This window comes from Trachurus trachurus, assembly GCF_905171665.1.
Source record: "Trachurus trachurus genome assembly, chromosome: 1".
Classification (NCBI taxonomy): Eukaryota; Metazoa; Chordata; class Actinopteri; order Carangiformes; family Carangidae; genus Trachurus; species Trachurus trachurus.
Genome location: NC_139891.1, coordinates 8643072 through 8704019, shown reverse-complemented (window position 1 = coordinate 8704019; position 60948 = coordinate 8643072). Strand labels below are relative to the sequence as shown.

General features: G+C 41.2%; 2 protein-coding genes across 2 annotated transcripts; both read right to left on the bottom strand.

Annotated features, from left to right (window-relative positions):
- Positions 1-2521: 2521 nt before the first annotated feature.
- chrna6 (cholinergic receptor, nicotinic, alpha 6) lies at positions 2522-24210 on the bottom strand (the record flags this gene model as incomplete). Its single annotated transcript, XM_083984045.1, has 8 exons — positions 2522-2770; positions 4684-4953; positions 7402-8013; positions 9527-9734; positions 10658-10767; positions 13234-13278; positions 14293-14432; positions 24153-24210. The coding sequence occupies 8 exons, from the start codon at positions 24208-24210 to the stop codon at positions 2645-2647; spliced, it is 1569 nt and encodes a 522-aa protein (XP_083840171.1). The 3' UTR covers positions 2522-2644.
- Positions 24211-44644: 20434 nt separating this feature from the next.
- Positions 44645-57006, bottom strand: chrnb5a (cholinergic receptor, nicotinic, beta 5a; the record flags this gene model as incomplete). The annotated part of the gene is made up of 7 exons (XM_083984034.1): positions 44645-44794; positions 45419-45909; positions 46183-46709; positions 47552-47661; positions 47749-47793; positions 53190-53335; positions 56961-57006. The coding sequence occupies 7 exons, from the start codon at positions 57004-57006 to the stop codon at positions 44645-44647; spliced, it is 1515 nt and encodes a 504-aa protein (XP_083840160.1).
- Between the last annotated feature and the right edge of the window lie 3942 nt (positions 57007-60948).

Genomic DNA, 60948 nt, shown 5'->3' with positions numbered 1-60948 from the left:
GAGAGAGCATTTATAAACACATAGTATCTAATTTCAAAAAGAAGAACAGCCTGCCCTTATTTGTTAAAAGCGTTGCCAAGTGCGGCAGAAATCTGAACTCTAATTGGAAATGACACAAAGAAGCAATGAGCACAACTGGCTCTGACAGTGAGCAGCTTGATGAATCAGACTGGGGAGTGGGTATGACAGTCATCACTCAGTTCAATAGGGAGAGACTAAACTAGCTGCTGTAGGGTAGAGTTCAGTGTGGTACAGAGTTCATATGTCTACTGGATGTGTAAAGTTCCCAGTTCACTATCACCTGCTGGATGTTCAGGTTCCAGTCCTGAAGGACTACTGGATGTGCTAAGTTTTGATCCCAGCTGTGCTGTAGTTTACATACTGTCTTTCCAACAAAGCAATAGCAAACACTGGACCATAAGGCTCAAATATATACGTACCAAATCACAGTAACTGCTTTGTATAGAGACATATACAAAGCAGTTCTTGAAGTAAGAAAACCTCATACAAAATCACACCAACCATTGTAAACAGACCATTGTATGCTATTCACTAAAAATCCAGGTTTGAAACAGGGCCGTTCTCAACAGTAGATTATGATTTTTCGGTAAGACACAGGCTTGCATCGTGCACCAAGAAAAGTGCAACTTTTTTTAAAGTCTAATTTTGTTTATTCAGTATTCAAGTTTCTAGCGACCCTTTAATAAACAGTATTTCTCATGAGACAATAGTTTTGTGGGTTAAATGCAAAAGCTAACCAAAGAAGAGGAGCCCCTGAGCAAACTGACAGGTTGTGTTTAGCTCAGACATGTTTTTTATAACAGCTAAACGGAGAAAAGCTAATACTGTAGTTGTTGAAATTACATGTCAAAGTACCAATAACCACTGATCGTGTTATATTTTTCCTGTGTCCAAAAATAATCATAATAATCATAATTTATTATTGTAATAAACTAATTCTTTAACCTGATTGAAAGCAAGTTTCATAATGAACATCGATTTGTTTTAGAATACATAAAGAAAGCTGCAGGCCTATGCTTCGTTTTGTCACAAAAGGGCAGATGCCGGCCCACACATGATGTCATGGCAGCAGCTCTCTGTTGCAGGACAGGCTGCGGTAACCACTCTGTTCTGTTTAATCTCTGGACTGGACATGTTGTCCTGCAAAATCGAAACTTTTTTTTTAAAGAATTCCACTGAGACTATTGAGAGTTTGCCATTTTGAAGTGCTGATCAAAAGTATAGAGAGAATTGTTATACCCACCATGGACTCATAGTATCCCACAATGCATTGTGAAAAGTGGTGCACAGCCGAGCATAGATATATATATATATATATATATATAAGAAGACTAGATGACTCACCCGCCGCTGCTGCCCAATGACACGGCGTAGCCACACGGCGGCCATCTTGAGACGGGCAACTCTCTCCCTCAGAGCATTAAGCCTATGGTGCATGTTCTGCTATAATGACCAGAACTTGCTCAGTTTTTGTCTGATTTCCAAATGGTTAGATTTTTTATGAATGTTTATGCAGTTATGATGCATCAAATGCATCAAATCAGGGATAATTTTAATCATATACTTTTTTTGTAAAAGTAACATTATGCAAATAGTTAAAGTAATAGCTACATACTGATTTAATTTTAGTTATGAATTTTTTTTTAGTGCAGAGGACAGGATCACCCACGTGAACTATTAATGCAAGTGTTTGTGCGAGTTGCCCGTCCCAATATGGCCGACTGTGAGCTACGCCTGCGTGTAGTCCGATCCACCCCCTTGCAGCCGAGAGCTAAATTCCCATAATGCATTGAGCTCACTATATAGTCCTTCCTGGATAGTGAGTGGTGAGTGGTGACTCAAAACTAAATGTAGCCTACTGTACTTACTGAATACTAAATTGAATTATTGTTACTTCCAACTATGACTATCTATTTTAATGAACTGACTGATTGATAATTCAATCAGTTCTTCCACTTAGCTGAAAGAGGCAGCAGATAAATCCAGTCAGGATGGAATGAAGCCCCCCACTAACACTAACAGCAACTATATTAGCATATTAACAGTGACCACCAAGTCACCTTTCAACTCTAATGCAGTTAATATTTAAGCGTAATTAAATTTGAGTTGAATTTTAATTATAAAATTTTATTCTACTGATTCCACTGTGGCCAGACCAGTCAAAACTGAGATACATTACCAGTAGGCCTATATAATCATGGGATTATATACTATATTATATATTATAATATCCTAAAAACCCAATGAATGAATGTTGAAAGGAACGAGTTTCAATGTAACTCTTGGATTATCCACTTACTTTCTATGAAGATTATCCAAAAGCAGTGTCTGCATTTTTAGTTTCTATGGTAATGATTTTTTTGTCAGTAAAATAAGAAGCCTTAAGTAACAGATGAAGGCTTACAACCTTAGTGTCTCTCACACAGTTTACCATCCAGCCTTCAAACCGTTCGCCTCAACTTCACTGCTTTTCTGCCAAAGGCGAGAAGCAAATCCAGCACACCAAATAGTTCTTTAGGACACCAAACTTAGTTTTCTGATTTGTCAGACTGAGAACTGAGAGTTAGTCACTTGTTCAGGATTGGTCGACACAGGGCAGCAGACGACCCTGATTGGTCGGCGGTTATGACACGAAGCCAAAAAGCGGCTGGACGAAGAGACCCAAGGTTCCCAGGACACACACGGTCACAAACACCCACAGGAAGATTCTATCAATCACCATGGCAACGTACTTCCAGTCATCCTCCACCTGCGAGTGGGGGAGGGGACAAAACAACAAAAAAAGTGTGAGAAGACAGAGGAAAGTGTCAGTTGTGCCAAATGAAAGATGAAACTTGAAGAGAGACTCTTCTGAAAAGCATGTAAGGAAAGGTGAGACAGTGAGACAGCGAGAGAAAAACGTGCAACACAGAATCTCAGAAGGTGGGAGGGTGTGGGAGTCGATGGGGTGAGGATGAGGATTATGCAGCAAAGATTGAAAGAGGGAAAGACAGAGAAGAAGAGGGAGAGAGAACAGAGCTGAAAATGTCTTGTAAGCCAACAGAAAATCGATACATAATTTACACAGAAGGAAATTATTATGATAATCACATTCAAACCACAGCGTCAAAAGAAGTGACAGGCGTTTTGACAAAGCTGATTGAGCCGTGAGTTTTGCATATCAAAGGCTGCTTCTCTCCTCTGGGAGATTTCACCCACTGTATTTATATCTGACAGAGAGACAAGGGAGAGGGAGAGCTCTCCACTCAAATCTAAAGTTATTTGGCTCTAACTTACACTATTGTTAACTGATGGAGCAGGTTGAGCTCTGCTGCATGGAGTCACAGCAGGGCTCTCACAGGCCAACATGGCTTAGAGTATTTTTGCATTTGTATGAATACATTATGCAACGACCACACTTTCTGTGTGTGTACTTCCTGGGAGTGACTGGAGATTTATGCAAAGTTTAGAAACACTGGAATATTTAATATTTCCTATGAGGTTTGATTCCAAAGAATTTTTCAAACAAGATTACTTATTATAATTAAAAACAGTCAAATTAGGCTTAAAGGGATAGTTCAACATTTTGGCAAAAAATAATTACAATTTAGGAGTAGGTTTGTTACCTTTAATTGTCGGTGCAAGCTGTTTTTAGAATGGCGGAGCAGAGCCGCGAGCTGCTCAGAGCTACGCTACGGAGGCTCATGGGATTTCTTGGTTTTTCTCATCAAATACACAACCCAACAACTCAACAACGCTCTCATGGACAAGTTGTGGCCTGCACATTCACCATGCTATGAGACGAGAGAGTTGTTTTGAGGTAAATTCATGCAAAACCGCTGATGCACGTTCCTGTCGGGGCAGTTTTTGGGCAAGCAGTCTCTGCATTTGCCTCAACAACTCTGTCTCGTAACGTTCTGTTATTATCTCATAGCGTGGTGAATGTGCAGGGCACAACTTGTCCATGAGAGAGTTTTGGAGTTGTTGGATTGTGTATTTGATGAGTTTGATTAGGGAAACCAAGAAATCCCATTAACCTCTGTAGCGTAGCTCTGAGCAGCTCGCGGCTCTGCTCCGCCGATCTAAAAACAGCTTGCACCGACAATTAAAGGTAACGAACCTACTCCTAAAACTATAGGGATTATGGCAATGGGCCAATTAGCCAAAATGTTGAAGTAAAAATATTTGTCTCTCCCTGGTCATACATTGTTGTGTGCTGCGTTGGTCAGTCACAATCTATTCATAATTATAATCAGAAATAATATTTTTTTTATCAGTAGCATCAAAACTGACCCAAGGTATTCTTGGTTGTAATTTTACAGTCAAATCTTGCTTGTGGTATTGTCTCTGGCTCAGTTAGTGGAACAGAGGCATCATTAATTATATTAATTACCTCTACACCTGTGATTTTCCTGTTGTGAGTCATCAAAATGCTACTAAAAAGGCAAATTATTAATTATCAACTCTCCCAACCTAAAAGGATATTTGTCTCCTCTGATTCGACCTGAATTTTCACCCCCTCAAGGTCCAAACCTAGTTTCTGGCTGGACCGTGTCGCAGGCTATTTACACTCTGCCTGGTGTCAGCAGGTTTATCTTCTTATTTTGCTTCAGCCCTCTGCACATTTAGGACGTGTGAAAACAACAGTTGCACAAATAAGAAATGAAAATAAGAATGACTCACCTCTTTGGCTTTGTTGCGGCTCCTCATGTTCTCGGCAATGTACTTGACGCTCTCGATGGCCTGTTTAATCTCAGGTGAGACCACAGAGAAGGCCACCACTGTATTGATGCTCTGTGGACTCAGCTGACATGTCATCTTCCCCATATCTGGTGTCTCTGGGGCCTCCTTCCCATGCTGGCAGGGGCATGGGCATTTCTTCCCAGTGCAGCCCTCCACGGAGGAGAGATTACTGTCCCCAAACTCCAGACAGTTGAGGGAGCCTCCTCCAACCTGCTGAGGACCACAGACATAGTTCACCTTAGTGTGTCTTTTGTTTTTGTTTTTTTCAGGTTTCCAGCTAGGTGTGGGATCTCTGTGCTTCCTCGGAAACTGGTTACTAAAAGAGAAAAGGGTTTAAGTGGATTCACCTGGATGTAGCTGCAGGAAGCAGGTATCAGATCTGAGGGCTTTACAGAACTGAAAGGTCTGTTTCGTGATCAGACAAGTTCCGGTTAGAAACAGGCTCAGTGTGTTGGTGGAGGCAAGCATGGTAAGAAATGGTTCAGTCACCGTGACTGCCTGAGATCCACAAAAATCAATGGCTCCCACAGCTAGACATACTTAACTGATTAGACTTTATATCGAGCCGTAGCCAGATATCACTGAGACTGAGCAGGAATCATCCCACAGTCTCAATTAAATATATTTACCTGTATTGAACAGGAACTGCTGATGGATTTTTCTTCTCAATAATGAAATTAAGCCTTATCAACAGATTTTTACAAAATGACACAATTTCCTAGAGACAGAATTCATCTTTCACAAAGGAGATGAAGTCTTTGTATGTGATCTGTTGTAGGACCTTGTAACAGCACGGGCCATTGGAAATGGTTCAGTCACTTTGAACTTTTTTTTCCAGATATATTTTTGGGCTTTTAAGGGCCTTTATTGAGACAGGACAGTATTAGGGCGTACTTATAAATAATGAATATCAGCTACAGTACTCACACTAGGCAATTGTACCGTGCCCAAGTGTAATGGATGTGCACTCACTCACCCATAAAGGACGTGCTAACCAGACTGCCAATTGCTCATTGAGCTATTAGCAAAATGGTTAGCATCATCGTCTGCCGTGCAGGAGACCAGGGTTCGAACCCCACCTGGGGCAGGCCGTGAGAAACACAACGCAGAGGGCCAGATACGACATCGGCTACACAAGCACGTTTGCCCCCTGAAGTCTGGATTATTTGATGAGTGCAAGTGTACCGTGCTTGCGTATGGTACACTTCCCTGGCCCAGTACAGTTGGAAGAGGTGTGCTTGAGCATGGTTCACTTGGTCATGCATGCGCACAAGCACGGTACGTGCAAAACATAGTCATGACAAATTAACCATGCGATACGAATAACAGCAAATCGCCCCCTCGCACTGTCAATAAATGGACATTTGTGAGGGATCCAAAAAACCAAGAAAGTCATTTCAGAATGAGTCATGTTCTCGGGTTCGTTCCCCATCGTGTTGCTGCAATAAACAATAAAGGGATACTTCACCCAAAATCGATCACTCACCAATTTTCTACTCACCGTCAAGGGTTTGGAGAACTTTCTGAGTTATCAAAATGCTTTTTGAGTTCCAGGGGGGGCAACGGACTTTCATATAATGGCAGCGGATAGTGCTCACTTTTGAACTGTCCAAAACACACACTATGAAGCAAACACAAACACAACACCTCCATAGGCCTACTGCTCGTCCGTACTGACCCAATGAAGCCACGACATGAAAAAGTTGTTCGGAAAAAAATAATTTGATCATATGTATTGACCATCATACATCCAATGGTTTACAACGACGAACGAACATTTCGCAGCAAATCTTGCGCATGCGCACAAACATCAACAGAGTCACTGGGAGCTACAACAAGGCTAAAAACAGAGATCACATTCATTTTTTCCAAACAACTTTTTCATGTGGCGGCTACTTGGGCCAGTACGGACGAGCAGTATGGAGGTATTTGGATGTTTCATAGTGTGTGTTTTCAAAAGTGAACTCTATCCGCCGCCATTATATGAAAATCCGTTGCCAGCCGGACCCCCCCTGGAACTCCAAAAGTGTTTTGATAACTCCCAAAATTCTCCAAACCCTTCCTTGGCATGACGGTGAGTAGAAAATTGGTGAATTATCGATTTTGGGTGAAGTATCCCTTTTATTGGGCTCAGGGTAATGTGAGTGTGGGCCAGGGGGGGTCAGCATGGTATGGAACAACTGGCCCCAGTGTGAGCGCACCCTTAGAAACAGGAAATCGGGGGAGGTGATGCGCAGCAAAGGGCCCTGAGGCCTGGATTCAAACTTGGCTGCACTCCACAGGATGAGCCACCGGGGCACCCCTGTCACTTTCAACTTTGACATTGTTTGACATAATCTTTTAACCTTCATTTAATTCTAAACATTTTCTCACACGCTGGTAAACCCAAACCACACAACATTTTGCCTTTGTGTTGTGCACAGAACCTCAGGGACACTGTGGGTTCCTGAGGTTTTTGTCCCCTCACACAATTTTCTTCAGAGGATATTTACTCACATAAAGACATTTTTGTCTGTCTGAACTGTCCGTGAAGTGGGAGGTTATTACTCCACACTTCTAGTTGAGTGGAGGTGTAGGCTTGTGTGCTATAGTGTGATGTATCGAACAGATTCACATTGTTGACATTTACAGTACAGGGGGTAGAAGAGCTTCACTAACCTGCATCAAACTATTCTTCCGTTTCCTCCCTCCTTTCCCTCCTCCGCCTCCTCCTCCCCCTCCAGCTCCTCCTGCCTCCCCACTGCTGTCCAGCCCCCCAGCCTTGCTGTCTTCATCAATCGGTCTCCGCATCAACATAATCCTTGGCAACACTTTGAGGAACACAGAGCGCACCCAGCCCGGCATAGTGTGGGTCATTGGCGTGCGGTAGTGTACGTTCAGCACGAACACGGTAATGACGATGCTGAGTGTGACAAAGATCATTGTGAAGAGCAGGTACTCTCCAATGAGCGGGATGACCAGCGACGTGGAGGGAATGGTCTCGGTGATAACGAGCAGGAACACAGTGAGGGAGAGCAGGACGGAGATACAGAGCGTGACCTTCTCTCCACAGTCAGACGGGAGATAGAAAACCAGCACTGTGAGGAAAGAGATGAGGAGGCAGGGGATGATGAGGTTGATGGTGTAGAATAGTGGTAGGCGCCGGATGTAAAAGGAGTAGGTGATGTCTGGGTAGATCTCCTCACAGCAGTTGTACTTGATATCATGCTTGTAGCCAGGAGCATCAATGATTTCCCACTCGCCGCTCTCCCAGAAGTCTTTCAGGTTCACCTAGAGGATGGAAAATATCTTCAAATCAAATCATGTAATGATACAACACTGCACAACAGTCAGGGTAAACTTACAATTCCTTATTTGTCAATACGATGCATATAAGGCTCATGGTTTTGGTTTTTACATTTTATTCTTTGTCAAAATAATTTTTGAGAATTAAAACCAATTGTCACCTGGATATCATGTCCACATGCACCCAAAACTTGTTGCTGCAAGAAGATGCTGATCACTTCAGTTTACAGTAAATAAGGTCATCTTGTTATAGCTTTTTACAGCTCGTGAAATCTCAGAGTAACAGGAGGTGAAAAAGAAAAGCCACAGATTTTCCTCTCAGTGAGTGAAAAAAGAAAATGACTAAAACTAGAAGAAAATTGAACTACATGGTTTTTATTTTGCTGGGTTTACATTCAAAATACACACTGGTAAAAGGTACTTTAATGGATTGTTTAGCAATTTAGTGTTCTGTTCATACAACTAAAAGGCAAAAAGAAGAACATCTAAAAATGGGGGGGATGCTATGTGCATAACACAGCTCATTTGGATTTTTCATTAAAGGGATACTTCACCCAAAATCGCTAATTCACCAATTGTCTACTCACCGTCATGGCAAGGAACTGGAAGGGTTTGGAGAACTTCATCAAAATGCTTTTGGAGTTCCAGGGGGGGTCCGACTGGCAACGGATTTTCATATGATGGTGGTGGATAGTGCTGACTTTTGAATCGTCCAAAAAAAAAACACTATGAAACATCCAGATACCTCCATACTGCTTGTCTGTACTGACCCAAGTGTCCTGAAGCCGCAACATGAAAAAGTTGTTTGGAAAAAATGAATGTGATCTCTGTTTTTAGCCTTGTTGCAGTAGTAGCTCCCAGTGGCTCTGTTGATGTTTGTGATGGGCAAAATTTGCTGTGAGATGGTTGGAAACCATTGTAAACTATTGGATGTATGATGTAAACACTGAAGAACATCTCGCAGCAAATCGTGCGCATCTTGCGCAGCCACTGGGAACTACAACTACAATAAGGCTAAACGAGATAAGATTTTTTTTTTTTTCGAACAACTTTTTCATGTTGCTGCTTCAGGACACTTGGGTCAGTACAGATGAGCAGTATGGAGGTATTTGGATGTTTCATAGTGTGTGTTTTGGACGATGAGGTGGGTAGAAAATTGGTGAATTATCAATTTTGGGTGAAGTATCCCTTTAAACTGACTCTGTCCTAGAGTTTAAACTCACTAACACTGTTTTGGGAGTTTTTTTTAGCATATAGTTTCCTCGAGAGCTATGAAGGACATTCTAGTCATATTCATAGACTTGAGTAGAGATGTCCATTATTAGTAAACCACTATGTGTAAAATAAGTGAAAATCTCCTTTAACAAAAACCAAAAATAATGAGCCCTAAATACATGCACCTGCAGGACAGAGAGAAACATGATGAAAAGATCAATTGTTGACAGGTAATTTGGAGATAATGGTTACACTAACACTGCTGTTCGACTACTGTACTGACCTTGGACCCAATAAGTACCAGGTCAATCTTTGCTTTGTCATAAGTCCAGGAGCCAAACTTCATGGAGCAGTTTTGATAGTCAAAGGGGAAGTAGGTGATGTCCATGGGACAGGAAGATTTGAAAATAGCTGGAGGAACCCAGGTGATGGTACCATCAAACTTCAGCAGAGCTTTGGTCTTGTCCTCCACAAGGAAATCACCTACAGCGCTGCATGTGATGTGTGTAAGTGTGTATAATCGAGCAAACGAATTCCCATGGCAGAGAAGATAATGAAAAGATATGATATCAAAGCATAATGTGGGTGTTGAATAGGACACAAAGGTTAGAGGAAGGCAGAGACATCAAACAATGAGAGGGGAGGTGTGGAGACAATGGAAGCGAAGGGGCACAAGAGAAGGGGAGAAGATAAAGAGGTGAGGTCACGGAGGTATAGGAAAGGGGGCACTGAAATTAAATGGCAGCACAATGAAACTACATTACACATGACTGAGACACAGCTCTGCCTTAGATTAACATCATGCTTCACTACTGTAAAGAGAAAGAGAAATGAGTCCACAGTTAATGAATGAAACTGACAGAATAGAGCGCATTACCCCGAACAATAGACAATCATGTTAGCATATTTAAATGTTATTAGTCTGACATTGTTGCAAAAAAGACAAATGTGTTTCATTAATGTTTTTTTTTTTTGGTCAATTTTGATGATGTTGATAATATTAATAACAAGTTCTCATTTAGTAGGCTGCTTATCTCTATGAGTGATGCCTTGCACAGTCGTATAGTCACCCATTGCAATTATTAAAGAATAATGTCTGGTGCAGCTTTAAGGTCAGAGAGAGATGTTGGTCTGGGTTTAAGGAAACCAGTGCTGGCAGTTGGAAGGATACAAAATACAGAGAGTCTGGTATGTGACTCTTTGTTTGCACAGCCACCCACCCTGAGAGCTTCTTTTTGTGGTGCTGTAGTATTATTTTATTTTGGCTTTGGTTCCTGTTCATTCATACCCAATCCCATTATTCATGATTTTCACAGCCACAACCATGGAAACATAAACCCTACCGCATTTAGGTGTCTGAGAAAAACTGTAATGTTGATGCTGTTTGAGCTAATGATAGTGGTGACAGCCTCACTTGTTGTAGAGCACAATGTCAGGTCTCCAAATCTTGTTTGATGGAACTCTGATGAACTCAATCCCGTCAAACTCAGCCGGCATCCATCGCAGCTTGTAGTCGTTCCAAACCTTAAAGAGGATAGAAAAGCATTTAAGCGTATACTGCAGAGTCAACCATCTGTTTTGTGTTTTGCATTGTACACCGCACACAGTATCAGTCACTGGAGACATCCTCCTTTATGGGAATATTTTGAAATACATATTTATACTGCAGGCAGAGCTCCCCTTTGATGTTTATAGTGGAGCCAAATACGGATTTTGGTGTAAAAAAGACAGTGTTTATAGACAGAAGCATGACTTTCATTGAGTATTCGAGCACTTTCGCCGTCTGTGTGCTAAGAACTGAGTGTTTTTTTTATGCAATTCCTTCTGGGAATACAGTCACAATGTAGTTATTTTGTAAGCAAATAATAATCCTTTACAATAGTCACATCTGTATAAGGAGCCGTTCAGAGAGAGGGGGAGTTTATGAGTAAATAGCTCATTGAAAGAGATGAAAGATGAGTGTATTCATTTGCCATTCTGTCAAAATACCTGCAGGTAACATTTCATGAGCCGTGGATCCATTAGTCTTGGCTATTTGCATGTCATTCAAGATGAATTCATTCATTAGCAAGGCGGATTAATATCCAGTTATGACCTGGGAGCTGTTTAATTAACCACTTCATGCTGCATTGGTTTTCCATTTATTTATCCAGGCACTTTACATTATCTGGAGATGCCATAAAGTGTGTATCTCATGATACTACAGTATATATAGTATAAACATAGCTACATATATGCTTTTGTTGTGTTTTGAGACAAAAACTCATGGGGCAAAATTGTTTACATTTTTTTTTTTACATTTTGTGAGTATAATAATACTTTCAGTAGCGACAGAGTGGCGGAAATAACGGAATGCAAATTCAGCTAATTTCACTTCCTCCAATGCATGTATTGTTATGTCATTATGGTTTTCTTAAGCATATTACAGTGCACTATCTTCAATCCAATGTTTTGCCTCTCCCATTTATAGATAGTGGAACAAATTGCATCAGTATTCTTAAATTATTTTTTAATACAGAGATGATCTGACTCCACAGCTTTGGTCTGAATCTCTGCTGAGGAACAGAGCAACCAATCACAACTGCCGATCCTGCCCACGCAGATGTTGCCTTGCATTCAGATCAAGTAAATATAGCATGAAATGAATTCCATTAAATATTCAGTGCATTACATTGTTTTGCAGTTAACTGCCAACTCATTAATTTTATTTTGGTAGAAATATGCCTTTTTGTATTTGGTATTTAATTTCTTGTTGATATCACCTGGTCTACTTGCTTTATTCATTAATTTAAAAGTCTACTCTATCAAAGCATGAGGTCCACTGCCTATAACCACCTCAGTCTTTTCCACATCAAGCAGAGAGAGGAAGAGAGTGCACAGTTGTAAAGTATTTGCACCATTTAAAAGGAAGTTGTCTCATCCCTAACATAAAAGTAGGCAATGGAGCGTGGTTATGAGGAGCATAAAGTGAACACATTTAGAAACAGTGTTACAGAAGGAATCCCCTGCAGTGTTTCTGCACAACAGATGCAATAAATTCATCTCCAATGGCTTCCACTGTAAACCCACTGGCTGCGATTCAAAGCCTTTATGAGTGACTGTGGTGTTGACACAGCTTCTCATTAGTGATGCCTTGTTATAAATAAACAGCTAAGCCATTACAAACAACAAATGAGATCAGCCCGTACAGGCCATTTAATGCATTTTAATTGGAGAGCTCAGAGATCACAGAATCATCTTATCCACCACTGAATCGCATCATCAACTGCGGTTCCACCATGTGGTGCAATTAATCTCTGATTTAAATCATTGCAGTCTATAATGTATATAGTCTTTTTTTTTCTTTTCCATATTATAAATACAGGGTGAAAATGAAGACAGAAAGAAAACGAGGTAGCTGTTGGGAAGGCAAAGGAGGAGAAGGCTGATAGCTGTCTGTGTGAGGTCAGGAGTTCAGGGTCCATGGCTATAGATCTGCTCAGAGGCAGAACGTGACCAACCATAATACTAACATTAATCACCAGCTGCTTGCATCTAAGTGTATCTGAGATTTCCTCTCTCTCCTCCTCCTATATTCTCGCTTTGTTTAACATTTCATACACAACACACAGTGAGAGAGAGAACAAGAGTCTGCTTAGTATGTATAGATACGTGCTAACACACATGACCCATCCTCAGGCTTCACTTACCTCTGTCTCCACAGACCCAGTGACAGGACTGGGTCAATGAAATACTTAATACATTCTGTCTGTCTCTGTGTGTGTGTGTGTGTGTGTGTGTGTGTGTGTGTGTGTGTGTGTGTGTGTGTGTGTGTGTGTGTGTGTGTGTGTGTGTGTGTGTGTGTGTGTGTGTGTGTGTGTGTGTGTGTGTGTGTGTGTGTGTGTGTGTGTGTGTGTGTGTGTGTGTGTGTGTGTGTGTGTGTGTGTGTTTGTGTTTGTAGGTCTGTGCACATATGTGTGTGTGTGCACGTCTGTCTGTGTGTATACTTACATGCCTGAGCCATAAGTTTGTCTCCATGATCTGATTCACCTCATCCTGCAGGGACACAGAAAAGAGGAGGAGCTAAGACAGAGCTTGTTGTCTTAAAAAAACGTTCAAAAAACAAAATCAAGACAGTGATAAAACTACTCCTTTTCTAAAAGAGATTGAATTCTTTCCCTGTCCTCCAAAGGTGCTGCTGATTGACTGAAAAGGTTATGACCACGAGTAAGTTAATAATAGATGGAGAGAGGTTACAGATGTCACTTCCTGTCTACGCCGCCTCGTGACCCTTATCCACTTGTGATTTGCAGCTCTGTGATTCTCAGGATTCCACGCGAAGGAAGCGCATACGCAGCTGCATCCTGCCACATGCCAGCGTACACTATATTCAAGCAGTAAATGTGCGCACGGACACACTCATGGTGACACATTCACTGAGTGCACCCGGGCCCATTGCACGCACATCCACACACACACACACACTCACCTTTAGATTAATCTCACCTTGCCGAGCAAGCAGATATAGCTACATATCAGCCCGGTCTGAAAAAAGAGCTCCTGCAGGCAATTTTCTCTTAATCTGAGGATTTCCATTCTGAGCTGAAAACCTGCTTTTCCTTTAGGGGGGGGGGGGTGCAGCAACCTCCCCCACCACCACCACCACCCATCATCCCCCCCTCATCTCCGCAAAAACTTAACATCACCAAAGCAAAACAGCGGTGCATAGCTAACGAGACTGTGAGACATTTTTGGAATCCGTGAAACTGAAAGGACTAAAAAAAGACTGTATTCACTTCTCGCTTTCACTCGTCTCGTTCCGCAGCTTATCTTTTTAGCCTCTCTGTATCAGAAGGTGGAAGGAAACATGATAAAGATTCTCACGGGAGCACGTCGCGCATACTCACCGACTCGCTTACAATTCAGAGGATGCAACTAATGAAACATCTTAGACACGTTCACCTTAATCCAAATGAATTTCTACAGCATGACACACAGAACTGCATGAAACACCTGTGATGTGATGTTGAATTGAGCCTTCATTTCAGTGTGTGTGTGTGTGTAGCTTACAACTTTAACCAGCTGCGAGATGGAAACTTCAAACTCCACAGTGACAGGGTCAGAGACATTCTCCACCGGTCTGATGAACTGGTTGTATCTTCTGAACAGCTTTCTGAACAGGCGGTCCTCTGCCTTGGATGAGTAGCAATCTGAGGGGCCAGAGACAAAGAGGAGAGGGGCAGACAGAGTGATCAGTGACTGGGCAAATGAGACTGAATGAGAGTTTTGAGAGGAGGAAGAAGAAACGTTACCAAAAAAAAAAAAAAAAAAGTGACATATGCACAAAAAAGCAGCAATTCAAGCCTGGGTCAACCACGGCCAGTTGTAATCAACTCAAATCATGCTACAAAGATCATTAATGAGAAAATGAGAGAAAAATCATCATCAGCCTCCTCCAATTTTGATGCAGCATCACATCAGTAAGTCCTTTGAATATGCGGAATGAACGTTTTATGATATTTGATGCACAGTCTATAAAGAAGCCTTTTTAGATCATAGCCTCTCTACTTAGATCATCAGAGTCCACTTTGAACAAGTCTTTGACATGAGATAACTTCTCAGTGTTTCTCTGTGTGACTGAGGAACCCAGAGCAGCCACGTTCATTCTGAATGATATGGTTACACCATAAATAATCTTCTTACTTTTCCTATTCTCTCAGATTTATTTTTTCTATTTATGCTCTAGCGGAGAATACGACACAGGGATGAAAGCTCATCGGAGGACACATATGCCACACGCTGACCTTTCACCCTAAGCTGAGTGACATGACATCTTTCAATCTCTCCTTTTCATTATATCAATTTAGGTCAGTTACCCATGAGACCACTGTCATCATGTCTTGTGCACAAACCCATCACCTGCCCTCTAGACTTGGATTTACTGATAGATTTTCACCCTGTCGCTCACCATTCATCACCACCGTTCCCTAAGCTTCTACAACTGCAGATGTTAAACCACTAATATAGGATTCCCAGTCATTACAGAGCAATTTTATGTTATTTGGTATTTTGGGACTACAAAATCAAAGTCAAATGAGTCCACTCTAACCTGGCTATTATAGAAAATACATTTCGCTCTCTGTTGCAGCTGAAGATGTTTCTTTTCTTCTCTTCTCCTCCTAAGTCATTCCAGCTTTCTGACACAACATACAATCACCCACATCAGTATCATTATGTATCACTGCCATGCTTCCATTTATCTGTGTAATGTGTGCTTTACAATACAACAACATTTAGACACATATATTTCATTGTAGGTCTGTTATGCCTCAAGGTTATGGCTCAATGCATGGTGTGAGCTTGTAAGTGTGTTTCAGTACAGTGGACCAAGATTGCTTCGCACAGTCTGAGTATTGTCGTAACTAGAAACCATTGGTTGACCACTGCCACAGTTCATCAAGCTGGAGCAAACAACGCTTTGAGTGGAGTATCACTTTAAAAGCACAAGCGTCACAGTGTCTGTTTATTTAGGAAGCATCATGGGCAGGTGGCAGACATCCTGGAATAGAATCTCATCTAAGCTGAAATAAAATGTAATATCTAAATGGAGATAAATCACAGTGACAAGCCTGTCCTCGTCTCTTCTCTTGACTATTGGTAAATATAGATAGGTAGGTGTTGCAGCTGTGCTGGTTCATCCTGTATAAGAACACCATTATTATAATTTATCTAAATATAGACATGTGTATGGCTAGACTGTGCTGTATACTTATCCAAAGGATCTAATGTACTGATTATTCAGAAAGGAACCTAGAAAGCCTGAAGGACAATCTCAGCATATCCACCACCTCTTGGACAACGCAGCGCAATTGTAGGCAGCTGCCTGAGGGCAGGACAAGTACTGACATTTTCCATTCATTTGATTCACATCCTCAGTGCAATGTAATGTAAATGATGCTATGGGTTTCTGTTATCATACAAATCAGACCTGTCATTTTCAAATACCTTGTTGTTGTAAAGGGAATACTCGGTTATTGTAACTAACTGAATTAATCAAACATGGATCCAGAATCCAAAGGTGATTTAATCCTAGTATTTTTAATGGAACTTTGTTTGTCATACTATTTGGTAAACACTTTTTTGCTAATGACATTTAAAGTGTTTACATTCTTTGTGTCTTTTTTAGTCTGAATTGTTGGTGCCAGACTAACATGTAGCTACTGAATTCAATTTAAAATGATGTTACTGTTTGTAATCGTATTCCACTCATATTAATCTCAACATTTTCTTTTAATTCACCTAACATCATATCAAAGCTGTAGCCAAATAGATCACAGCTAATGCAAACAAAACATTTCCACCATCATAGGACTGACTGACTGAGCATAATAACTGGCTACTGTTGAACTTCTATCTAACATGACGCACTGATATTACCTCTGTTGTAATTCTGATAGATTCTCTGCTCAAGACGTTTTGAGGGCCACTGCTAAATCTAGTAGGACAGGACTTTAGGGTCATAACTGTGAAGGAGCTATTTGTAGGTTTTTTTTCAAAGTTTTCAAAGTGAAGTATCAAAAAGATGAGTTGAAAGCTACTTGATGCCTACTGAGTCACTACAGTGATCTCTACTGCACCTTAACATGGTCACTCACTCTTTTTGCTTCAAGTTCATAGTTCTCTTAGAACTGAATCACACAGAGACCTTGGTTGTTCCCCTCCATAAGTACCTGGATCAATACCACATTTTACTCTGCTGGGCAACTCTCAAGTTGTTGGACCGACCCAGACAAGCACTTTAAGAGTGAGAAGAAACAATAAGACAAAGGTGTCGATTCAGAGGACCTTTGTAACACGTGTCACCTCAAAGAAACCTGCAGATATTTGCATTGAGATGGTTTCATTGTTTCCACCTAAAATCTTTTTTAAATTCTTTCCTCATTTGAATAAAAACAGCCAAACTGAGTGTGGGATAGAGGTGAGGAAAATCTATTAATTAAAATGGACTTCTTTGGAAAAGGCCTTGAAATCCCAGTGAAGGAAACATTGCTGACCCTATTACATCAACATCTCTCCCTTAAAGGCAAGAGATAACCCTCCTCATGCCGGCAACAATGACACCAGAAACCCAGCTGGTGTTGAACTCTTGGTGACAGGCCTCTGGAGACCACAAGAATAATAATCTTAAAAAAACAACTGGGAGAGGAGAGGAGAGGAGAGGAGAGGAGAGGAGAGGAGAGGAGAGGAGAGGAGAGGAGAGGAGAGGAGACTGAAGGCAAAGCCGTCTTAAGATGTCACTCAGAAGATTATGTGAATCCAGACTTCATAGCCCTCTGTCTGACTGCTGCCTAGTATGTGCTAATGCTATGCTAAATAGAGTTTAAAGGAAGCCTCTTACTAAACACTTTGCATCTGATCTATGTTTGACAAAAAGGAAACGTTTCAATACACAGTAATAAAATCATTACGTTTTTTTTTGTCCAATTTGGACAAACACAGGAAATAGAGTAGAAGAGAACAAACAGAAGGAATGAAGAAAGTAACTTTAATGAAAAGATAAAAGAACAGAAGCTGAGCAATCGGGTGGAATGAAACCGTTACAGTGCTTCATCTACATGTTCGTATAATTACAAACATAGAGCTGCTACATGTCCACCGACTAAACCAGGCCTTTGATCAAAACAGGCTCCTGCATTCACATCCTCTCTCTCTCTCACACACACACACACACACAGAGGTGCACAGGCACATACACGCATTCGACATGGTCGGATGCATTTCACATTGGGATTCATAAAAGGACCAATTATGAGCATAGGTTCTACCCACCTTCATCTGGATTTTTAATGCTCCCTCTCTCTCTCCATGTTTCAGACTATTACTCCACCAGTCCCACTCCCCAGTTTTCATCTTACTAATATTACTAACATAAAAGGCTAGAACATGACATAAAGGTTAAGGGGTTAGAGATTATTTACATAGTGGTAGAGAGTATACACAGAGTGAAATTAGTCCCAGTATGGTGTGGTGAAAACTGCATGTAGCATGATGCAATTAAGAAAAAAGTGACGATTTTGAAATGAATCTCTGTTACAAATGTATCTTACTATCCACTAGCAAATACTGTGACCAGGTAAATGTGAATTGACAGGCCACTGAACCATGACTACATTGTCCAGTCATGTTTTAACAACTGTAACTATAGAGCAGCAAGTCAGTCAACCTCTGGATTTTCTACACTTGCCAGATTGATGTATACAATACCGCTGTGTAAGTGGAAGGAATAGATCGCACTCTACTTTTCTATTGTGATGTGAGCAGCAATCGTTAGTATTTAAAACCAGCGTCTCTCTCTCAAAGCCAGACTATGTTAACTTTACATACTTTACATACTATGTACACTTTAAATTACATGTTATGCTTTTACTGTGTGGAAGCATGTCAAGCAAGCTATGATATTAAGTAATTTGATAACATTTGTAACACCTTTTTTTGTCACATAGCCTGGTTTTGGTCATATTTTCTATATCACAGACTAACATGATAATCACTGAACTGCAAGTATTAGAAGAAGTCAGTCGTCAAATAATCAGATAAGTTTCCTGCAGAGGCGACTCATGACCTTGATATAAGGTCTGTTATCTGTCCCAGTAAATTACTGAAGTATAACAATGTCAGGCACAAATACCAGGCATCAATGTTCAAAATGACAGGACGAGACTCCGCTCTAAAACTGATATGAACGTGAACACTGTTTTCATTTCCGATCCATAGCCAGATGATAGTGGAGTCTATCACTCTTAAAGCAGAAGTAAGTGATATATTTGTGTTAATATAAGTCTTAAATAGTTATATCTTCCGACAGCAATCACTTACATAGAGTGTTTGGACCGAAACACGGGTCTGTCAGTCACTCTGCTCTGCTCTGAGCCGAGGAGAAAACATTTATCGTATCCTACAGTTTTTATCCAATGAGGAGAGAGAACGGCATGAAGGGCTGTGTGTGCAGCCAAGGGACGCCGTGAATGTGGTGACGTAGCGACGAGGACTGTTATGGTGCGTTCAAGGAAACTCGTAACTCGTGACCTGTGAAGTCATACCAGTTAAATCTGGTACGAGTTCACGGGTCGGAAGTTACGAGTGGCCGTTATAGTGACTTTCACAGGTAAAACAGGTCGGAAAAACACGAGTGGGTTGCCTGGAACGCTACAAAGTCGTAAGTTGTGACTTGAAGCTGTAATTTACGGTTTCAAAAGCCTGCCTGGAACGCAGCATTAGCCAAAACGACCGGATCGCTTACTTCTGCTTTAATTATTATCCGAATCATAAATAAAATCTCACATGAAATGCACAGCCTGGATATCATTTCAATATTTCACATTAATTCTTAGTAACCGCTCAACAAGCATGAGTTTGGATAAATAAAGTTACAATTGATTCTATTGTTAAGACCTGAACTTTTTTTTTCTTTTTTTTTATTCTGACATTGCCACTGTAACTGTGTAAACATGCTAACATTAGCATTGACCTAAAAGCACCTCTCATTACCCACTGAGGTTTTTTAAAAACAAAAAAAATCACACACATACACACAAAAAGACTGCTACAGTTTATGGCGCACTGAAGATGAACTACATGTGCACAAGTCACTTAGAGCTGGTGACTTTATATATAATATACATCCCATGAGATACTTAATGCACCTAAGACATGAGGGTTGGAGGCCAACTTGCATTCTGCTAAAACATTGTCTGTGATGTCTGTCACTCTGGACGATGATGGAGAGCGAGTATGAAGGGAAATGGGGTGGAGGTGGTGGTGGGGGGGGCAGATAATGAGTGATGCAGAAGAAGAGACCATTTTATGGGCTGTTTGAGAGGATACTGTAAGAGCCATTTAGCCTTCATTCTCCCCTGAGCATGCAAATGCTTTTAGAGGAGAGTGTGTGTGAAAGACAGAGATGGAGACAGGAGGAGAGAAAAAGTGTCTTTACTTTTCCATCTCTAGTACGCACAATGCTTATATGGTAAACACTGCATAAGGGGGTAATTGCCTCGCTGTGAGCTGCTCAGCTGGTACTGTTTGTTTTTCTTTTTGTACCAGGAAAGCTCAGATGAAATGAACTGAAATCAACTGACAGAGATTAAATGGAAGAGAGAAACTAAAGAGGGTGGGAGAGAGAGAGAGACAGGAGAAAGGACGGAGATAAAAACTGAGTAAGAGGAAGTAGAAAGATGATGACAGCAACAGAACCTGAGAGATTTGTGAGCGAGAAAGTGTGGAGGAGGCACGGGGAGGAGGGAGACAGGTGCAAAGAGCCAGCGAAGACGGGATAGTGGAGCGGGGATGGGATTGTGTGTGTGTGTGTGTGTGTGTGTGTGTGTGTGTGTGTGTGTGTGTGTGTGTGTGTGTGTGTGTGTGTGTGTGTGTGTGTGTGTGTGTGTGTGTGTGTCCAGTAAATGGAATAGGATGAGATATGTTTGGTGCTTGTGACAACTTCATTCTGTCAAAACCTTGTCATTTCTGTCTCTCTTTTCTTTCTGTCTTTTTTTCTAGCAGATAGAGCCAGCAATAAAAGGTCCAATAAAGCTGTATTAAAAGCCATGTGACATTCACACAAGACTGCACACGAATCTGTGTGGAACCACACATTTTCATTCTTTTTCAAATTAACTTTTTTCACCTTCAAAATGAGCAGATCCAATAGAAATTGCACATCCTTTCCCTCGAGCCATGTACCCTAAAAAGTGGGTTACATGAAATCTGATATGTTTCACATGAGAGAATCATTTATAGTCCGATTTCTCAACAATATTGTCATTTAAAAAAAAGAAATCTACATTTTTCTCTGTTTAAGTGGAAAACAGACCCTGAACTAGCCACTTAAAGGAGAATTCCGGCTATTTTTGAGATCAAATATCTATGGTATATAACTCAAATCCTTACGAGACACCACTGAACTCATATAGTGTACACTATAAACAAAAATAAACGGCCGAACAGTGCAGTGGTCATGTCCATAATATCTCCGACCATTTATTTTTGTAAAGAAATCATCACAACAAGGAAAAAGTGCTTGTTTCTGTGGCGAGGAGAGCAGGCGCTCTGCGATCGGATAGTAATGTCTTTCCAGGACAGAAAGAGTTAGACTATCTGAGGTGAGTGACTACAAAACACAAAGTTTATACTGTTTGTACACTATATGAGTTCAGTGGTGGTGTAACTCCGGTTTGCCTGCATCAATTTTAGTCGCGTTTTTTGCTCCCCCTAACACTGGGTGACCATCTGGACAATGAGTTAGGGGTCAAAAATGGCCGGAATTCTCCTTTAATTCACTCAGAGATTTTGAAATTGTCACTTTGGACAATAAAAAAAGGCTTCATTGATGTGTCATCTTTGGAAAAATACTGTCTAATGGTAAAGTAAGTCAGTAAATATACAGTGTGAAATGTTGGGAGCATGTTGAATGTTGATGAGACCAGATGATTACAGCTTTGTGAGGGGAGCGCTGCAGTGCGAGGTGTTGTCAACACATTTATCTGTGAGTCAGTTTGCATTTAGCCACGCCCCCTTTACTCTGTGCTCTGCTCTATAAATGTTACTGTGATATAAGCCTTGTTACCACAAAGCTACACATACACACACACACACACACACACTCCTACACACACACCTCATCACCACAGTTCACTGATCGGATCATCAGTCATGCATTCAAATACATTAAGGGAGCAGTCTCTGTTTAAACACAGGGGACAGCGTTGTGAATAGACCGTATACCCACAGGCTGAAGTCACACATTAGCAAATCACCAGAAGCAAAATATACTGTAACAATGTGCACATCCTGTTTACTATTTTTGTATGTGTTTACGTATGGTTTCTATTGGCTGACCGTGCATATCCACATAGGCAGAGTGACCCTTGAGCTGTGAGGCCAGAGATCACACCTATAGAACATGTAGGGTCTGGGGTCAGGGTCGTGTGATGGTGAAGCTTCTGTGAAAGTGAAATGCAGAGACCTTAGTGTGCATCAGATTAGGTGGTTAATCCAATGTAAAATAATGAGAAATGGCATCACCTAACATTTCTTCTTTTCCAGTCATTGTGGCATGTTAAACAGCACAGATGTAACAGGGAAGAAGCCCAGATGGACAAAGCATGAGGCTTTGGCATCAGCACCTGAGTTGGACATCTCACTATAGATCAAGGGTCAAGGACACTGACTTTTGTTAAATCAAGATTATAATTTATCTTCAACAGTAATCAGTACTCTGATTGTCTAAACATAAACAGAACTCCAAATTCTTCCATGTTTATGCCAAGTGGAAGCTTGTAATCTGACTGGTATTATACTTGTTTGTTCAGTTTTTTGTAAGTGAACAGTTTTACACAAGGATATTTATTGTACTGTATATGTGAACCAAAAATTCTGAGTGTGTGTTTAAGTGTTTGTGCAAATGTGTGCATGAATTTCCCTATGGTTCACACATACATGAGACACACAATTTGAAAAATGTAGCATATAGGGCCTACCACTCTAAACTTTGTCACATGTCAACTTCTCTGCATCAGAGTAAATGTTTTTTTGAAGATATCCGACACAGCTTAGCAAGATAACCAGCTGCCACATGCACCACCCCCAACCCCAACCCCCACCCCCACGCGCCGTTCCACAAGCATTCAAAATGATTTAGGAACAAACTTGGCTCCATATCTCCTCTCTCTCTCTCTCTCTCATTTCCACACAGACACCTCCCAGCCAAGAGGGTCATGCATGGAGTAAGGATGTGTGTAGAGGCTGATAAACCATACGAGAGCCTATCTGCCACCTTGCATGAATCAGATAGCTGCTATTTGCGCCCCGGGGGCAAATGTTTACGTTAATGCTCTGAAATGCCGCAGCATAATTACCGTCTCTGCATCTATATCACAAAGAGTGGCTCCGGGTCAGAGCCGGGCTGTGCGCCTCAGCTGCGGTCAGTGATTAAGTTGCTGAGTGCATTTCAGTAATAACAAATCCTTCCTTCCTCATTTCCTTTCCTTTCCTTTCCTCCTCCCTGTCCCCTTTCTCCTTATCCAATCCATGTCAACTAACCAGACAGAGCTGTTTTAAATATCCTCTCTGAGGCTCTGGAGATGTACTTCTATTTCATCACAGACAAATGCAATAACAGACACACTAATGGCAACTTAAGACAACTTTTCTTACATGCCATAATGAGGGAAAAACAAAGTAAAGTTATCAGACTAATCCAAAGACGCACATTGCAGGAAAAGGCTTTTTTCTGTTTCTTTTTATCAAGAGCCCGCAGACGACCAATCCCAGCTGACTAAAAACCTCCTATCTGTCCTCTGTCTGAATAAAACAATGTAGGCACAGGCCTCTTCCAGCCTACAAACTCTGGCAGCAGCCAGGAGAAACACATCCTGTAAACAAACTCTAATCTGTCGTGCCTCAAAACAAAATTTGCATTCATCAAAATTCAGCATTTCATATTATTGGCCTAGTTAACACAAGACCGAGTCGTGATGAGGTTTATCTCGCGCCCATGTCGAGGGGGAAATCTCTGAATTCAAACGACTGCGATGGATCTGGATCTTATAACGGTTTCCTCATTTCCTCAAAGTAATAAAACCGCAGAAAAGTTATGAGTCTGTCACTCGACGACCTTTTAAAACTGGAGCGCGTCTGTGGATTTTACGCGCTAGGCGGGAACTCCGCTACTTTGTGGCCAGACTTCTCACATCTGCAAGAATAAGACAAACTTACTGAAAAGCGATAACAGAACCCCTCGTGTCACCTGTCCAGACACTGATGAGCAACTCCCACTCTGTATCCTTAAACCGAACGACGTAAAATCACTTCTATATCTCATGGAGCATCATTTGTACAGAACCGGCTATGTCTGGAATAAAACCTACACTCACCTTGCGTTATCAAAACCAGGAGAAGGAGCACCAAAGTCCATCTCGCCGCTGGCTGCATGTCTCCCCCGTGTCGTTTTGGGGATCCTGTTCACTTTTTTTTTCTTTTCCTGGAGGAACTCTTGTTTACTCGACGAGGGGAACAAATGGCAGGAAAACGTGCGTCTCTCCCCTGGTGCCCACTGTCTCGCTCTGCCGGTGCGCTCCTTCCTGATCTGATCCGAACTTGACTTGGCTCGTCCCTCCCCTATGAGCGCACAGCTCCCCTCTGGCGCAGCCACACGGACTCCAAACGCGGGGAGGGAAAACCGCCCCAACACTTGCTCTCATTTGACACGAGAAGAACATAATATATGAACTAATTTGGACAGTTTTATTTTTATTTTTAATTTATTATATTTTACTTTGTAGGTTTGTAGAAATCGTGTCAAATAATCAAGTCTGTAGTTGCTCCACTGACTGATTCAGATGCATGAGGAAGTGATGGTTTCAGCACCACGGACAGCGACTCTGAGTTGTGCGCTGTCCGTGGTGCTGAACTCACTGTTTCACTTTGTATCTAAGGACCTTTTGCACATTAACAGCATTTTGTCTCTACGTTTTTACGCATGAGATTACAGTATATGAATATTTCTGAGACATTTATGGTTGTAACTCCGGAAATCAAACTGCAGTTTTGCGCTCTCCCACAGTGTTTGCGCCGCTAAACCAGACACAGACCGTGTGTGCAGCGTGTTGTATCTTTTCCAGCCACTAAACTGCAGCACTGCGCTGCGCTGAGGAGGAAAAGTTTGTCTGCTCCCAAACATCGTCCCTGCCTCGTCAGTCAGGAACTCCGCAGGTGCGCGTTCACCAGCGCCCCATGCTGATTAACTTTCATTTTTAGCACGCGATTTCCACGCTTGGTTTGACGTGATCAAACAAAGCAATTAGGGAGGGGATGCAGTCGAGCTGAGCTGAACCGAGTCAAAACCTGTCAGCGAGCCGTGAGAAGGAGGGAGAGAGAGAGAGAGAGAGAGAGAGAGAGAGAGAGAGAGAGAGAGAGAGAGAGATTCGCCTCTCCATTCAAATACACACACATGCACAATATTGACGAATTAAAAATTAACCAAAAAAAATAGGTTGGTTCCTTAAAATAAATGTCGAAGTTTTGCCATCACATCTCACTTTTAAACAATGAAATGTTTGAAATGCTTATTATTATTATATAGTATTAGCCTATATATAATATTTTATGATTTCATATTATTTTAATTCTTCCTAGTAACAGAGGCAGATTATGACACAATGGACCACTGGTCATGTAAAGCCACCTCCTCCTCCTCTTCTCCTTTGTCAAACAGAGACATTGTTCTGTTAAATATATATGATATATATTAGTATATCACTATTGGACAAAAAAAAATGAAATTACTGCCATCATTAAAATACCTCTACCCAAACTTAAAAACAAAACAAAAACAAAACAGTATTATTTGTCATCCATAGAATAAAAAATTAATAGTCGCAATAATTATGTCAACAGTTAAGGTGGAAAATGGTGGAAGGGTCAAGGAAGAAAATAGTGGTGTATTTACTATAATTAGTTTTATTTGTCATATTTCCATCTGCATAATGCATTGCTAACAAACAATTAGTCGAACAAATTTAATAATATGAAGTATTGTAATGTGTTTGAATATTGCTGGGTTGGTGAGTGGTCAGTGAAACACCAGTTACTTTCTCAGACATGATGCCACCATGCATAAACACAATCAACCCTCACAACATTGTCTGAGTTGTCACAACAAACAGTATCCCCTCATTTCAACACAAGCACAGCCATCACAACATTGTGCATTTCTTCTTCTTCTTCTTCTGTTCTGGGCTGTTGGAGGGGCTTTGCCGAGTCTAATCCCCGCAGACAAGCACCGCATCAAAATGACAGATGAGGAAAAACAGAATAAGCACAACGAGGATAATGTGTTTTTGCTGTTGCTGGTGTCACCATCTGACAAGTGCTGAGCTCACAGTGTGGCGTCATGACACGCTTGTCTTGGCCAGCCTTATTAGTAGAGCGGTTCAGAGGAGGAACTAGGTGAGAATCAGTGTTTCTGCCAGGACTGTTTAGTGTGATGCACCATAGCCTTTTCCGCCGCTCTGCCCTGGGCTATGTTTAATTCATGTTTTTTTGTAAAAGCTGGATGCACTGAGTCCAAAAGCCATTAGTGTCATCTTCTTTCTCTCCATAGCGCCATCTCTCTATTCTCACTTACACTCCTTTCAGTTGTCATGCCAACAACACACCAATTTTCTTCAGCCACTTTCTGCCCTCTTTTTTCCTCTCCCTTTGTTCCTTCAGTTCCTCTTCCTGTGCTTTCACCTTGAGCATGCTTTCCCCTCTGTACCTGCTCTCATTCATACAACGTACACTGGTGCCATCTTTCTGCCTTAAGTGAAACACAACACATAAAAATATCCATCTCCCTCGCTAGAACTTTTAGACCATCCTGAATTATTCACATCCACATATCTTCACCACATCTCCTGACCCCGAGAGAAGTGCTTTTATTTTCAACCCCAAGTAATGAAATCTGGATGGCCCCCTTTTTTTACTCTCCCTGGCATGATTGTCTCACCGAGGTGGGGTTAATGGAGCGGAGGTGATCAGCAGCTTCTGGAAGCTTCCAGGAGGCAGGGAGGTGGATATCATGCCTTCCTTATCTGGTGAGAGGAGAAATACCAGTACAGACGGGTAGTGTAAAGAGGTCAGGGATGAAATATGAAATGAGCAGAATGGTTTTCCTGAGGTTCAGGTGCTGCCAGTCACATCAGTCAGATACGGTAAACCATATCCACTCTCAAAATGAGATCTTTTATAGTATTTCAACACATTTGGCTGATCAAACAATGTTTTAAGTGTAAAACTGAAAAAGAAATTCTTTGTCCAAATATGAAGTTAGGTTGTAGTATCATGTCCCAGATATCGGGTGGCACTCTCCCAATCTCTTGTCTACAATTTGTCATTTTGTAATATTGTATCGGCATTTCAAAATTGCAGACAGAGGAGGAGGTGCACAAAGTTGGTGAGGAATAACAGCTAAATCCTAATAAGGACAGAGAATCAGACATGTAAATATATATTTTTCATCTAAATAAGCACACACACGTTGAGATTTATATGTTGTCGTTTTTTATGTCCTCTCTATTTTTATTGTTATTATTATTATTGTTTTTTTTAAGTATAGTTTTTTGGCTTTTTGCCTTTATTTGATAGCATGTAGTAGAGATAGACAGGAAAGGGGGAGGCAGACAGAGGGGAAATGACATGCAGGAAAGGGCTGCCTGATGCAGGATTCGAACCGGGGACACCTGTGTTGAGGACTGTAGCCTCTACATGGGACGGCCGCTTTACCCACTGCGCCACGCACCGCCCCTTGTTATTGTTATTAAATGTTATGTGTGTCCATACATATCATATTAAAATATATGTTTTTGTTTTGGTATATTGAGTTCCATTAAAAAAAAAACCTTTTTATGCATGGTGTCCACTTTAGTGGACAGATACAACACTCCTTCAAAACCACATGTATTCAGAACTTGTTTTGATATAAGAAAAAATATATTTTTTCTTAAATTATTACTTTGTTGATTAATAATTCGTGCATGAAAGGGTTAACGGTGCACCTAAAATCAATGAAAAATTTGGGAAGCACCTTTCAAAATACAAAATAAGTGAGAAAGAATAAATATGCAATTTCAAAGCACACTGGTGGTGGAGTCGAGCAGAATAGGCAATGTTCAAGAAATGTGTTCGGAGGTAGGGAGAGAGTGAATATTACAGATGTCCTTTAGAAGATCCATATGTGATGGTCAATGCAACTGAAGGCTTCAACCCCCAAGGAAGTCAGATGGGCAGGAGGTACAGTGAGATTAATGCATGGAGGGTGATCTAAGAGTATGGGCAGGTGTACAGATGGGATGTAGATCAGTAGAGAGTTTCAGAGGTGACAGGTTGTGAAGTGACTTGAAAGCCAGAAACAGAATCTCAAAATCAATACGTGTTTAAGAAGCCGCTGCTGCTGCTGCTGCTGCTGGAGGAGGACACGAGAAATCAGCTCTGTTGAAGAGGTTCAGGTACTGACACGCATTCTGTCTCAGGTCTCTATTTGTTCTTCATCCTAATCTTTCAGTTTAATATGGGCACATCATTATAATTCTAACCTTGTAGTCTAGTCTCCAGTATAATGACAGAAATGAAATGAAATAAAATCTATTTTATACTATTCAATTGATCTTGCCACATTTGGTGTTAATGTTTTTACATTTAGTAAGTGTAAATGACCTTTGGTGTGAGCATAGTATTTTCATAAATGTGTTTTTATGTTTACTTAGTAACATTCTTTAAAGCCAGGCTTTTATTTTTTATACATTAAGCAGACGGATATTCAGGGCTTTTATTTTGAAAGCGTCTCGCTGAGACCTCGTACATATCCGGGGCTTCGGAGTTTACCGGCAGAAGGAAAAGTGTCTGCAAGGCTAAAGGAATGTCTTCAATGCTAAAAGCAAGCAAAGTGTGTCTAACCCACATGAAACGCCCTAGCACCTGGCTAATAAGGGGCACAAGGTTTGTTTTGTTACCTTTTAATGCTGTATTTATGTCCGGCTCGAGTTTGGTTGCCGTGGATATTTTCATGCATAAAGCGTATTGTGGTTAGCGGTAGCTACTATTAGCATCGGCGAGCTGCCGTGTCGGTCTGTATTGAAGTGAGATGAAGCTATAAGCTAACTCGTAGGTTGTTTTGGTAATGCAACAGGACGTATTTTGTCTGTTTTATATAAGGTCTGCTAAGGTTAAAAACTGTTTATTGGGTTAAAAACGAACGGTTAAAAATGCTAATTTCATGTCAAATATTGTTTTATATTGCACTCTATGTGAGGTTGTCTTTCAGTTAAAATGTGAATTTTCCCTCATTACTGTAACATCAATCGTAGCAGTTAAAATATATATTTAAATTCATGGAGTAAAACCTGTGAGTCTACAATAAGTTTATTAGATAAAAAGAGAGTCAACTTACATGATTGTTTGTGATAAAGGCAGTTAAAGGTAATTTCAAGTAAGAGTAAAGGTAACTGTATTTTGTTTTCTTCTTTTCATAGCTCTTACGGTGTGTTTACATTGAATACGGTCCAAGGAATAAACCATTGTGAACCATCAGTTTGAGAGTCCGACCATCATTTAGCCGGGGATGCTACAGTAAGAGCTTCACCTCATCCGTCACATCACGCCGCTGACCAAGGACAACTGTAGAGGGACCTGATGTGATGGTCAAGGATTGTGGTACCTGCTCACAACATGGAAGCATCAGTAAAGACGCCTCCAGACGACAGAGACTCTGAACAGATGAAGGATAAGGATACTGAAGAGGAGGATCTCCGTCGCTCTGGTCGCCTACGGAATCCCACGGAAAAGATGCTTGCATTTCATGAGGAGGAGGCCCACAAAAAGGAGAAAAGGTTGACTCACATTTATGAACAATGGAAGATCCAGGCACGTAAGGCTAGAGAACAGTTAAAGTTAAACATTCCTGAAAGTGACATTGCAACTCTTATAGACACACTAGAAGAAGGAAAAAACTGTGTTATAAACCTGTACATAGACATCAGAGCTCACCTCACTCCATCTAATGAGACAAGACGTCGTATTGATGCCTGTGAGGCAGTTACAAGGGACATTGTTAAAATTGCTCTTGAAAGGATATCAGGCATAGATGGAGAATTTGATAGTGAAGCTGTAAGGCAACGTCTTCATGAGCTTCTTAACAGAGACTACGCTCGCTCCATCTACGGATCCACAGCTTCACCTCCAAGTCAACACTCAAGTAAAGGTTCCAGTCAACACTCTGTCATAGCAGCAAAAAGAGCAGACGCTGCAGCAGAATTAGCAGCAAAGGAAGCAGAGTATGAAGTGTTATTGAAGGAGGAGAAACAAAAAGAAAAGATGCAAGTCTTAGAACGTGAGTTGGAAAGATTAAAGGCAGAGAAGGACATTAAAGCTGCACGAGCTAGGTTCACAACTTATGATCAGGAAGTAATGCAGGAAGCAAGTGTTCATTCTGTAGATCAGATGAGAACGAGAGAACATCAGTTTGTGTATCCTCCTCCTTCAGCTCTCATACAGCAGCCCACTGATATCACAGTGACAGCATCACCTGCAAGGACAGATGTAAGTTATCTGGCTCAGGCAGTCCAAGATAGCATAGCTCTGAACAGGCTCCCAATGCCAGAACCGTCTGTATTTACTGGTGACCCTATCCAGTTCATTGAGTGGAAGGCTTCCTTCACATCCCTCATAGACAAAAAGAACATTGCTTCAGCTGACAAATTACATTATTTGAAAAAATATGTAGGAGGTCCAGCTCGAAAGACACTTGATGGCATATTTTATAGAAATGATGATGAAGCCTACAAAGATGGATGGAACCGTCTCAACCACAGGTATGGTCATCCGTTTGTTATACAAAAAGCATTCAGGGAAAAACTAACAAACTGGCCAAAGGTCCATCCAAGAGATGCTGAGGGACTTAGAGCATTCGCTGATTTCTTACACTCATGTCTGGAAGCCATGCCTTATGTTAAAGGTCTGGACATTTTGAACGATTGTGAAGAAAACCAGAAATTGGTCCAAAAGCTACCTGATTGGGCAGCATCACAGTGGAACCGCAAGGTCACTCAAGTCATGAGAGTTGACCAGGAGTTTCCCAGCTTCCAGGAGTTTGTCTTCTTCATTGTAACGGAGGCAGAAATTGCATGTAATCCTATTACTTCATTCCACGCTCTCCACTCATCAGAGGCTAACTCATCACGTGATCTGAAAGAAAAGAAATGTAAATCCAGTGTTTATCACACACAGACAGTTACAGAGAATGAAACACAAGGACAGTTAAGAACAGGTTTAAAGCCACCATGTGTGTTTTGTCAAGACAGTAAACATCAACTTCATCGCTGTCCTGAGTTTAAAGGGAAAGCTCTGGAGGAACGACGGAAATATGTGAAAGAAAAGAAGCTTTGCTATGGCTGCTTGAGGACAGGCCATAACGCCAAGGACTGCCGCAATAGACATTCATGCGACAAATGTAAAGCAAGACATCCGACGCTTCTCCATGATGACACCTACACCAAGGCCAAGCCCACGTCAGTCTCAAATCAAAGTAACACAGAGGAAACAGCAACCACATTGGCTCTCAGTGTGGCAACTAAGGAGCCAACTACCAACACTTCAATGATAGTGCCAGTGTGGGTTTCTTCTGTCAGCAATCCAGGTACGGAAAGACTTGTTTATGCGCTGCTTGATACCCAAAGCGATACAGTCTTCATTGACCAAGAAGTCAGCAATAGTTTACAGACTGAAACTCATCCTGTAAGACTGAAACTAACAACCATGACAGGAAAGGATGCATTAATGCATAGTCAAAGAGTGTCAGGTTTGAGAGTGAGAGGTTACTGCTCTGCTATCCACATTGATCTCCCCCCTGCTTACACCAAGGACTGTATACCAGTGAATCGAACACACATTCCTACCTGCGACACGGCACGGAACTGGAATCATCTCATCAAAATAGCAGATGAAATCCCACCACAGCTGGAATGTGAAGTCGGTCTGCTGATCGGCTACAATTGCTCAAGGGCACTGGCACCACGGCAGGTAATCCTTGGAGGAGATAGCGAACCATATGCAGTTCAGACGGATTTGGGGTGGAGTATCGTAGGCTGTTCACCTCACCACAACTCACCAAGCATCACCAACATGTGTCACAGAGTTTCAGTCAGAGAGCTTCCTCCAGTGACCCCAGCTGAGGCACTCAGGGTTCTCGAGTCTGACTTTAAAGATGCCAATAAGGACGGAAAGACTGTGTCTCAGGATGACATCCGCTTCCTGGATGTGTTAAAGGAAGGGATCAAGAGGAACATTCAGGGACATTACGAGATGCCACTCCCCTTTAAAGAGAGACCCTATCTCCCTGACAACAAACAACTGGCGATGGTACGGCTCAGTCACCTTAAAAGAAAGCTGGCGAAGGATGACAAGTACAAAGAACATTATGTGAAGTTTATGGATGAAATCATCATAAGAGACTTACAGAGACACGCATATCCAGAAGAGTTAAAGTTGCTCAGTAAGGTAACTCAACTTCCCTCTCAGAGTAAACTGTTTCAGATGGATGCTTTTCTTGATCAGGATGGACTCCTCAAGGTGGGAGGAAGACTGAAAAATGCATCACTCCCTACCTCACTGAAGCATCCAGTGATCATACCAAAGAGTCATCCCATCACCAAGGCAATAATTGCTCACTGTCACGAGAAAGTCCAACATCAAGGAAAAGGCTTGACTATTAATGAGATCAGATCAAATGGATTCTGGATTCCAGGAATCAACAGAGCTGTGGCAACGCATCTGCATCAATGTGTTACATGTCGAAAACTCAGAAGATTCACAGAGGAGCAGCGAATGGCAGATTTGCCGTCTGAGCGTGTGGATCCATCACCACCTTTCACCTATTGTGGAATGGACTGTTTCGGTCCGTTTTTCACCAAACAAGGACGCAAGGTACAAAAGAGATACGGACTGCTTTTCACCTGCCTTTGCTGTCGAGCTATCCACATTGAAATGTTAGACGACATGTCGACAGATGCCTTCATAAATGGACTTCGTTGTTTCATTGCAATAAGAGGAGCAGTACGTGACATAAAATGTGACCAAGGAACGAACTTCGTTGGAGCTAAAAATGAACTGAATGAAGCTCTCAAGCAATTGGATGCTGATCGTCTGACTACGTTTTTGGCTGAGAAGCAGTGTGACTTCAGCATGAACGCTCCGCATGCAAGCCATGCTGGAGGCGTATGGGAGAGACAGATCCGAACGGTGAGGAATGTTCTTCGTTTAACTCTTTCACCCTCATCAGGCAGGCTGGACGATGCCTCTCTACGGACATTCTTTTATGAGGCAGCAGCTATTGTGAACAGTCGTCCACTCACTGTTGACAACTTAAATGATCCAGATAGTCCAGAGCCGCTAACGCCCAATCACCTGCTCACCATGAAACCCACTGCAGCCTTACCACCTCCTGGCAGATTCATCAGAGAGGATATGTATGCTCGTAAGAGGTGGCGCCGTGTTCAGTACCTTGCAGAGCAGTTCTGGGGCCGGTGGAGAAGAGAGTATGTGTACAACATCGCCACCAGACAACGCTGGCATACTCCAAGGAGAAACCTCAAAGTCGGTGACATTGTGATGGAAAAGACAGAAGATCAGCCTCGCAACGAGTGGAAATTGGCTAAAGTTGTAGAGACAGTGACTGATAAAGATGGACTAGTGAGGAGAGTGAAGATTCGTGTTGGAGACCAGAAGATGGGAAAGGAGGGACAGCGTTCTGGCAAGCCATCCATCGTTGAACGTCCAGTGCAGAAGCTGATCCTGCTCCTAGAGACTGTTTAATCACCCCCTTCACTCCACAACCTATCCTTTACAGTATGAAGAGTTTATGGACATTTTTTGACTCAAGCACTAAAGGTTAAAGGTCACATGGTTTAGAAATCATTCATGCTTTACATCTAATAAGGGGATGAAAAACCAGTAATGATTTGGTGGGAGTGTAAATGACCTTTGGTGTGAGCATAGTATTTTCATAAATGTGTTTTTATGTTTACTTAGTAACATTCTTTAAAGCCAGGCTTTTATTTTTTATACATTAAGCAGACGGATATTCAGGGCTTTTATTTTGAAAGCGTCTCGCTGAGACCTCGTACATATCCGGGGCTTCGGAGTTTACCGGCAGAAGGAAAAGTGTCTGCAAGGCTAAAGGAATGTCTTCAATGCTAAAAGCAAGCAAAGTGTGTCTAACCCACATGAAACGCCCTAGCACCTGGCTAATAAGGGGCACAAGGTTTGTTTTGTTACCTTTTAATGCTGTATTTATGTCCGGCTCGAGTTTGGTTGCCGTGGATATTTTCATGCATAAAGCGTATTGTGGTTAGCGGTAGCTACTATTAGCATCGGCGAGCTGCCGTGTCGGTCTGTATTGAAGTGAGATGAAGCTATAAGCTAACTCGTAGGTTGTTTTGGTAATGCAACAGGACGTATTTTGTCTGTTTTATATAAGGTCTGCTAAGGTTAAAAACTGTTTATTGGGTTAAAAACGAACGGTTAAAAATGCTAATTTCATGTCAAATATTGTTTTATATTGCACTCTATGTGAGGTTGTCTTTCAGTTAAAATGTGAATTTTCCCTCATTACTGTAACATCAATCGTAGCAGTTAAAATATATATTTAAATTCATGGAGTAAAACCTGTGAGTCTACAATAAGTTTATTAGATAAAAAGAGAGTCAACTTACATGATTGTTTGTGATAAAGGCAGTTAAAGGTAATTTCAAGTAAGAGTAAAGGTAACTGTATTTTGTTTTCTTCTTTTCATAGCTCTTACGGTGTGTTTACATTGAATACGGTCCAAGGAATAAACCATTGTGAACCATCAGTTTGAGAGTCCGACCATCATTTAGCCGGGGATGCTACAGTAAGTATCTCTCTATGTAACAGTTGTTATTGAAGAAGCTGAGTGGAGGTTAGGCCAGGAGGATCATCTTCTCCATCTCCAAGCCCCAACAGCTCCTTCACATGCAGTCTACTGGTGCAGCAGCATGTCTGACCTGAACACAGGGAGAATGGACACTGTTGTTGAAATATACACAAGCAGGACATCTAAGACAGCATAAACCACTCTGCACAACTTTATGGCAGGTCAGAGAAGTAGCTACAGCAGCAGCAGCACTGCAGGACTGACCTATTGACCTGTAACTATGACTATACTTGAGCTGCTTGACAATGAAATGTATCCTTGGGGATGAAAAAACCATCCATCCATCCATCTGGATCTGAGCTACTATCAGTACCAGCATGCTACTTATCAACTGTTTTCCATTGTGACCCACTTCCTGCTGAAGTCCATACACCAAAATCACTTCCTTTTGTTTACTATAAATTCCTTTTTCCTTCAAATTTCTTTAATTTGTCTGAAGTAGTGGGGGGAGGCAGAGACGCTTATGTTAACATTATGATATGAGCAAGTCTTTATAATATTACATAAGGTGCAGAAATCTTGTTTTTGAATGGAAGGATTATCAGCTTAATGCACAGATGAACATAGGTGGAAGAGCATTTGCAACACACACACACCCACACCCACACACATCTGTTCTTTCATCTGATTAAGAAAAGCAATAATTTGATTGACTCTGCTGACACAGACCTACACCTCTACAGTATAGCTCCATAATGCAAGTGTTCTGTTTATGTATATAGACCTACATAGGGATGATTTATGTCAGCAGCACGTATCATATTTTACACTAGAGCAAAAAGTGAACACACAAAAGTGAAAAACACACACATTCATGTTGCTATGGTTTTGTGCTGGTTTTGCAGAACTCCTTCCCCCTGGGACAGTTAAATGTCATAAGGGCTGCTACAAAAAATAGGTTAGCTCACCAAGAGTCTAATTGTAACAGACTTGGGACACCAATTTCTGCCTCAAATTATATCCAAATCCCCAAGATCACTAGTGTAAAAGACTGTCCCTGTAGGTGGCTGATAGGAAATCACTGAGTTCCACAGGTCACTGTGTGAGGGAACTGCAAGTCAACCATTGTAAACTGATGGGTACGAATGTGGCAGCTCACCAGGCAACGCTTTGACTGTTACAGCTTGTGATACTGAGGGAAGGAGTATCCGACACTCATACGTACTTGAGCCACAGGCAAGAGGAATACTTAAACATGCTCAAAACCTCTGTTAGTACATCATAAGAGCTGTCTAAGAGCATCGCGCTCATTACTGTCGGCAGGGCAGCAGATCTTTTATTCATCGCTGCGGTGGCAGAAGGGAGAGGGGGGTATAATTAGAGCCCAAATGTACTGTCAACACTGGAGATGTTTTTACATGGGGTGGGTAACCCAAATCATCTCAAAAGCCGAAATTAAATCCTAGCTGCCAGCAGCAGTACATCGGTGGTGTGCAGACTGAACCAATAGAGTCTTTTAAAAATTTCAGAGTTTGCTCTGACATTTGTTCCCATGACAGAAAAAGTTGGCCTCTTGTTTTTCATCTTGAATTTATTTCTCAGTGCAGTGGTTCTGTGCCGGTGTCCGCTTTATTCATCTCCAACCAAGTGACTGGACACACACACACACACACACACACACACACACACACACACACAGTCACACACAGTCACACACGTGGACACACAAACTAGCTGACGCACAGAGCAATCAAATATTGTGTGTGGCTGAAAGTGGGTTATCCAGTGGGACAAGCTGACTTAAGCCATCATGCTTTGCAGGCCGATATCTAGCGGAGCCACGAAGACGCAGTGGAACCTCAGAAGGTTTGAGACTGCGGGGTCATCTGGGAACGGACAGCTGCTGCAGCGCTACCACTCTACCTCGGCTGTGCGTATAGCTATATACAGCAACCTTTTTTTAAACCGACTGATTCTAACCGCTTGTGCTATTTCGACCTCGGTGCTGTGATCAGCTGATCTGTTGCTCCACACTGGTAACAAGTGAAACAAATGCACTGAATAGCAGAACACACAGGTGGGCACACAAACAGTGGTAGCTGGCACACAGCCTGCCCCATGTTCTGAGCTATTTGGGCGTGTAGCGTGAAGAAGGACAGATAATTGGGTTTATCACTAGTGTATTTTTAGTTCCCATGACTCCACAAGCAATTTACAAAAGACTGAAAAAGGATTGGGGGGGGTCTAAGCGCAGAAATAGAGAGAGAAGGGAATAACGGAAGGATATGGAGGAAGGAAGGAGAGGAATGGAGGTTTACAAAGAGAACAGAGAGAAAGCAAAAGAGGGAAAAGGCTGTAGAGATGGAATTAGGCACATGTCCAGGTTTGGTGAAGTGTGTGTGAAGGAGCAGTAATGTTTCTGCCCTCAGGCACCACTGCGAGTAGATGGAGCAGAACAAGCCCGGTGGACAGCTACTGGGCTGCCTGACAGAGCCTGCTTATTTAGGAGAACAACCTTAAGAAACTTCAGAGGAGCAGGGTGCCAGATTTACAACCACGAGGCAGACATGGCAACTGCTGTCGGGCATAAATATAAAATCTGCTGGTTGTTCTGCGGTTTGAGGCATCAGGTCATGTTTGATAAGTGGAAAAATATCCACCTTGAAAACATTATTAGTTTTGCTTTTGCTACATAACGTTAGCATTAACTTCGCCGCCGAAAACATCAAATTCCAATGACAACTCCTGCCCACCATGTCTTCCTTCTGCTGAAGTTCGGATGTGAACAAGCCTGTCTTGTGACTCACAATAGCCTGCACTCTCCGGTTAAGACACAACAGACTACTCAGAGGGTCTATTATTATAACCCCTTGTCTTGTAAACAAAACAATAGAGATACATTTACAGCCCATGTATAGGCCTATGTATCATGTCAACGTGACAGGTTAAAGAGGAACTATGAAAGATTTTTACCTTAATTAAACATCTTCAGAGTAATTGTGATGGCTAAATGACTTGTTTCAGGGAGTATGGAGGCTCTCTGTAAATTCTCTTAACGTTACCCACCTCAATAGACATCGCTCCATGAATTGCCTGTTTGCCAGCTTCGTTGAAACAAATGCACATGGCTAGGGGGAGGGAGGAGGGTTAGCAGTGAGTTTTTACAGCAGTGAAAATGTGCACTGTAGGGGGAGCAAGAAAAAAAGCAACCGAAACAGAGAAAAAGCAACCAGATTTGCATCGTTCCCCTTAAAGGATAATTACCGGTTTTTACAATCTGGACCTTATTTTTAGCATAAAATACGATCATTTACTCACCCAGATAACTTTGGTGTCATTACTAGTCGTTCCGACGAAATTAGATCCAGCCGTGAAACTCGTTCATTTCACCAATATTTTGTTATGATACGCTAGTGCTATTCCCCTCTGCGTCCGGGGTTAGCTGTTATCAACATCCAGGGTCTGTAGGTTGACCTACTAACCTCTGACCTGGATGATATCATCTCCGACCGCTGCCCGGCTCATTCTGATAATAATCATTCCGCTTCGGCATTCGGGTCCATTTTTAGCGCAACTAGCCAGAGCTTTAGTAAGTCCAAGCTGCAGAGAGGAAGCCTGTGGAAACTGAACTTTGTCCAGCTGCTCATTTTCTGCTCAGTCGGAAACACGCAGAAATGAACCATATAGCATTAGTGGTAGCAACTTTCAGGTAAACAAGCCGTGCCACGCTTTAAGGGATAAACTGCCTTTTGGGAAACAGAAAGAGGGGAAACATGGGGAAAACTAGTCAGCAAACCTGCTGTCCAGCAGAAACAATTTATGGGGAATTTCAAAATGATTAATTGACTTACAAAATGATACAAAGGAACTTGCTGGGAAACAGGGAAGTGGGCAGGAACACTGAGGATGAACGCAGACGAACCAACAAAGAGCAATGGGAAAACATTGAGGTAAAAATACATGAGACAACAAGGAAACGAGGCAGTAATTTGTGTAATTTAGATGTGAATGTTTTTCATATAGCTACCTACCAGAAATTGTAGTTTTCACAAATTTCACTGATTATTGGCATTGTCAGATTTGTTGGATATCCACTGGCAGCCGTGGCCAATACTTCAGTCACTGCACTGTAACAAATGGACGAAAGGCTTAGTGTGGACATGTGTGTGTTGGACAAAAACTGCTGATCTGAAAAGCTGGGTCCACTTAAATTATCAGTGCTTTGGGGCAGCTGGGGGCCGGCTCTGCCAGCAGAGGTGGGATGAGGTGAGGGTGAGTGGTGGAGGGTGACACTGAGAGGAGAGATGGAGCAAGATGAGTTACAGAGCACTGTTCTGGAAATTTGCTGTTTCAGGTGCAGGAGGCAAAAAAGTAGAAACAGTAAGTCAACTTATTGTTGAAGTTAGGTTTTAAACAGCTAAGCACAAAAACACATGATAAACTACCTTTGAAATGAATCATCACCAAATGTTTTGTCTGTTATGATCGTGATATGGTTCTGATTTAACCACTAATTGTCTCACACATTTGAATTGTCATTGATTATGTTGCTGTTGCAAGGATTGTACTAACAGCGGTAACTTACTTTTACAACTTTAACAGTGTAATTTAAGTCACAGTTTGAAGGTTCTGGAGGGGTTCTGGTGGAGTCAACACTTAAACTTGAATCACTACAGAGAAGCTGTTTCTCATTAGATCAGTTAGAGTCTCTAGAATGGGAGAGATTCTGAGTGACTGTTTTTTCCGAGCCAGCTCTCCTTCACTGTCTCTCACTCTACATTCATTTTCTTTACTGCTGCATCTGGACCTGGGTCAGCAGTTGTGCTTCTTTCCGTTTGCTTTCCCACTACATTCACTCCGGGAGCGTTGAGGGCAGAAAGTGAGCATCACAGAGCATAAGACTAAATGATGCTTTCTCTTCACTTTCTGTCCATCAGAAAAAGAACGCTTTTTCTTTCACAGCTTTCCTGAATGACTCTAGTGTGTAGATTTTCTCAGACATTTTTGCTGACCAATAAGAGCAAATTAAGAGGGTATATGCCTGACAACAGATTGAGAAGGACCAACTCAGTTTTGGAATAGGTCTATATAGTTTATTAAGCATCAAAATGCTTCAATATGTTGCTACTCATTTATATTATACAGTTAAAGCACATTTCATTTTAAAGAGGTTCACTGTACAAAAAAAAACTATAAAGGCTCATTAAACTGAACTCTAGAGGCCTTGATGCTGCACAGAGGGAAATTTAGCAACACAGAAGTATTGTTGAGGCTGTGGCTTGCATAAAGTTGTATGACCTATTGGTAGTTATTAAATATGACAGTTTATGAGGAACAAAAAAATACTATAAAATACCATGTTTTTTTGTGGTCATATTCAAGTTTTGCACATTGCACATCTTGACAAACTATAAAGTATTATCTTAACATAATGTCCCATAAATGTATTTTTGGCTTTATAGTGCTAATGGTTCTTCTGTTCTAAACGTATTGCGTTCACATGTGCTGATATGTGTAAATTACACTTCAGACTGCAAGTAAGTAAACTGTAAGTCTGTCTGTACAGTTAGTTACACATCTTTATTTGTTGCTTGTAATTATTTTATCCATTTATGCATTAGACATAATTACTGTAATCACATATACTTTCAATTCTATTCTGCATTTGCTATCATTATGTGTCCTTTACTTTTAACCAACAATTACAATTGTTCATTATTCTTAGCAATAAGTATTGTGCAGTAATGTTGGTTTACATGTATGAATATACAAATTCAAACACACAAATTCAAAGATATACTGTTGTTGTTGTTTTTTTTGCAGTTTCACTACCTTGTTAATGTGCTGCTGATGTGTTATAAGTTGCACACAACAACATTACATCCACATTGTGATACCACAGTGTGACAGCTGTCCTGCTCTGTCCTCCTCTGCCTTTCCCCCAGACACACCAGCATCACATCTGTCACCTTTATGCTCCAGTCGACCTCATATTGATAGGGTGGGGCACGAGGAAAATAATACACACTCTCTCTCTTTCACACACACACACACACACACACACACATGAAATATGCGTTTTGTCAATGGCAGAGCCCCACAGTATTTTTGCAGATGTGCTGACTTCAGGTATCAGTGCTTCACTTTTGCTGAGGTGAAGGATTTGGGCCTGTTAAATCATATCATAGTCTATTATATGTGCGTGTTCATTCATGCAATACTACATAAAAAGTAACAGTGTGCTCTGTCTTCACAGGCTGCTGACGGTTGGAAGGTGATGTTATTTTCACCTGATATTACCTTCCTGTTGGCAGATGGACTTTACAAATTGGGGCATATGCACTTGCAAACACACAGAGAGAGAGAGAGATAGAGAGAGAGAGAGCATGGTCTGTACTAATATACTCTCAGTGGAACAAAAGCACATTAGTGCTGTTGAACACATTTCCTCTTTTGTCAGGCTTACGAAGGAGGCTCTCGCTCTCACACACACACACACACACACACACAGCCTGGATGTCCATTAACAAGATGTGACCCTGCATGTAGACTCAACCTTTTTCCACTTCATGTAGATCCAGTGACCAGAGCTAAGGCATAAAAAGAACTTTAACTCAAGTCTGTGTGTGTCTGTGTATGTGTGTTTGTGAGTGAGAGAGAGAGAGAGAGAGAGAGAGAGAGAGAGAGAGAGAGAGAGAGAGAGAGAGAGAGAGTCTCCATAAATTGCCAGTAGCTAATTTTATCTCATCAATGCCATCAATACCAATGACAAAACAATATATACAGTATAAATGTTTTTTATCTGGATAAATATTTCTCAGGCTGAGCAGCCTTCACACGCATTCACAAGCCGACTCACACACACATAACATACACAACTGCTTGAATGTTTGATCAAATGTTCAAAATGTATTTGAGGTCATCAACATGAAACACATGCCACAGATGACACATTAATGTCATACTGTCTGGGAAAATATAAAAATATTTTTGTCACTTCCTCCTGACTCTGCCTGCCCCCTTCCACATACTGAACGCCTTCTTTCATCCCACGCTGTCAGGACTCAGACTCAGTGTTTGCATAGTGTCAGTTATCCCATCCACTAAAGCCATTACTAACTGCTTTCTCCTCCCTCCTCTCATTCCTGACTGTGTGAGTGGTTCATCTGTGTTTACATTCCAAACTCCTACTCTCAGTTTTCAGTACGTTTGGACACACAGCCAAATCACATCCTGTACAAAGTCAGGTGCAATATGAAGACAGAGTACACGCTTGTGAAACGATGTTCAAACAAAAAAATATTTGAACTTTGCAAAGACTTAGAGCAGTTGATTGGGGTTATAGGGTTAGAGTGATTGAGAAAGTGTGAATAAAATCTGTGCACAAATTCCTCATGCTGTATGGACTATGATATGCTAGGGAAAAAACAGATCATAAAAAAGGTTTGTATGCAATCTGAATGGATAAATACAGCCAGTCTCTCCTGGAAAGCATTCACAGTGCTGAATAATTGTATGTACAAAAAGTGCCACAAATAGTTGTGTAAATAATGAACAATGGTAGCCTGAGAGAGAAATTCTTTCCCGAGGCATAATGTTTTATAATAGCAACACCAGGGCCCTCAAAGCAAAGCATTAAATCATTGATTTTATCATTTACATCTGTGACTCTGTTGCAGTGAGAGAGAGAGTGAGAAATGGTCAGCAAAAAACATAAAATTCACAGCCTTTTTATTCAACATATTGCATTAGAGTACAGACAGCGTGAAGTTCATTAATAATATGTATATAGCTTGGTGCTGCTACAGTTCACTTCTATCTTACTTGATCATCGTCAGGATATTCAGCAACAGTTTAAGGCAGTTGTAAAAGTGAGGGCCAAAAGCTGTCAGAGAGGTATAGACTACTGTACATGGAGGCAGAGTTCAACTTTTCCTTTCAAAAAGTGATGGGGAATTTTAAAAAAAACGAGAAAACTTTACGAGACCTCTTCCATCTTTTGAGTCCATTTTGTCATTTCTCATTTTAGCGCAAGTTTTCTTTGAGCGGTCTTCAGAGAAAACAAGAGAATAACAAAGCGAGTGGCGGAAAGAGACAGAAAGAGGAAGCAAGAGGAGAATACACATTCTTCAAAATGAGACAATGCATTAACGGGTTACAGCGCGCGGCTGGGGGAGATCGATGGTGGAGATGAGGCACAAAGCTCTGAAGCAGAACAAGAAAAAGAGATGAGATGAGAGAAGTGGCGCATTAATATTTTTATGAATAGACAAGGTGGATCAGACAAAGATTCTGCACTTTGTAATAACAGAGTTTGGTTGGAGAAGTGGAGAGACAGAGAAAATATGGTCAATTGTGCTTTATCAACATGAACAATTGGCTTATATGTCTTACATAGTCTTATTAGTCGCATTAATGACACTGCAGAGGAGGGCAAGCCTCGTGGTCTTACAGGATGAGAACTTTTTCATCATTGTAGTGGATGTGGTTTATCCTGTTATGCACTGTGAAACTTTAACATTGGGGGAAATACTCTGCAACTGTTAAAGAAAAACTGTGCACAGGCATTGCTTCTGCTCGATGATGATTTCATCTCCATAGAAATTAATTGGTTTTGTATATTTGGATTGTCATGCCTGTGACAAGGGTGGAGCTTCAACAGATGCACAGTCCAGCAAAAATAAAAACCATGCAGTAGAAAACAAAAAAAAGTGTTCTTGTTTGAGGTCCAATGATGCAAACCAGTGCATCTGGCTGCATTTGATGTGGCTGGTGATGTCCAACCAGCAGAGTCCGATTAGAGCCAGTGTAGCTTTTCTGTTTAAGTTCCTATGAGATTTAGAAATCTCCATACCTATGGAAAGAAACACACAATGGGGTAAATATAAGTGAAGACATAACATATCTAAACTTTGACATTTGTATATAAATATATTAGTTGCTACTCTAATACGTAGTTCCTTTTAAGTACATAAGCTACACCTATTACGGACAGTAGGTTCAGGAATACCATATCTCTGTGTTTCAAAAGTCTAAGTAAAAGTTAAATCGTTTTATTTCAGAAAGGAAATTAAATTGGTAACACTTTATTTGACGCCTATTTCTATAACAAATTATAACAATACTACGTTTTGCAGTTATAGCACTGTATAACTGGTAGTAGTTATAAGCACATTATAAATATAGTTATAATGTGTAATAATTGCCTAATAAACGTGTTTAACTATCATGATAGACACTCATAAATTATCAATAAGCATAACACATCATAGAGAATTGTATAATGGCTTATAAGGTCAAGTATCAGGCTATAATAGAGTTATAATGCTCTATAATATGTTAGGCTTATTGTTATAAAGCCTTATAATCATTTACAAGTGTTTATAATGATAATTATACACGTTTAGAAGCCAATTATAACACATTATAACTATATTTATAATGTATTATCGATGTGGGCATTGTCAGCGAGTTACTAACAATTATAACCTATACCTGACCTTATAAGTCATGATAAAATGCTTTATAGTGTGTTATGATTATTGTTATAAAGCATTATGATCATTTATGAGTGTTTATAACTATAGTTATACAGTGCTATAACTGCATTATACCTCATTATAAGTATGGTTATAATGCGTTATAGAGATAGGGGTCAAATAAAGTGTTACAGAAAAATCAAAACAAAACACATTCTTCTGTATGATTCAGTTTGACCTCTGCTTCAAAGTTAAAACTTTCACTGCATGTGCTCTCAGACACATAAGTTTAAGTCAAGAGATGCAGGCAGCGGGTGCTCACTACAGTTTGGCTAGTTACAAAATGTTTGCACAAGACCAAGTCTTTTCTTTGTTCCAAGTCTTAGATATTTATGTAAGAGACTGTGTCAAGTTCTTAATTATGTCATGATATATGTAACCGAATGTTTTAGTGTGTTACTCACTCAGCGTCATCAGCAGTGGGGGTGTTATAGCTCTGGAACAGCGGCTGCATAAAGAGCCCCAGTGTTCCCACCACACACACGAGGATGAAGATCCACAGGAACAGACGGTCTATCACCATGGCCACATATTTCCAGTCCTCTATGATCTGAATCCAAAGCAAAGCGTTTAACTATAACAGGTTGTTAACACTATAAAGGTATGTGTGTATGGTATTTGTATGGTTGTGGAGCTTCCAGATGATCCAGGACACTGAATGTGTTTCAGGCTATAATTTTAACTCCACTGCAGCTGGTTGATACTGAGAGGAAGAGAGGAAGCTCTGAAGAACCTGCCATCAGCAATTACAGCTGCGAAACTAGTTTGTAATATTTATCAAGTGGGGGAGTTTGGGGAGAAGTGTAGAAGGGAAGGGCCTCAAATCTAGAGTAAGCGTATGTGGGGTTTTCTGATTATATCTGATATTTTCAGGAAAGGGGAGATGATTGACAGGTTGGAATAATACCACAAGGGAACAAAAGCAAATACCAAATGATTTAGGACATGGCCTGTTCCATGTCTCATCTAGCCCTGATAACCTCTTCATTTTCCTCTAATCTCCTCATCCCTCCCTATTGCATCTTTGTCATCTTCCATCTCCATAATCTGCTTTTGTGTGTCTTATCTTTCCTCATTTCATGCAATAATAAATTCTACCTTTTTTCATTCTTTAATCCTTTCTTTTCTTTTCTTTTCTTTTTTTTTTTTTTTTTACCAGTTTTTATCTTCTCACCCCTTCATCATCGTCTTCTGTCTTCATGTGTTCAGCAATGTATCTAACTCCGTCCACCGCCTCCTCTACATCTGCATCCCACTGAACAGCCAAAGGCCGCCGGAAGTCCGAATATCCGCCGCCCCCATCGGGGATGTCTCCCACCCTCCAGCAAAACTTGTGGGCCAAGTCCTCGTTGACATAGATAGAGTCAGAGTCTGTGCGGACCCCCCCGAGCCTGATGTTGGAGTACTGCTTCTTATCTGTGCAGCTCTGGGAGATGTTTTTCCCTATGTTACCCCGGTTGGCATACTTCCGGCGGAGTTTATCACGGACGTTGGAGGAGCCCGGACGCCTCATGAAGAGGAACCTGGGCAGTTGGACTAAGAAGAGACGTTTGACCCAGTCGGGCATATGGTGGGTGGACGGGGAGCGGTGGTGCACATTGAGGACGCAGACGGTGCAGACAGTGGAGAAAGTGACCAGCACCATGGTGAACATCAGGTATTTACCTAAGAGAGAGTTACAGAATGAGAGATAAAAGGCCAGATAATGGAATAAATATTTTTCTGCCTTTAATCACACTGCCCTTCATTGGTTTTTCAGTGTTTAAATAATGGATGAATTGTAAATTGTTGTTGATAACATGTCCAACACAAGCAAAGAGCAGTCTTCGCTAAAATATGTTGACATATATTTCGTTTAGTTACGTTTTTTCCTCATTCTTGAATTTGTACAAATGATTTCCCCCCCACTCTAAACAGACAAACATAAACATGACCAACCGATGAGCGGCACTGCCAGAGAGGTGGGTGGCACTATCTTCGATATCAGCAGCAGGAACACAGTGAGGGCCAGCAGAACCGAGATGCACAGCGTCATCTTCTCCCCACAGTCCGACGGCAGGTAGAACACCAGGATGGCCAGCGATGTGATCAGCACGCAGGGAATGATCAGGTTAATGGTGTAGAAAAGCGGCTTCCTCCTAATCACAAAATCGTAGGTGATGTCCAGGTAGGTGATGTCGTTGGGGTCCTCATTTTTGCGTGCCGGGAGCGACACGATGTCCCACTCTCCGCTGGGCGTGAAGTCATCACGACTGGCAAAGTCACTGGTGAGGATCAGGTCCACCTCTGTGTGGTCGTAGGTCCAGGAGCGGAACTTGAGAGTGCAGTTCTGCTGGTCGAACGGGAAGTGCTGCACCTCGATGGCACAGGCCGACTTGTAGATTGCTGGGGGGAGCCAAAAAATATCCCCTGTGTTGGAGACTACAGCGTTGCAATAAAAGGAGACCTCATAGACTCCATCAGCACTGTGTTTGGAGAAGATGTAAGATTAAAGATCACCTGTGATACACTTTACAATGAATTAAAATAATTAAAAATGAGAAGATCATTTAGGAAACATTAAAGCAGAAGTTAGCAGAGGGACTGCTAACTCCATCGGCTGACAAGAAGTTAGCCAAAACGGCCGGATCGCTTACTTCTGCTTTAACGTAGCTACAACTCAATGCAGTTTGTTGTTGTTGCTGCTGTAGCTTGATTTTTGGATAGAACTGGCTAGCTAGCTTCACTTCCATTCATTTTGCTAAACTAGACTAAAGAGCTCCTTTCTCTGGCTTCATATTGAATCTTCTCATCAAACTCACCAAGAAAACGAAAAAGTCTATTTCACAAAATATCACTTGGTTCCTTTAAAAACATCTGAGCTCTGAAGACCGTTTCCCCCTTTACAGCAGCGGTTAATAACCAGACAAGCCTAAGTGTTCCCTCGTGATGGGCTGAAGTGATAATTAACAGATTATTCACTAATCCCCTGCATTTCGGCAAAAAGAGGTTTGTAAAAAAAATTAAAGGAGAAAATTCAGAACATTTTTCCAGATAGAAAGAACAGGCTTATTTTAGCCATAGATTCCTCTTGTAAAGCCTGGGTGGTAATGTCTGCAAACCTCTTAATATTGTTAAATGATACACTGAAATTCCATTAATAGCACAATGTAATCCATTAATACAAGATCACACATATACAGGCTATTAATGTAGCTATTCATATTTTTCATTACACTGACAGTCAAACAACATAATTATACAACCTAATCACTTAAATTAAACACTTAAAAATTGGTCTTCTCTTTGTGGGGCGACATGTACATACTTGTTGTAGAGCACTATATCAGGAAGCCATATGTGTTTTGATGGTATTCGTAGTTTCTTGATGCCTTCATACTTGTCTGGGTCCCATCTAAGCCTGTAGTCATTCCACTCCTGTGCAGAGAGAGTTCACAAACCCCATTACTGACAAACACACCCACATACTGAACAAACTCAGCAGTGACAAAGACTGTACTGTACCTGAAACAGCCATAAGTTGGTGGTCATGATTTGCTCTCTTTCATTCTGCAAGAAAACACCAGTCAAGTCAATCGGGCAATGTGTATAATTCCCATAATATTGTACTCAACAGTAGAGTTGAGTTGTATCATCATAATGTTGTGTAGTGGCGGTGGTTTTAGCGAGACTCACTAAAGGTCAAATCCAAATATCAAAGTGTGCCTTCAGGGGCAGGACACAATATCACAAAGAGTTTTGGGCAAGATTACATAGCCCACCTTACAACACCTTATAAATGTCACAAAGTTAGACTCAGTATAGAGCTGAAACGCAGTTTTGTGTCCACTCTGAGTAAATATGTGTGCTAGAAAGAAAGAAGAGAAATATAGTGGCTACAAGCTGCAGCTGCAGAGTTATTTCAGATGTTAAATAGGTCCAGTGAAATGCTTCACAGTGCATCTAACTTAAGTTGTCTTGGGAAGTCATGTATAACTTTGCACAGTAATGTGATATTAATCTAAGTTGATATATGTGTGTTGAGTTGACAGTATGGTAGCTACCTTTCGACACAGTCGACCACAATATCCTCCTGTCCCGCCTGGAGAGCTATGTTGGGATCAGGGGCACTGCTCTGAAATGGTTCAACTCCTACCTGACGGACAGGACTTTTTCAATTCGCCTGGGAGATTACTCATCTGGACATGCCCCGCTCGTATGTGGTGTCCCCCAGGGTTCGGTTCTGGGCCCCACCCTATTTTCATTATATATGTTGCCCCTAGGTTCTATATTTAAAAAGCATAATGTCTCGTTCCATTGCTTTGCTGATGATGTTCAGATATACATACATTAAAAGCAAAGGTGCATTGCAACCTCTGCTTGATTGTCTGAATGAAGTCAAGTTGTGGCTGTCATTTAACTTTTTAAAATTAAATGAGAGCAAGACAGAATTTATTGTAATTTGGCTCCCCGTTGTCATTTGGGGATGAACCCATCCTCGGGCCAATCTCCTCAAATACGCCTAACTCTGTGAAAAGTCTGGGAGTGCACCTCGATAACTCTTTTAAAATTTAGAAAACAAATTTCATCTTTGGTCAGCTCAAGCTTCTTTCAATTGAGATTAATAAGCAAAATAAAAGCCTACATTCCCCCGGGTGACTTAGAGAAAGTGGTGCATGCATTTATTACCAACCGGCTGGACTACTGCAATGCTCTGTATGTGGGCCTAGACCAGTCCTCTATCCAGCGTCTCCAGCTAGTCCAAAATGCGGCCGCTCGCCTTTTAACAAGTACTAGGAGAACTGAGCATATAACCGCAGTGTTGAGGTCTCTCCACTGGCTTCCTGTTTGCCAGAGGATACATTTTAAAATTTTATTGTTGACCTTCAAAGCCATGAATGGCTTGGCTCCCCTTTATTTAAGTGACCTGCTTGTTCCCCACACTCTATGTAGAACATCCCGGTCAGCTGACCAATTCCTCCTCAGCATACCGAAGTCAAGATTAAAAACAAGAGGCGATCGAGCTTTTGCGGTCGCCGCTCCTAAACTTTGGAATAGCCTGCCATTCCCAATCAGAACAGCTCCAAACTTAGTACATTTTAAATCTTTATTGAAAACCCACCTCTTCTCCCTGGCTTTTAACCCTTGACCGATTGTTTTATCATTACAGTTTTATACATTTTGTGCTTTTATCCAATGTTTTATCCGATGTTTATTTTATTTATTGTGCTTTTATTATTGTGTTTTTATCTGATGTTTAAACTGTAATTGAAATTGTTTTAATTGTAAAGCACTTTGGTTCAAGGTGCTATATAAATAAACTTGACCTTGACCTTGACCTTGATACCCTGACAGATATAGAGGTGTGAGGAATCTGGTTTACAGGGGTCATGTGACCTTCAAACTGAGTAACTACATTATAAATTACCAGAATATTATTATAAAATGCTCAAATATGTCAAATTAAATAAATAAAATAATTTAAAAAACGCTGTTTCCGTCTGGATGAAACGTCAAAACAATAAACTTATACTCTACCTAAGCCAATCATCATCACTTATTATGCGATTGTCTTGCCACCCCTTCCTTCCTCCGCACCCGCCCTCACCAAAAAAAACAGAGCTCCCATCGCTGAGAGAGAGCCTGCTTGATCGCTCCAGTGAGTCAAGTATACTAACGGCGCATTTTATTATCAGTAATGGTAACAGCGTTATAACGGGAGAACAGTAACTTTATTGATTACTTGTTACTAAAAAAAGTAGTGCTGCTAGTAACGCTGTTTATTTGTAACACTGTTATTCCCATCACTGGTGTTGGGGTGATAGTTTGGTAGCTACCTGATAGCTCAGTGCAGAGGCAGAGGTGTGAGGAATGTGGGGTCACATGACCTTCAAAGTTTTAACATTAGCCTACATGTTGTGTCTCCTTAGCAGGTTAGCAAACCAACAAACATCAAGCTAGTTGTTTATGATTCATGAATACCAGAGGCGGGGGCCTGAGTTACATGACTTAAGGTCAGGCCAGAGTAACAAATATAAGGAAGGGTTGCCCCTCCCTAAACGCAGAACATGCACTGTGTAGAAGTAGGGCCTCACATTTATGCATAGGGCAGCATTTTGAGCAATATGTGCAAATTAAGCAATTGAATTGAAGAGCACCAAGTGAGGCAAGAGAGCAACAAGAGCTGTGATCTGACAACACACACATCACTGACTTTTGAAATTTAAAATTCTGCTCAGGGCTCCAATTTGGCCTGAGGCAGCCCTGCTTGGACTTTGATTTAAGTTTGTAAGTTTTTTTTTTAGATGTTGAGATGTTGAAAAATAACATTTAGTTTTTGAAACATGACAGGGTAATTTCTAATGTGTTGCCCACAGACTTGGCAACCTAGTGGGAAGCAACAGAGGAGCAGAAGCCAGCACAAGAGGAAGCCACTACGACAAACATTAGGCATAATTTGCCTCATTATTATAATTATGTCCACCACATAGTTACTTTTGTGTGTGTATTTGTCACAAGGATTACACAAAAAGCACTGGACAGATTTGCAGTGAAGCTGCAGGACAGATTTGGCCTGAGCCAGGAAAGAACTCATTCAGTCTTGGTGTGGATCCAATCTAGAACTGGATCCAGGATTTTTTCATTTGGCAGAGGCAACAATAATAAGAATAATAATAGGACTGAAAATATATAATGATATACACTTATAATAATTGCAGCATTGGTTGGCTTAGTCACAGATCCAGACCCTACAAAGCCACAAATTATACATAAATCAATACTGATGATTTATGACTGTAACAGTGAAACTTAGCTTTTCGTGAACACTATCTTTTATCTGAGGTAAACATGGAGACTGGTTGATCTTCAGAATTGTGTATATGATTTGTCTTGTTTGGTTTTTCTGAGTTCACTTGAGACTAAACTGAGGGGTACGACTTGAGATTTGCGGTTTGCATTCAGATGACTTCCTCCCACCTGTGTCTGGTAAATACCCTCAAACCATGGCTGTTAAATCAAGGTGTTAAACCACACTGTCTCCTGTGTCTGCTTCCAAGTGTGAAACAGCAAATGTGTGTGTGATGGGTTCAGAGTTGCTGGAAAGTGATTTTGTCAGAGTTTGGCTGAGTAACACCTAGTGTACCGTAATGTGACTAAATATGTCCAGGACCGACTACACCTCTAAACAAGGTGAAGACTTGAGCGTAATGGATGTTTCAAATTCCTCTGATACCTCTACAGTGTGTTTTCATCTTGTTTGTTGGCACACCGGTCTGCCACAGCCTTGGAAAGCCTTTGCTCCAGTGAATTAAAGCGTGTTAGTTCAGAGAGTTCATGGCACACACTGAATAACAGGAAGAAGTCAATATTCCAAAAACATGGATGAGCCAGAGATGGATTTCTTTAAATAAAATAAATAAAAAGAAGGAAAAGTTCAACAAATATCTACCTATCCATTTTGTAAATGACTTTTCCATGAGAATGGGGTGAAGTTGGTGTGTATCCCACAGAGAGGTACAGACTGCAGGGGTGCTGCACACCCAAGACAGGTCAACTGTCTATCACAGGGATAACTCAAAGAGACAGACAAACAGGTTCAGACCCATCCACACCTGCAGGCAACAGACAGCCACCCACCAGTGCCTCTAACCTGCATGTTTTTATACTCTGGCAGGATGATAAATTATTATGGTGTTTTTATTATATAGGACATAATAATGTAATATTTATTCAGTGCCTTTTAAAATATCCACAAAGCTAAAGGGAGGCCAAGTTACTGTAGTGAAGCAGGTATAACACACAGTTTAATCAAAGCGATTACACAGTGTAGATGGAGCTTTTTTCAAACAAGTCATCATCAAGCATATCTGTGATGCTGTCTCTGTTGGGTTAATGGTGACCACGACACCAGATTAGCAGGTGTATAATGTTTGTTATAAGGTAATGCAGGAATGCAATGCAATTTTTATAGGCAAACTGCATGTGCAGGATGACCCAGTATACTCAGGGACTTTAATAAGTAAACTGGACAAGACTCGCTAGGGGCCTTTGAAGATGTGAATCCAAGTTGTCGGGTCTAGGTGAGAAAACAAAACAAAACAAAGCAAAACAAAAAAAGGTCCCAGGGTGAACTCAGTGTGGGTGGGAGATTTGCAGAGGTGTCATTTGTGCACTGTGGTCCAGCTCATACACTATTCTTATGTCTGCTAACAAACCCCGCCAGTACTCATTTCATCTAATCATCAAATGGTGGATACATCATTTTATTAAAGGGATAGTTCAACATTTTGGCAAATTGGCCCATTGCCATAATCCCTATAGCTTTAGGAGTAGGTTCGTTACCTTTACTTGTCGGTGCAAGCTGTTTTTAGAACGGAGCCGCGAGCTGCTCAGAGCTACGCTACAGAGGCTAATGGGATTTCTTGTTTTCCCCTCATCAAACTCATCAATTACACAATCCAACAACTCCAAGTTGTTGTGACCTGCACATTCACCACGCTATGAAATAATAATGAAACATTACGAGACAGAGTTGTTTTCGAGGCAAATGCAGAAACTGCTTGCTGAGAAACTGCCCCCAACGGAAACGCGCATCAGTGGTTTTGCATGAGTTTACCTCAAAAACAACTCTGTCTCGTAACGTTCCATTATTATCTCATAGCGTGGAGAATGTGCAGGTCACAACTTGTCCACAAGAGCGTTTTGGAGTTGTTGGATGAGTTTGATGAGGGAAACCAAGAAATTCCATTAGCCTCCGTAGCGTAGCTCTGAGTAGCTTGCGGCTCTGCTCCGCCGTTCTAAAAACAGCTTGCACCGACGTAAGGAACCTACTTATGGCAATGGGCCAATTTGCCAAAATGTTGAACTATGCCTTTAACAATACCTGCTGGTGTCCAAGTCTCAGGATCTGATTTTGTATAATTATGAATACAAATGTGTATGTTTGTGTATTTAAATATACTTACTACGCTGATAAGCTGAGACAGAGACACCTGTATGGAGATGGTGACCTGCTGGCTCTTATTGACAGCAGGTCGGATGAGTTTGTTGTAGCGCTCCGGACCCAACAGGTAGTTCACCAGCCGCTCCTCGGCATTCTCTGCCCTGCTGCCTACAAGAAAAGACACATGTGCAGAATATATGCTTTAAAACATACCTCTATACTGCTCTGTTGGGAAGGAACGTTGTCAGTAAGCAAAACATAAATGTCCTAATTAAATAAAGGCCACGTGTTTGTCCAATAGCAGAAGAGGTTGTGCAATTTCCTTTCAGTGTTACTCTGAATATAAAAATGTCACCACAGCCTGTGCGTGGTTGCAGCTCCGAGCTTGATATTCTCTCTGTCACAGTATGTTTTCAGTCCAGTGGTGTCATCATGAATGATGAACAATAAACAAGTTGGCTGTAAATGAAGTCAATTTACCAAAGGGTATTAAGGCTGAATCATGTATGCTCGGTAATTTTGAGTGTGTGTGGGTTTGTGTGTGTGTGTATGTGCATTTTGCAGTCTCACGCTTTACTGCAGGGTTTCAGAGCAAGAGCACAAACAAAAATGCAGTCATGCATCCATCCCTGTGAGAGGATCCCTGAAGCTTTGTGTTTCCTCAGCCCTAAATTATTGGTTATGTAAAAGTGATTGTATGAATAAGTCAGAAGCAAAATGCTTTTGACCCACTCTCTTGGCTTCCGCAGCCATTATGTCTACATTGTCAAACAAACTGACAACAGCGCAGAGAGCGTTTAATATCTGGACTGCTTCACCCCCTCTGTGCCACATGAATTGTCTGTTTTTGTAAGATTACATGCGGGGAAGGCTGACTGAGCATAGATGTTCTCCCGTCAGCAGCACTCATGCTGCTTCATGTTTTCATGTCACAGTTAACACTGATGTTTTTCAGCTGTTTGGAAGGGGAGAGGAGGAAGAGACTCTATTAGAGCTGAATGTAAACTCTTCAGTCTGCAGATTATTGTAACCTGAGGACACAGGATGTCTCATTAAGTGAGAACCTGAAGAACATGTTAATGTGACAGAAGGATGTTGGTGAAATTGAAGGTTGATTTAATCTGAAGTGGCCACAGTGCAGCTGCACGTCCTCTTTTAAGAACACGAGTGGTTATTTGTTAGATTAGATAAGGTTACAGTGTAATATGTTGTATATACAGGACATAAACAAAGAAGTTGTTTGTGTTGGAGCCTTTTGGAGGATCATTCATGCAAAGAATCGGACAGATATGATAACTTGCTGACTAAAGAACCTGAGAGTTCTTGTTTTTTTTTGTTTTTTTAACACAATCCTAGTGTGATATGTTCACATTAATTGACAGGTATCGATGTCTGCACTCTCCACCAGGTTGGATTGCCCATTTGCTAATTAGCCAGTAAGTGGCTTAGCCTTGGGTTAAGCCTTGGAGTAGGATTTGGATCCCCATTAGCTGTTACTCCTGCAACAGCTCTTCCTGGGGTCCATGTTAAAACATGCATATAAATCCAAATAACAATAATATTTTACATGAATACATACATGAATACAATTTCAACACTAATTTAAATTTAAATTACTGATGACAACATTGACTCTGTGACAAACAAATGTTTACACATGAGCACAACACAGAGAAGGAAAAAGCTGTGTTAGACATTAAGAAAAATATACACACTTCTGTCTTGTGATTTCAATGTCACCACCATTACATTTCCAACTTGTGGTTTGATTTATGTTTACCTCTTTAAATTAGGTAATGATGATCTTTAATGTCCCCTACAAGCTCTAATAGTTTGGTAGACTAGAGCAAGTCTCATAGCTTGTTTGCTTTATTATTGAAAGTTAGGGGAGGGTTAGGGTTCATCCTCTTTGATTAGCTTGGTTTATCATAAATAGGAACCAAGGGGCTGTATAGGTTAAAATCCAATGCTTGTAAAGCTAAGTGTCTGATTTATACAAATCTGATTTGGATGAATATCTTGCATTATAGTACAGTGTACTTCTCAGTGGTACACTGTATTTAAAAAAAAACACACTAATATAATGTGCAGGCTCTCCTCTTTGTGTTTTTAATCTCTATGTGTTTCAGCAGTAAATGATCAGGCTGTCACTGAGGAGTGGTGGCAACCATCATAGCATAGTGCAAAGCCTGGTCAGACCGACAGGCCTTCAGGGAAACACAAACACTCAAAACAACATGGCGGAAGACACAGGGAAGTGCTATGCGCCCTCTTGGTGTATTACATCATTTCAATAATTTAGACCTGTTCTTGAGGGTATCATTGCTTTGATGGATGCTGCAGAATAATGCGTGACTATGTTACCTGTCATACCTGATCTCTGTCAGTGTCCTGCTGTTTCTGTAGAGCGGATATGAACAGCGATGATCCTGATTTAGTTTTTCGCCTTGTTCATTTTTGGGTTTTTTTTTTTTTTTTCCAAAGCCCAACAATGTCTACAAGGTTTATTTCATGGGTAAAGGATGGAAAACCCAACAGTCCATGAAACACAGGCTCAGGTTGGTGAAAGGAAGTTCCCATTTTGAGGTGTTCTGCCTAAAAGACACTAGACAGGTTTCTCTTTGTGGTCGAAAAAATAGCCCTCTGTAAATTATTCAAAGAACCCATCTGCTGTTACTTACAAGTATTTTCAGAGTGCGGACATCACACACAGATTTAAAACCCTCGGAGCTAAAAATTGTTGTGAGGAGAATTGTGACTACTTTTGATTCAAAAACTCAGACACAACAAAGACGTACCACATCCCCACTTTTAGGGAAACACGGTGGTCCTCTGAGTCTGTGTCTTCTTCTTTTTTTCTCACATTTTTGTTCAAGTGATGATTTATAATCAGTGTAACCTAACCCTAACCCTAGAATACAATGACAGCTCATGAGATATTTGCAACTAAAGATTTGTTCATGCTGTAAAAGAAAACTTAAATACCAAACATCAGTCAGCAACACTCAAGGTGATGTCCTCAATACTATAGCAGTTTAGGTCCTACACATACACATACATTACACACTTATTTAAGGCTTCATATATTACAGTAAACATGGATATTTCTGGGAAAGACAAATGTCATTTCAGTTTTCAGTAGAATAATTATGTCTCTGAGATACAGTAAAATTGTCAAATGTTTAGGATTATGCTATGACAAATTCAAGTTTTCTTTTACAGTAAATTACTCAGCTAAATAGTCCAGAAAAATATTTCAAATACTGAACCATTTCAACACATAGACAATCACTTGTTCGTACACAGCAAAGAACTTAGGTGAGTGGTGTCTCAGTTAAAAGCTAAGGCCAGTTCCAAAGAAAGATTAAAGGTCAAGTTTAAAGTCTCATTGTGTGTCCTTTACATAATGTGAGCTGCACGTGACTGTCAGAGAAACTTCTTGTCTTTAGCAGGGCAGCCTTGTGTGTGTGTGTGTGTGTGTGTGTGTGTGTGTGTGTGTGTGTGTGTGTGTGTGTGTGTGTGTGTGTGTGTGTGTGTGTGTGTGTGTGTGTGTGTGTGTGAGAGAGAGAGAGAGAGAGAGAGAGAGAGAGAGAGAGAGAGAGAGAGAGAGAGAGAGAGAGAGAGAGAGAGAGAGGCTGGATTGATGTTCATGTCTTAATCACAGAACCTCATTCAAAGTTAACAAAGAAAATGAAGGGGAAGAAACTTTTTTTTCTAACAGTAGGCTATATTTTCATCCTATCACACCATCACACTCGTCATGTAGAAATATGAAATATATCAAGCAACTTACTAGTGATAGAGAGGATGAAGAACAAGAGCAGAGTGTTGGTAGTCATCTCCTCTCTTCTTCCCTGGGCAAACTCCCTACTTTTCCCGGATGCTCCTCCACACAAGAGAAATAAGATCATCAGCGCACAGACTCCGTCGTGTCACAGCGGCCGAGCCCTTCACCTCCAGCCTCAGCTGTCCGATCAGTTTATGCGTAGATGCCAGCTATGATAGAGAGCTTATTTGTAGGAAATGTTTATTCACCAGAGACAACATGTTGGTCGTTTATTTTACAGCGTAGTACTACAGGAGCCGGGCTGCTCATGGTGCGCCTCCGCCTCGGCCACTAACCAGCAGTTTAAAACGCTCTCGATCCAAATCCAACAATTTCAAATGAGCGCGAGCTGATGTTGTCCACAGGAATAAAAGATAATATCTCGCTCAACTTCTGCCTCTCTGGATGGAAAGCACCGGCGCTCACCTGGGCTGAGTTCGCTCTCTCCACCGCAAAAGCGCACACAAGTTCTTGGTGCGTAAAAGAAAGTGGCGCAACTCAAAGTTCAGGGTGCGCCTCCGGGGGTGCGTGGCTTCCTCGGGGTAACTAATACTGCTCCAGTTATAATGTCCTCAAAGAGCTATTTCCCATGAAACTCGCAGAGAGCGGAGGAGAAGCCAGAGAGAGAAGCAGCAGCAGCAGGAGGTGGAGGAGGAGGAGGAGGATGAGGAGGAGGAAGAGGAGAGCGGAGTTGTGGAGGGGAGGGGTATGTGTACGGTTTGAGCCCCTTGAGTGGGAAACACTCGCGTCACGCGGGCTTGGACTGATGTTCAACTGCCGGTCCGCACTGGCCCCTGTTCGATGCTTTGAAGAGAAAGACGAAACACACACACACAGCTAATGAATGTGAACAGAAACACACCTCACTCACCTGTTATTACTCTCACATTTATATAACAAGCATCATAATAAGCACTGGTAACTTTAAGCTGATTAATTAGGCACAGGTTTGTTCAAGCTTAGTTTGAGCATCAGCATTATGATCAGTGGAGCAGGCTGTCAAACAGAGTGCCTGCTGCTGCTGCTGCTGCTGCTGCTGCCGCTGCTCTTAATGGCACCTACAATAAGTGGTTTGTTATTGTATGTGTAGTCTGGGTATGGATATTTGATGACAGTCTGCTGCAGTGTGTATTACATTACATCACATTGTATTGTTTTCACTTTAGTTTCTTACATCACAATGTTAGATGGAGTGTCCGAAGGGTGTCTTATGACATGTATTATTAAAGGGGACATATTATGGAAATATCACTTTTTGAATGCTCTTTAACATATATTTGGGTGTTTGTCTTGCCTTCTGGCCCCCAAAATGCAAGAATTGGCAAAAAAAAAAAAAAAAAATCCGTGCTGTTCCCTCAGTTGTCTTCCAGTGATGTAACTAGTTTTAGAATTTGCATAATACCACCCCTACCTGGTACCAGTAGAAGGGGTGGGGCGGGGCAAGCAGTGGTTCATTTGCATTTAAAGGGACAGGCCCTGAAACCAGCCGTTCTGAACAAGGCTGTTTTGAGAGGATGAAAAGAGCTGTGATGTTTGATCCTTGGGGGATTTTGACCAAAGAATGTCACAGATATGTCTTTGAGACACCTGGGAACTATTTTAATTTGTGGAAAAGGGGCATAATATGTCTCCTTTAAAACATTTTTATGAGGTAAAACTGTTGTACTGACTAGCTGCCTGTAAATGTGTTGAACAATGTGTAGCTACTTGGTCACCTGATGCGTTGATACAATGCCCTATGTATAATGTTTTATGTCTTCTGCTTGTATGACTGCCTGGCTGACAGATGTCTGCTGCAAATCAAATTGTCCTTCAAGGGACATTGAAGTTGTGATGATGATGATGATGATGATGATGATGATGATGATGATGATGATGATGATGATGATGACGATGACGATGATGACGATGATGATGATCACAATGTTAGCTGACTCTCTGTATTGTGTACAGTGTGAAAAAGTAGCTATAAAAGTTGTTAGATCACTGCTCCACATTCTGAACTCTGACCTCAGTGATGATTGGAAAAAGTCAGATCACCAACATCTGGAAATTCATGCTGACACTAAAAACTGTTTACTTATTGACAACTGCCTCTTCTCCTACTGAAAAATTTAATTTGCTGAGAGGTTCAAGTTCCCACATCACAACAGCTGTATACATTGTAGGACTGGCCTCCTGCTCACATGTATGTACATGTTAAATCTGAGATGAAACCTCCCTTCATCACCACACACTCACCACTGTGCATATAGTGACAAGATTTGTTCCTTTATTCACCATCAGCACATTTCATGTCTAATGTCTGTAGAATAACTGTCACTGTAAATATCAGTCCTTTTTCTTGGCATTAAAACATGGATGTGATCTGCAAAGCTATTTGTGACTCCCTCTGTTTATCCTGGGAGAGCTGCTGTCTGCTGCTCATCTCCCTCTCCCACGTTATCTAGCCTACCTCAGAGGCTCTATATAGAATCTACTCATTCCTGCTGCATACATGTGTGGGCTTGCTTTTCATATTTGTGAGCTCACACAGAGTATTTTTAACAGTTGTACTGGTGCGGGTGCACGTGGATATGATATGCCAGCGCAGTAAGAGGAGAGTCGTGTCGCACGGCCACTCTGCTGAAGAAGTCACGGAGAAAAGACTCGGGTGTGAAAGCAATGAAGAGTAAAAGACATGAACAGACTGCACCTCTTTTAGACATTTCAGCTTGTCTCTCATGAATAATCCATCGCAGATTCAGGGGCTAACAGACACAAGCCTTGATGGGACCTGGATGTGTTCTCAATATGTGTCTTTTCTGAGACACAATAAAACTATGGTCGTGTTTTTAAATGTTTTAAAAATGATTAATGGAAATGGAAACATATATTACCAATTATGAGCTGATAACTGACTCTTTTTTTTTCTTTCTCCGTTATTTTTCGATGCAGAATGTGTGAATACAAGCCCCCACCTCACACGTACACCCCCAAGATAATCCTCTAAAACAGCAATAATAATGTCAAAACAAAAACTGGAGGGAGATTTACTGCTGTGGCGTTATTGATGGGTTTAGCATGTGTGTAAATCCCTCACAGTCCAGGCCATATAACTAACACATTTATCTCTTACACGGCCCAGTGGAGATTTCAATCTGCTGTAATGGAAGTGTGTGTCTGCCTCAGTCAAGTTAACTGGCACAAGAGCGCCGCATGCTTTAAGGCATTTCACAGCATCCTCCCTCTGTAAGTCTGCCGCTCCATCACCGCCTCTGTCTCATACAGGCAGGTTCAGGCTGCTGAGTGAAGGCGCCAAGATCCTACCTGCCATATTTATATGTTTACAGTCAGGAAAGAACTGCGGCACATGGTGGGACCCATATATCAACATATTACATGGAGGATGGGGAAGGAGGTGGGGGGGTCACACTGTTGGAGCTCCACACTCGTGAGCTTTTAGTCTTTATTTATCCAGATAAGGTCTGCTGAGTGTGCACGCCGGAAAGATTGCTGAGCCTGTAGAAAACCGCCTCCCTTCTTCATACACGTATACACACACAGTCCCACCTGAGTGAGTGAGTGAGTGTGCTGATGTTAGCCAATGAACAGCTCCAATGGAGGTTTGTTATAATTGGAAAGTCAAACTATTTGTTCACTTTTTCTCATTGTGTTTGTTTTCACTTATAACAAACACTAGATACATACAAATACATAAATACTGTACACATGGGAACACTACATATTCTTGTTTTATGTTGAGCAGCGTTTTCTGTTTTATGATGTGCAATGATTGTATTTGTGTAGGCTGAAATGCCACTGTGATAGGCAGTTGCAATTTTATTATATCTAAATGCAGTGACAATTAAGACCTTTTATCTTATCTTATCTTAAACAGATGAATACCAGACAGGATGTGGGGAAAAACACTTCCTTTTCACATAGCTGAAAATTAAACTATTTTAAACTCAAA